At 35.6% G+C, this 72,089-nt stretch overlaps 1 protein-coding gene across 2 annotated transcripts; it reads right to left on the bottom strand.

Moving 5' to 3' along the window:
* Positions 1-42,153: 42,153 nt before the first annotated feature.
* LOC309834000 (bisphosphoglycerate mutase-like) lies at positions 42,154-42,933 on the bottom strand (the record flags this gene model as incomplete). 2 transcript variants are annotated; one of them, XM_082672596.1, is made up of 2 exons in its annotated part: positions 42,189-42,332; positions 42,601-42,933. In XM_082672596.1, the coding sequence occupies 2 exons, from the start codon at positions 42,931-42,933 to the stop codon at positions 42,189-42,191; spliced, it is 477 nt and encodes a 158-aa protein (XP_082528722.1). The 2 variants fall into 2 exon arrangements, with proteins under 2 accessions (XP_082528721.1, XP_082528722.1); XM_082672595.1 differs by having other exon boundaries at positions 42,154-42,933.
* Positions 42,934-72,089: the final 29,156 nt, after the last annotated feature.

Genomic DNA, 72,089 nt, shown 5'->3' with positions numbered 1-72,089 from the left:
GCTCACCCATGTAAGATAATTCTATCATTTCTCCTTTCTCCCAAACAAAAGGTATTATAATTCTGATGGAACAGTCTAGGCTGCTGATTGATCCCTCTTCACAAATGGGCACAATCCCTGTGCATGATCAGGAATGATGCCCTCTGGTTCCTCTTTTTTGTGTTAACATATTATTCCCTGCTTTGGGTTCCTTTACCGTACAGGCAGCTAGAAGGTAGCACTATAAGACAGTTGGGTTTGGACTTAAGGGAATTTAGGACACATGTAAATTAAAACTGAACTCTCAATTTTCTTCCATTATTCTGTGCATCTCTCTCTTTTTTCCCCTTAGGAAAGAGCACCATAAATAACCCAGTTGCTTATAAGAACTTGGCAATAATCCTTTTGATTTCCTGATCCCTTCTTTTGTCTCCATATTTAATTAACCTACAGGTCTTACACTATAGAATATACCTCCTTAGTATATATCAAATCAGTCAATTTCTTCCCTCCTCTGTAGCCACTTATTCTAAGTGATCAGCTTCTCTAATCTTTTGAAATCCTCTTCAATTTGTCTCTCTACTTCCATGCCAGCCCCCACTCTGATCCATTCTCTATGTAGCAGAAAGAATGAGATTCATTAACACATGAAATAACAACATACTACTAGTAAAAGTGAAAGAAAAGAAGTAAGGGAGATAAGGAGAATAGAGAAAAATCAGTACTGCCTATATATCCCCTTTCACTTCTCCTTGTAAACTGGCCAATATTCTTTTCTGCTAAATGATTACATGTTTTTCCAAAAATCTTGCTATACACAGCAAATAACAATCATTATGTACTAACATTTTGAGTTTTTCTGAATCTGTGAGGCATTTTCTTGGACTTTGAAATGATTCCAAGCTATAGTCTTACTTAATGTCTTGCTAGAAAATCACAGATAACCAGTTTTCCAGTCTGTTGTATTTTTTTTTTCCGATTTTGAGGATTTTTCCACCCTTTGAGAACTTATCATCTGCATCTAGATAGCACAGGGAGAAAGACACATTGTATCACACTTCTCCTTAATAGCCTTGACCTAGAGAAGATACATAAAATTTCCAATCTCATACCATTGGAGGAAACTCAGCCCCATGATGCCACCTACTGCAAGAGTGTCTGGGAATTGTACTATTGCTCTGTGTTCAGGAAAAAATAAGTAAAAAAATAATATTTTTGCTTGAAAAAGTGAGCAGTCACTAGATCAAGAAAGAATACTGTAACTTTTAGAGTAATCTCTAAAAGCTAAAAACAGTTTTGTAGTTTACAATCTAACATAGGGGGAAAACATCCACCTAGGATAATAAATTTAACAAAAACAATAAAAAAAGTCAAGAAAGGAGAGAAAATGAAACATAAAAAGATGGGATGAATATAAAGCACAAAATAAGGCAGATTAAATCTAAGTATATCAGTACTTGCATTAAATATAAATGTATGAAATTTTCCAATTAAATGACAGTTTATGAGATTGAATTTAAACACACACACACACAGACACACATCAATCAGACTATGAGCAGTTTATAACAGTCACTAAAACAAAAGGATGTAGAAAGGTTGAAACCAAAAACAGTATAAAAAGTGTATAATATGGAAATAATGAAAGAGATCTGTCAATGCTATTGCAATATTAAAGAAAAAAGTATAATACAAAAAGCATAATTAGCGATAAGGAGATTTTATGAGCTAAAATGCACAATTATTTATTTATTAAATTTATAATCAGGCAAAATATCAGAAAATGTAAATATATAATGTTTGAATACTACTATAAACAAGCTTGAACTTACAGGATATATAGGAAATAATGTACACAACAATGGAAAAATACACATTTTAAAGGCCATATAGATCATAAAAAAATATACTGAAACAAACAGAATCTCAAAAAATTTCAAAGGATTTAAATCATATATAAAGTATTCTTTGACATTATTACTGTTTTTACATATTAAAAGAAAAAGTATAACTAGAAAATTCCCATATGTTTGGTAAGTTTTATTTTAATGATATTCTAACTATCCTTGGGGCAATGGAATAATCATAATGGGAATTAGAAAATATTTTTAACTCAATTATAATAAAGAATTGCTGGAACTGTTTTAATTGTATTTAATACAGTTTTCAACCTTGAATGCATTTATTAGAAAATAAGTCTGAAAACATAGTGAACTAAGTTTTTGTTTAGAGAAATAATAATAATAAAACCCTAGCAACATGAACTCCAAAAACAATGGGAGTAATATAATACTAATATGAGGAACAAAATTAATAAAATAGAATAAATGCAGTAAAGAGACTCAACAAGCCAATTTGGAAAGGTAATGAGTTGGTAAACTTGTGGCAAGACCAATGATAAAAAGGGAAAAAATAGTATTTGAAATTACAAAAAGAAATAGCTCCACAGGTACTACAAAATTAAAAAAAATAAAAATAAATAAGGGAATATTATGTATAACTTTATACCAATAAAGTAGAAACTGCCTTCTCAGGTTTTATTGGATTCAATCTCCCAAAACTGACAAAAGGAGAAATGGAAAACAAATAATTCAATTGCTATTAAAGAAATCAAATCAATAATTTGAAATATTTTTAAAAGAAAACTCAAGGCCTACATGGCTTCACTGAGGACATCTCAACTAAACAATTAATTAAGAATTAACTCTTATCTTACACAAATTACTCTAGGACTATTTACTAATTACTCTTCAGGATAGCATAACCTTAATACCAAAACCCCCAGATGGCAGCAAAATATTAACAAAAGGAAAATTATAGGCTAAACTTTTGTGTTAACATTGATGCAAAAATCTTAGCAAATGATCTCATTAAACCTAAGAGCTTATTCGATTCAGTGTCATAAAAAGAATTATCAAGAACAAGTTGCTTTTATAAAAGAAATAAAATGGTAGTTTAACTTAGAAAAGCAATCAATGAAATTTTCCATTCCATATTTAAGGAGAAAAATCACATGATCTTCTCTAATAAAAATATACTTGATAAAATTCAAAATCCATTTATGATTTAAAAACCTCCTCTTAACTAACTAGGAATAAAGAATAGAATAGATAATAGAAATAGAAGGAAGACTTTTTAGTCTTATAAAAGGCGACTAATGAAAATCTACCACCAATACCAAACTGAGTGTGGAAATATAGAATACATACAGATACAAATGCCTTCTATTACCTATCCCATAAAATAAGGGAAGCGAATGTTATTAGGATTAGAAAGGAAGAAACATAACCATCATATGTGCAGATATTATGGTTCTGAACATAGAAATTCTAATTAATGTACAAACTATTACAATTAGTAAGTTAGCTTAACAAAATGCTGGAAACAAATTAGTTGCATTTATTTACAGAACTAACAATCAAAATTAATACTTTAAAAAAGTAATCCACAATAGTTATAAAATGTTAGGTACTTGGAACTAAATGTAATTAATCTGTGCAAGACCTCTCTGTGAAGAGAAAAAAGAAAATAAAAACAAAACTATGCATCATATTATGTCACATACCTGCTTAAAATTCTTCTGTGCAACTTCTTTAGAAATACAGGATTTGATAATTCCTGAGTGCTTTGTATAATACCATGAAATTCCTAGAAAATCCCATCTAAACATTAATTCTAACCAGATATTTACTCTTACATTTGTTTACTTTTTCAGAGTATTCCAAATCATCAAATTTGTCTCCATGCCAATGGTGTTTGCCTCTATCCACTTTCTAAAACTGCAAACAGTTAATTTTTTTTTTTTTTTTTTTTTTTTTTTTTCGGTACGTGGGCCTCTCACTGTTGTGGCCTCTTCCGTTGCAGAGCACAGGCTCCAGATGGGCAGGCTCAGTGGCCATGGCTCACGGGCCTAGCCACTCCGCGGCATGTGGGATCTTCACGGACCGGGGCACGAACCCATGTCCCCTGCATTGGCAGGCAGACTCCCAACCACTGCACCACCAGGGAAGCCCAACAGTTAATATTTTTAATGACTAATTTGGTTATCTTACTTTGGTGCAAAAAAACCTCCTCTGTGTGTACCCACACTACTTTTGGTATAATAAATTCAGTTTTCTGGACCACGGCTTATAAGGCTGTGCATAGACTGGTCCCTGCTCAGCTTTCTAACTGCATTTCTCTGCCTTCTTCTGCATAATGCTCCCAACACTGAACTACTGAAGTTCTGGAAAGAAGTGTTCTCAGTGATCATGCTTTTTTTTTTTTTTTTTTGCGTTATGCGGGCCTCTCACTGTTGTGGCCTCTCCCGTTGCAGAGCACAGGCTCCAGACGCGCTGGCTCAGCGGCCATGGCTCACGGGCCTAGCAGCTCCGCGGCATGTGGGATCTTCCCGGACCGGGGCACGAGCCCATGTCCCCTGCATCAGCAGGCGGACTCTCAACCACTGCGCCACCAAGGAAGCCCAGTGATCATGCTTTTGCAATTATTATCCCTATTTCTGGAACATTCTTCTCCTCCTTCCCTCCTTGCTTATTAAGGTCCACTCATTTTCCAGATTTCACCTCCAGGTCTTTTCCTCCCAGAAAGCCTTCCCTGAATTCCTGAGCCCTGGTTAGGAGACCTATCTATATGCAATTATTTCATCATAATATTTACTGTATTGTAATTGTTTTTTATTTGTTATCCACAACTACATTGTAGAAATTGGGTCTTACTAATGTATTCAGGGTTTAGCTTAGAGCTTGTCTCACATAGTGGGTAATACATTTTTTCCAGGAAGAGAGAGAGAGGGAAGGAAGGAAGGAAGGAAGGAAGGAAAGGAGAGAGGAAGAAAAAAACACATTAGGCAATGCATTAGAGCAGTGGTTGACGAACTTTTCCTCTAAAGGGTCAGATGGTAAGTATTTTAGACTTTGTGGACCATATGGGCTCTGCCCTATACTCAACTCTGCCCTTGTAACATAGAAATATGCTATGTTCCAATAAAACTTCATTTATAAAAAATAAGTAGCAAGATAGATTTGGCCTGAGGGCTATAGTTTTCTGGCCACTGCATTAGAGACTTTATTTACATTATTCAGTTAATTCTAACAACTTTTCATGGACAATGAGTCAAAATAGATTATGTAATTTGTCCAAATCCACAGCATTAATAGTACTGAAGACCTAGGTCTGCTTAACTCCACAGAGAAAAAAGAAGAGAAAGTGAGAGCCAGAATACTATGGACTATTCACTTTGTATTCCTTTTTTATAAATTAGAAATCTTCAGCTTAATAAAATTTACTCAAGTTCCTACAGGTAGTATTTAAATTTATCTCTTATTAATGAAATACCTCAAACTCTTAACCATTAGTGCATGCCAATTTTATTGAATTAAAATCTCTCTCATTTCTGAATTTTCTGCTATTTTAGAAAACTGTTGATCTGAAAAAGCTATTGTAACAATTTGAAAATTTAATTTATCTCCTGTTCTTCCTTTTGGTCCTCTTAATACAAAATACTACCTAAATTAATGATTTAACTATTGCAGGAAAGTAAGTAGCCAGTAAATATTGCTTAACTTCTACATTTAAACAAAATAGAACCATATTATCTAGCATCCAGGAGGTTGGATAAGCATGAAGAAAGAGTACATTTTATATAGGTTCAGAGATCATTATTCGTGAGATAAGAATTTTAGACAAAGGGTTTTTAAATGGATTTATGTATCTATGCCAATGAATGAAAGGAATAAGAGAATGAATATTGAATAAAGCTGAAAAGTATCAAAATAAAATAGGTGCTGAACATATCATTGTAAGTTGTACTCCATGTCGCTTGGATTCTATTGACATGGCATTCCTCAGTTTGTGAAAGTGAAGGATGATGTACTAGAATAAATAGCTCAATAACCCAATGTAGAGAAGAGGCAATCCAGGAACTTGTGCGAGCCAGAAGTGCTGAATTTGAGTCCCCAAACTTTTAAAACTTATGGACCTTAATATTTGCCCTATTACTATGTATGGGGCCTTGGACAATTAATTTAACTACTTTAAATCTTGAGTTCCTAATCTGTGAAACAGGGATGCCTACAAGTTGTAAAGTTCAAATGCTATTATAATAGCAATGTCAGCTGAATCCACTAATTCCATCATTTTCTAGCTGTATTAAAGAACCTAAATTATTTTTGGTTTCTTTGAGTTTGATTTTGGCTAAAGGAATGGTTCATTCATCACTAGTAACTTAAGCTGAATGACAGGTATGATAATAAAAATTCACATCCTTTGCTACAGTCTTTGGAACAAAGCTTCATAAACAGAATTAATAGTTTCATTAGTAAAAAATGAGATGTTCACATATCAACAAAACACTCCTACCTAGTGGGGGCTGGCAGTGGAAAGGATGAGTGTTCCCAGGAGTGGGGATAGAGTTAGGGATAAGATACTGTATATCCTTTTGCAACCAATGAAAGGCTGAGTTAAGAGTAGAGCCTTTGGCCAGGAGAAAGAGCAATGTTAATGAGAACCTGTACCAAGACAACAGAAGAAATAATGGTTTAGATTAGCCTAACCAGTCACAGATAATTAAAAAATTATATATATATATATGTATATGTATATCCTAATAATTAAATATTTTGGTGTAAAAATATTCTACAGTGTACTCACATCAGTGAGAAGTACTTGATCTCGCATTTCTTGGGTAGAACAGTGTAAAATGAAACTTAGTTCTAAGAGGCTTGTTTGTAGTTCTGATACAGCTATTAATCATTTTTATTTATATGGTTAATTATGATTAAATACAAGTACTTTGTCCAGTTCTACTGTTAACTCAAGAAAGTTGGACTAGGTAATACTAATATAATTATGTGTTCAATCCATGCTAAATGCCTCATTAAGCACTTCACATTCAGTATCTCCTTTAATTCTTAAAACAATTTATATGACATAGGTATTTTATTGTTGAACAAACTGGGGGTGGGGCGGGGTATCGTGGAGCTGAATTACCTTGCCTAAGGCCACATGGCTGGTGTTTGATCCAGGCATTTCCAGCTGCCAAGCCCACCCAAACTCTTAATCAACATACTGTATTACTTTAAGTGGCTCATTATTTCGGACATGCTGGCACTTTAACAGTTTACATATTCCATAAGAATTTTTGTGACTGCTATTATAGTTATGTGGATGAAGGAAAAAAGTTTCTGATCAAAACAATCGAGAAACCAGCTTAGCTGGAATTAGTTAGTAATGCCAGGTGAGACTTTGTTCACCCAGCTGTCATAAGTGGCTAAAACTAAAATGTGATCCTCTATCTGGTGAAATATTACATAATTTAAATATGTCTGGAGAAAACCTATTAAAAGGTGAATTATTCACCAAGAGAACAGAAATTCTTTTTCTTCTTACTATTCCTCTTTTAACAAACTGTCACACTAAACTTAACCATTCCTCCAAAACATGAAACCAAGCCTTTTTGAGCAATTTCAAACTTTTCCACAAATGAATAGACATAGCAATGCATCATGAAATCTTGCTAATTTGCAATGCCTACGTTACTTCACAATAATATATTTCTTTATTTAAAAGCTATTTTCTTGCCTCTTTACAGTTTTCAACGTGCATTTCTCTTCCCATTATAAAAAGCAGTAATATGAGGAGAAAGGTGTCAGCTGAAGCACAGGTTGTATGGGTTCCAATTTCCAGTGAACATAACAAATCACACTGATCACAACTCTGGGGAAAATCCTCTGTAAAATTACTTTTTGCATATTTTTAAATATTATTCACAATGGAAAATCTTTTCTATAGAAATGCTTTAAAATAATATGGCTGACTGCTACCATGTGAATGCTTTTTTTCAAACATAGCCTTTTATAATCACATATACTCTTTATCATTTTCCATTTTATTTCTCTCTTGGTAAAAATGAACAAAATACAAAATTCAGGATAATTTTATCATTCACATTAGCAAGAGAACAATGGGAAGTGGCTTTGAACTACTCTTCCATCTGGCACTTCAGTTACTGTTTAGATTAATAGGTACAATAGGAGTTGAAATTTTCTGGGCCAGAGTTTGATGGTGCTCAGCACTGCTCCTTTCTGAAAAGACCCATCCACCTGTGGACAAAGCCTTCTGCCTGTTAACCATGGCCCTGAATAAAGTGACTGATGAGCATGTGAGTCTGTTTCAAGTTGCAAAAACAAAGAACTTAAATTCCAGTTAACTACACTGTCTCTTCCTGATACGAATTATGCCAGCTGAGGTAATCAATAACTTATCAGGCTGCTGAGAGCCCATTAGCATGTGATTAACATGCTAGTGTTCACGGCAATATTCTTCAATGTGGGAAGTGGCCCTTTGGTATAACACACTTCAATAGTTTAAGCTCAATAATAATAACTCTTGTTTAACAAGATATTAGATTGACTCTTATAAATTAGAAGATTGTTTTCACGATCTATGTAATCTACTCTATCAATAAAATAGAACTGAAGGCTCTTGGCACATTTCATTTCTCACTTCCACTTACAAGTGGCCTCTAAATATAAGGAATCAGGCTTGCCCAATTAGTCACAGCCCTGAACAAGGTGCCTACCTGAAAAGAATGTAAAACCACTACTAGTAGAAAGTTTAATTTAAGCCTAGCGCTAAATTAAAGAGCTTTTCAAATACAGAGATTATTGTCTGGTAATAGCAAAACACATTTACCTTTTTTTTTTTAACTCCATTTTAGGAAATTATTTTCAGAAATAAAGAAATATAGCAATTTGCTAAATCATTTGAAAGGGGTTGACTCTTACTGCTGTCACATTTTAGCATGAAAAAGAAAATGGCAAGAAGAAATAAAAACAGTGCTGTAAGAAGTGGTTAAGATCCAAAGGTTTTCATTTACATCCTCCGAGTGACAAAGACAAGGATTTGCATCTGGTATCTGTGTACTAACTGAATTTTCCTCTGTCTACTCCTTAAATGCAATTCTGATTGTGCAGCCTTAAGAAAGAACAGCTAAGTGAATGAGCAGGATGCGGTATTTCATGTACTGTTCCCACTTTGGGATTGTCATATTGCATCTGTGGGATTGAATCTATTAAGGAGTTGTCAAATTTAATTGGCGAATTTGCACAGTTCTGATTTACTGGATATATCACACCACCAAGATCTTTTTCTTTTATCACCTTATGTTAACTCCATGATTTAAATATTGCCATCTGTGAACAAAGCCTACAGAATTAAGAAAACAGCTTTAGTAAATTAAAATCTTAACTGATGCACAGTTTGAAGATTTTAACATTGTTTATTTAATATTTGGTGTATTTATCTTTCTCTTCTCGTGGCAGGTATTGTATTTTGTACATGTTCAGTATAGTAGAATGCCCTATAAACACTTCAATAGGCTTAAAGACTATAAAAAAAGAAGAGCAGAATCTGTAACATCAACAACAGACACCCAGTCCTTTCAAGAATAAGGACAAATGCTTCAAATAAATATTCTAAATGAAATCCAACATTTTTCTCTACCTATGAATCCTGCATTGTCTGAGACCTAACACTCTGTCTCTCATTTCATCTACTAAATTTGCTTTCCCTGCCTTACACATCCAAGCTCTTCAGTTTTTTTATATTTGTGGCTTCTCTTCAGGTCTTGGCTAGAAAGCAACTTCCACAGAAATACAGAGAGCCTTGCCAAACATCCTAAGTTGACCTCCTCTAGTTATTCCCAAAAGTGTTTTTCCTTCAAACAATTATCAAAAATTATAATTTTCTATTTACAATTTGGTTTCTCCGTATTTTATATGTTTACTCACAGAATGTGAATTCCATAAGGACAGGGACAATTATTTTGTTTTGTTTGCCTTTTGTTTGTTTGTTTCTGTCAGTGCAGACCCAGCATCTAGTGGATTGCTAGCAAGTAGTGGCGGTGGTAGTGAAAGGAGGAGAAGTAGGAATAATAAAATTATTTAATAGTGAAACTAATACATATAATACCTAAGATTTCCTGAGCTTTTATACCAAGCACTGTGCAAGGGGATTTTCACTATTTCATTTAATTGTTAAAACAATCCTTGGCAGTAGATGCTTGTGTTATATAATTTTGACAGAGGGAGATTTGAGGCTTAGAGAGGTTACATAAGTTATTCAGGTCACCAAATTAATTAAGTTGGTGCCAGGATTCATACCCTGGACATCCCACTCCAGAGCTCACATGAAAGACTTTATTAAATAAGTGAGTGGATGCGTGAATAAAAGAGGAAAGCAGGAAAGAAGGAAGGGAGGAAGGAAGGAAAGAAGGGGGAAAGGAAGGAAGAAAGAGAGGAAGAAAGAAAGAAGGAAAGAGAGGCATGCTACCTACTGTAATGAATGACATGCTGGAAAATTTTATTTTCATGAATTCAGACCAGTCAAATATCTAGCAACTTTAATAACCTACCATTTTAAACTACAGGTTCTGAGGATGAGACGTTGTAAGACTTGCCAAATAACGGTCTCAGGTAAAATAATACTCAACAGGTTTAGCTATCTTTGTTAACAATGACCATCATAGATCACTTTTGAGAATCAACATTGTGAATTATGTACCTAACAATAAAGCAACTATAGTTATTTCACTAAGCCACATGACAGGCAGAACATTTCAGCCCAGACATGAAGAATGCAGCGATAACAATCCCAATATTGAATTAGTGTTTGTATGTGTCAATTTTGCACTAAGCCCTTTACTTCTGCATGTTCTCCTTTAATTCTCATACAGTCCTAGGAGGTGAGCACAGAATCAAAAGGCCAGCAAGACTTGAACCCTGGATTCAGATGCAGACATTCTGATTCCAGAGCTATACACCTTAAGAAGTCACTCTCTAGTGGTCTTGGACCATTTCTATGTAAAATTCAAAGCCATGGAAATAGAGTGGATTGTAAGAAATTGTGAAGTTTATAGGTAGGCATTATATGTTCATTGCTTCAACAAATCCTCTCAACACTTGCAACATTTTTTATTTGACAAGTGGGAAAATGAAACTCATAGAAGCTGAGTAATTTGCTGAAGTTTCCCTAGCCAGTAAATGGATGAACTAGGATTTGATCCCAGGCCTGTGTTTACAAAACTCATGCTCATTTTTAAAAAGCCACACTATTTCCTGGAGCTTATTATCTACTGTAGTCATTAACAGAAAGGAGAAGCAGCCATTGCTTACTATAGTATTCCTAGTCTCCAGCTGAATCATTTGAATGCTATTTCTGGCATAACTCTGAATAGCTGAAACGCCTGAACTTGCTCCTTTTGAGAATGGTTATTTTCTTTAGATATATGATATATGTAACTGCAGGAACTGTTATGAAATGATGGTGATGCTATGCTAGCATCATCCTCAAGAATGAGCTCTTTTCCAGTGTTGGAAAATTGCATCTTAAAGTTAAAAAAAAGTTAACTTTGAATATGCCCATTCCAAAAATATATATAAACATAGTCATTATTATTATCATTCTTTTTTTTTCGGTACGCGGACCTCTCACTGCTGTGGCCTCTCCCGTTGCGGAGCACAGGCTCCGGACGCGCAGGCTCAGCGGCCATGGCTCACAGGCCCAGCCACTCTGCAGCACATGGGACCTTCCCGGACTGGGGCACGAACCCATGTCCCCTGCATTGGCAGGCGGACTCTAAACCACTGCGCCACCAGGGAAGCCCCACAGTCATTATTTTAACAACTAAATATTCATACATTGATAATAAATGAAGTATTATCTGAAACATGACTTTTGAAAGATCGGAGTATACAAGCACTGATATATAAACATGGAAATGTGACCAAAATCTTTTTTATAACTAAAGTCCTATAATATTATGAAATGGATATACTGTGTATAAACTAAATTATGAATAGTTTATTGAGCAGCTCATATGATATTCACCATGAGGTGATTAAATACTTAGATCTTGAGCTATTATTGTTTGAAGATATATAATGATATAAAAAAAGAAGGTGTCATGTGCTGGATGTATGCAGATTTCTGTCTAGTATTGTTTTAAAGGCTTTTGCCATCATCTTGGATGTCACAATAACACCAGTTTCACAGTCTAATGGAGGAAGCACTAAAGTAGAAGGCCTCTGAACTTCAGCAGCCATCATGATTTTAGCAGCTGGCTCAGCTCAGTGGCATAGAAAGAAGATGCACAATCCTGAGTTCTCTCCTTCAAGTAGGAGAGAGAAAAGTAGAATTTACACCCAACATTCCAGTGCACTGCCCAAGGGAAAAGGGGCAGGTGGCTCTTAGCACAAAGCATGGCTCTGTGGGATTTGGAGAAGGTGAATAATTCTGAGGATTCTCCCCCAGAAGGGAGGGAGAGTAGTGGAACATACACAGCCATTAAAAAAAAAGGGGATTTGGAAACTCCCACAATCTCTAGCCAGCTGAATTGGTAAAGGTCTTTCCCTGCAAAGCCAATTCATGAAAACTGGAACAGGTGGCTGCTTCTTCTTCACATGCACAGATACCAATACAAATCCACAAGAAACATAAAGAATCAGGAAAAATTAATCAATAGCAACCTACCTTAAAGAAATGGAGATCTGTGAATTGCCTGACAAGAATTCAAAATAATTGTCTTCAGGAAGCTCAGTAAGCTACAAGAGAGCACAGATAGACAACCAAACAAAATCAAGAAGATGATACATGAACAAAATGAGAATATCAACAAAGAGAAACTATAAAAATGAACCAACCAGAATTCTGGAGCTAAAGAATACAATAACTGAACTGAAAAATCCAATAGAGAGCTTCACTATCAGACTTGATCAAGCAGAAGAAAGAATCAGTGAACTTAAAAACAGGTCATTTGAAATTATCCAGTCAGAGGAACAAAAAGAAAAAAGAGCAAAGAGAATGCCTAAGTTAGAGAAATAGAGGGCAGCAATGTTACACAATCATAACTCGCATATTGAAGAGTATATTTCTGAAGAACCAATCTCTACATAAAACTTTAGTGAGTAAAGACATTACCATAAGGTAGTAGGAAATAGGAACCATAGGTCAGAAGAACATATTCCAGGGAAATCAGACTCACCAAAATGACCCAGATTCAGAACTGTTTCTTAAGCCATAATAAATCTCAGTTATTATGAGTTTCCTGGATAGGAAGTGGATAAACCTTTATAATTCATTTTATATAACTATCTGTAGAAATATATGTAGTATTCATAATATTTTATATATCCATTTGTGATAAATTTTTATTTGAATATGACAAATTCCAAATTAAAGAAATAGCTTAAATTTTGTTTTAATTAGATTCTGATAGTGTTAGAGTGCATCTAAATATTATAGCCTACAATTAATATAACTAAGAATATTTCTGCTTTCAGGTATGCAAGGAAAATTCTCAAATGATAGACATATCATTTAAAATATCAACTAACAGATATGTTGTTACAAATGGTGTACAATTGGATTTACATTGTGGAATAGTGTAAATAAAATCTAGTATTACATTTTAAATAATGAATGCATCCTTTAAAAAGTCATAGATTTTTAAAATGGCATTTTAGAATCAGTAATAACTTAAAAATCACTCACAACCTGATTCATAATATTAAGTTTTCACTTTATTTGACCTTGAAGCTACTTAATTATTCAGGCTTTCATTTTTTTTTAAGAACATGGCTTTCTTTTGTGTGGATGAAATAATGTGAAAATTAGGAAAGAATGCTTATCTGAAGTTTGAAAGATCTTACCTAGAAAAAAACCCCATTTTCAAACACTAGATTTTTCATGAAGCTTTTTCAAAATTTTTTGAACCAAAGGCAGTATAATTTGATTTTAATCCTTAGCTTTGAAGTCAAACATTGCTTCAGATTAGCACAAAATAAAGTGGATGGGGTGAAGAAGAAAAAACCCATTATAATATATGACATCATCATTTTTGCATAACCTGAAACTATCACATACAGTGAAAATGTTTAAGTTGTGCCCTGATCTGATGGTAGATCTACCTACGCCCATTTCAATATGAAACAAAGAATAAGGATTCTGATTCCTATCACTTACCAGTTACGTAAAGTTAGACAACTTATATTTTGTCACTGCACTTCAGTTTCCTGATCTATCAAATGAGATTATAATATTACTTCCCAAACACAACTGGCACATAGTAAATGCTCAATTAATGGAAGTGATTTGTAAAGTATTATTTTATATTTTCTTCCTTTGAACCCCCATAACACTTTCTGGCATCAGGGCAGATCTCCTGTTTTATTTGTCTCTGTATCCTAAGAACCTCCAGGCTTTCAATGAGTATTTGATGCAGCTTGGTACAGTGCAGTGGCTTTCAGACATCAGCATGAATCAGAATCATAAGGAGAGCTTGTTAAAAAACAGATTCCTGGACTGCACCCCTATGTTTTCTGATTAGTAGGTTTGTGGTGAAGGTCTGATAATTTGTATTTCTTACAATTTCCTAAGTGATGTTGATGCTTCTGGTCTGGGACTGAAGTTTGAGGACATTTATATACAGTAAGAAATTAAATTGATGTTGGACTCAAATATACTAGTATTACAATCCTTTGCCAGTTACTTCAATTCCTTTAGAGTGCCACTCCTTTCCTGCAGGTAAATAAAGTGACCATTCAGTATGAAATTCATCTTTCTCAGAATCCAATGAATTAGCTGTTCCTTCCCTAGTCCTAAGATTGGATGGTGTGTGACACCCTCACACCCCTCTCAATAGCAGTACCTTTCCAAGGCCCAATTGTTCCTCTGTACTCCTCCTGACTTTTGATAGCTAAGTAGAAGCTCTGTTTATAATCCCCAATCAGCCCAAATCCCTGCTCTGCTCTACTATCCTCCAGTCCCAGGATGAGACTTTATCTTATTCATTCTTCTCTTTTCAACTTAGATTTAACTCTTAACATGATACTGGCTCAGAATCTACTCCCCAGTCAGAGGATATATTGTCCCTGGAACTGTGCCAGGTACTGTGCTTTGGTGAATAAGATACATTTTTGAAAAGTATACAGTCTGGTGAATTTAAGAGAGGTTGAAACTTATGTAAATAAATTGAGTATTATCTGCACAATGATAGTTGACATAAGGAGAAATCCCAGAAAGAGAGTAAAGAGAAATAGCACAATGCAGTTAAGGACAGACACTTAGAAGAAAACCAAATTTTTCTAGAAGGAAGAAAGTTGTATACCTAACTACACTACACTGCTAACTGCTATACTTTTTAGTCACTCAGATTTAAAATCACTTGTAAAGATTTGGAAAAATTAACCTTCATCTCTGGCTAAGATCACATCTAACTATTTGGAGAAAATCTAAGATTCACTTAAGACTGTCTGGAACATAGACATGACAATCCTGTTTTTCTCCCATCACGTGAGAATGAGCTCAGCTCTATCAGAGACCCCATAGTTTTAACTTCACCATTTCACTATATACTTATGACTGTACATAAAAATGTGTTCTCATATTGTAGGTATTTTCACTTTTTTGTTTTGCAAAAATTCTTAACCAAGATATGAAAAGATGAAAGGCTGACTTATTTTGGTTTGTATTTTGAAGACTTCTACATTAGAGCACATTTACATATGAACAGTAATAAAATGAATTTCACTGTTTTCTGGTTTTCCTTACTGCCATTTTCTTATAAAAGGAGACCAACATAATTGTAGCTGTTCACTCAAAAAAGTTCGGGGATGGTAATATGCAGTGAAGTGAGGCAAACATATCAACAAAGGGAAAGAACCACATCTTCAAAGAATTGGCAGGAAACATATTAATGAATTATTTGTTTCTAAGGTCCCAGTGCCTTAAGGCATGTTCAGGATCCAGACCTAAAAGCAATGTGCTTTTGAAAAACTAAAAGTGACAGGACAAAATCTGGATGGCTTATCACTGCTGAAAACAGGTGCCTGCAACCTCTTTCATTACACTGACACATGTTCTGCACTATTCATCAACCTTATTCTTTTCTTCTCTAGTCTAACCTTTTGGTGACAGTAAACATGACTTGACAGAGGGTCCAACACAGAAATTACACAGTCTTTAACCTTTTTCTGATTTGTGACAGTTTGGGGACACATCCGAACTAATCCATCAGGGAGGAAAAATATCTTTGGAATTATAATCTGACAGTGATCTTCAGGAGCAAACGGTTATGTGTGTGTCAAGTCTTTTCCAGTTTAAGTCCCCATGAACATAAAAATAATAGTTTTCTACCTAAAGAGGATCATTTACTTAGAGTAAAGGGAAACTTTGCCATCAAATGAAAGACAATAATAGTTCAACATGCATTTTTAAAATGCTTATGTAGCAAAAACATATTCTGGAAAATAGATTATAAATTAATTCTTATGCCTTTAATATTAAATAGAGATATGTTTGTAACCAAGAAAATAAAGATACTGTAGACATCTGTGGAATTTAGGCATTTGCAAAGTTGAGTCTGTTGGTATAAATATATGTTCGTATAAATATATCTGTAACTGAAAATGTCCTTATAAATGAAGAGCATTTTAACTATTTATTTCTGCAGAAAATTTTGTCTGATAAAATATGCAACTAAATACTGATGGAGCTACTACCTAGTTGTGAATGAAAGGGAAGAAATATATTCAGTGGGAAACATTTAAAATTCCCCTGTGCTTTGGGGCAAAAACAGGTGTTTTCTAATCTCTTTTTTTTTTTTTTTTTCTTTTTAACCAGGCAAATTTGTATCAGAATAATCGTATGCTGAACTACCAGAAAATCATGGAAATCTAACCCATTAATCTCTCAGCAAAAGTAGGGAAAATGAGACGTTTTACCTCTATTAAACACTACTATTTTCAATGCTTTTACTCATGTTGCATATAACTTTGCACATTGAACTACCAAACCACAATTTCCCACACAGTTAAGCAAAATGTTTCTACCCCTCACACTTCTCTCCATTTTGTCTGGCTTTCCCAGATGACAAAAGAAAAAGCAGGGTCTCTACTGTCTTACATCCCAGTAAAATTGAAATCCTTCCATTTACTTTATTAGGGTAAAGTCCTTACATATATGATTACAATAAAATTTTAATAACAATTTGGAGAGTGAATGCAGAGCATACTCAGGCAACTTAGCAATTTGTCACCTAGTGCATGCCATGATAGTATATTCCTAATGTGTAGAATGGAGATGCTCTGCCCAGCCTAAAGTAAATTTTAGTTATAATCATTTCGTATAGCCAAAATGTATAAATGTTCTTATTATTAGTTATAGAAGAATTAATAGGGATCCATTTTAACAATACTGATTAAATTGCTAAGTTATTTTTCTAAAAATAGAAATAAAGATGAGAATTATGATCATGGGATACCATCCATAGTTCACTATGTTCCTCAGCTCGTTTTTTTAGATGATTCTAAAGATGCATTTTATAAATACGTATTTTGGATTTCAGGTTATACTTCTCAGTTTCAAATGAAGGCTTTGTTTTGATTCTGGCATTCACTTAATATTAGACACTTGTAAAATAATATTTAAGTACATATGGATATTTCTAAATTAAATTGGGTTCAAAAAGTCTCTTTTATTCCATTTTCATTCAGAATTAATTTAATATGCATTTGTGAAATAATGTACTTACTACACTTAAAAAATCAAAATGACTTCCTAATTAGTTACTGTCCTCTATTTGTTGACCTCTAGGATACAGTGAGGAATATTGCTATTTAGCTAAAACTTCAGTTTAAAAATCAGTATCAAGTTCATACAGTAGTGAAAGATTTTCATTTGTAAAAACTGCCTCATAAAATATTCTTAAAGATGTGTAGGTTCTGTGCTTATGAAAGGAAGTGGAAAGCAAATGGGGAGGCCTTGGGGGAAAATTTCCAGGAATAATGGCAAGAGATAGACAGATGTTGGCATTTTGCCTAGAATTTATCCTGAGCTCTTTACAGAAAATGTAACTGACTCTCATGATTGGTCACAGAGTATGGAGTAAGGCCAAGAGGTTGGATGGGGATTGTGTACTGACCAGCAATTTGCTGACAATATGAGCTTCAGATTGGGGGAAATTCTGAGTTTCCAAATGAGTCAACCCGTGTGGAGACTTGAAAACAGTTCAGCAAATTCCACATGGTCCTGGGCCATCTCTTGTTGGGTTCACTTTTCTAAACCTAGTTTGGAACTGCACATAGTGTTGGCACAGCCGAGTGCAATGTAGATAAGATTTAGTAATCCTATATAATATCCTCCATGATTGCCATTTGGCACTTTGAGCCATCCCAATAAACATACCTCCTAAGAAAAACTAGTATCTTTGCTAAACAAACATATCTTCAAGATAGTCCTTTAAACCTGTTTCCACAACAATTTCATTTCTGGGTATATATCTAAAGGGAACAAAATCACTGTCATGAAGAGATATCTGCACCCCGTTCATAGCAGAATTCTTTATAAAAGCCAGGGCATGGAAACAACCTAAGTGTCCATTAACAAGTGACTGGATAAAGAAAATGTGCTGTATATATAGATATGCAATGGAATACTATTCAGTCATTAAAATGAAAGAAGGAAATCCTGCCATTTTCAACAACATGGATGGACCTTGAGGACATTATGCTAAGTGAGATAAGTCAGACAGAGAAAGACAAATACTGTATGATCTCACTTATGTGTGGAATCTGCAAAAAATAAACTCATGGAAACAGAAGCCATATTAGTATTTGCCAGAGGCAGGGGTGAGCAGTGGGGAAATTGGATGAAAACAGTCTAAAGGTAAAATCTTCCAGTTGTAAGGTATATAAAATCTGGAGATGTAATGTACAGCATAATGACTATAGTTAACAATACTGGATTGTATATTTGAAAGTTGCTAAGAGAGTAGATCTTAAACGTTTTCATCATAAGGAAAAAAATTGTAATTACATGAAATAATAAATGTTAATTAAATTGATTGTAGTGATCACAATATATATTTGGATATATAAATCATTATGGTGTATACCTTAAATGTATACAGTGTTATATGTCAATTATATCTCAATAACTCTGGGAGAAAAAAAATAAACTTATGTACAGAAGCTTTCAACAACGGTATAAAGTAGATGCTCAAGAAATACTGTTGACTGAACAAAAGTGTTAATGAACGGGTGAGATGAGTGTGGAGACACTGGGCCAGACTCCAGGTTCCTAGTTTAAAATGATCCACCTTTAAGTCTTAGGATTTTTTCTGGTGTTAGTGTGAAGATAGGGCAGTAGTGTGTTTTATAAATGTTTTAACAAATGGCTGGCAAACCTACGTTAGAGTAATCAACGCAGCCATTTGAGCTGAATTAAGTTACGTGAGAACATTTTTGTATAATGTTAAGTTGATTTAGTCAACATAGCATGCTTGACAATATTCAGAATTTGTTTTCAAGTATGTAGTATCAACAAATAAAATTAAATCAGGGTTTTCTGAAAGAATTTTCAAAAGCTTTGAAAAAGACTTAGATTGTTACCTAACAATACATAACAATGAGATTCTCCTTTCTCAGGTAGGGGAAGGAGAATTGCTGGGTTTAGGATTATAATAAGGGATAGTGATATATAAAAATGGAAGGCAACCGTATTTCATAGGAGGTAAGCCGACTAACTGCAAAATCCTTAGCATTTTCTGTTAATGGTAGACTGTACAGCAAGAAGAAACAACAAAGAGGCATCCTAGAACTAAGTCTGCCACAGATTCCACAAGCTTTGTAGCTGCTACTATATCTCTTAAAAAAGGGGAATGTGCTTCAGTTGTTATACCATCAAAGTACATCTAGTGTCTGACTAGAATATAAATGATCAAAAGGATATGTGGTAATTAGGCAACCCTAAAGTTGTGGGTTGTTGACCATTGAACTAGTTTGAATTGCCCTTACCAAATGCTTTTTCATGTTTAATTTCCCCTAAATAAAATTCAAGACTTAGAGATCAATTACCTAAATGAGATGAAGTCTTAGAAAAACTTGACACAAAATACCCTCAATACCCTGCTAGCTAGTGATAAAAATTCCCAGAGTTGATTTTGGAGTTGATCTAGAAAAATTCTAGATATGTACAATCTCTTAGAGGTTAGGGATTTACCTCTTGGGATATATTATGTTCTCAATAATGAACTTTTGTTGGTAGAATTGCAATTTCTTTGTAGGCTTTATATCTCTCCTGAATTAATGATTTTAATAAATGAATGGAAGCTATTTTAATTTTATCTTCTGGGCTTTACAAAAGACCATCTATATATTATGAAAGACAGAAGTCACAAGGAAATTTTATAACCTTTCGGTCTTGACTGAGAGAAGTAGAAGAGGGCTTCTGTAAATCATTGCTGTATAATAGACCTGGCATGTTGTTGATTTTCTCATGATAAGGCAAATAAATATTGACTGTTGAGATTTAGAAGGATAGTAGAAGGAAATAGCACAAGTACATAATACTAAAGTAGATGGGTTTAGGTAGTACTGAGAATAAAAGGATATTTGGGTTTGGGACCAGTGAGAAATAGTAGATCACATGTTATTTATAACACTAACATCTTGCACAAATCTATATCTATACATTTTAGGTGTTTTTTTTTTTTTCCTACAAGCAACATAGGAATATTACAGGTGCTGATATAAAGAATAAAAGGATCCCTTTTTGACATATATTCCATAATAGAATCAGTTCTTCCCTTGCTTTGGGCTTCAAAGGATATTGGGCAAGATTGGGTAAAGGCTTGGATAAGTTATTTATTATTTAAATGGGATCAGCCCCTAATATTTTCAAGATATCAGAGATTCTTGGCCCAAGGGTATCTGGGACCTCAAGTAATTCCTCAAGTTGGGATTGGATTAAGTACACAGGATTGAAAACCAAACATCCACTTGAAATATTAGGAGCCCAATTTTTCATTAACGTAAGCCTTTTATGTAGTATCTGGTAGGAGTTCATGTAACACCAAATTTCTTATTACTTTTTAACTCCTTTATTTATTTTTACCATGTGCCAAGCACTGTTCTGACCTTTAGACATATGATAGTGTTGAAAACAAACAAACAAAAAGAAAATTCTTGCTGTCCTACTGGAGTTTTTATTCTAGTGTTCTAGTGGAAGAGACAGAATACAAGCAATAAATAACTAAATATATTTTGGGCAATAACTAATGCTATGAGACAAATAAAGAAGGATAAGGTGACAAAGGGCTACAGAGGGGGATTTGGTAGAGGTACTATTTTAAAGAATCAACAGGATGGCTTCTCTGAAGTGGCAATGTTGAGCAAAGATCTGAGTGAAGGAAAGGAGTGAACATTTTGAAGATCTAAGGGAATAAATTGTGTTGCAAGCAGAGAGAACAGGATAGAGTCCAGAGTGGCTAGAGAAGAATAAGATGGAGAGTGTAATGAGATGAGGTCAGGGAGATAAGCAGTAACTAGATCATATGGAGTCTTGTAGAGTGTGATAAAGGGTTTGGATTTCCTCCTCAGTTGTGAGAGATTATGAAAGGTCATGGGAGTTTTTGAGCACGAGATTGATACAATCTGATTTTTCTTTTTTATAGATTATTCTGGTTGCTGTGTATAAAACTGGCAATAGGAGGTGTGAGTGAAAGAGATAGAAGTCTGCTGTGATGATCAACATGAGAGATGACAGTGAATTGACCAGAATGATGATAGAGTTATCAGATGTGCTTGTTGACAGTGTCTGCATTGAAACTAGAGTCAAAAGGACTTGCCGATGGATAAAATATAGTGATTATAGAGAAGAATAAAGACTGATGCCTTAGTTGGGCCAAATAAACTAAATGAATAGTGGAGCTATTTCAGAATGGGGGAACTGGGAGGGAATGAAGGGTTGGGAGAAAACTCAAGAGTTCTGTTTTGGAAGTGCTATGCTTGACATGATTCTTGGACATCTATATGTCACTGTCAGATAGGCTCAAGGGAGTGGGAGGAACTGGGGATATGCCAGGAGCCATCAGTGTATAGATAGGAATTAAAGCTGCAAACAGAGGCGTTCACTTGGGGATAAGTGTATAAACAGATATAAAAAGGGGGCTGAGTTCTGGGACACTCCAAAATATAGAATTCAGGGAGAGGAAAACATTCCAGCAAAAGACACAAAATGGAGCAGATAGTGAGGTAGAAGATAATCCAGAGTGCATGATTTACTGAGAGCAAACTGAAGACAGTGATTCTCACCAAGAGAATGATCAAATGAGACTCCAGTGTACTTCTCCGACCTGTTGTAGGGCACCTTTTAGAAGCTTTCAAAATATGTCTCTTGGAGCAAGCAAAATAATTCAGATTATATTACTGATTGACTAGATATATATCATAAATACTATACTTTCTAATAAATTCTATTTTAATTTGATGACACAAAAATTAAAATATTTTGTACTTTTACAGTATTAGAGATGTGGATCGGTAAGTAAGATTGGTCAGTTAAATTAGGGAAGGGGGCTTCAACATTAGGGAGAGAACATAAAGTTCTGCTTGAATCTCTTCCATGTCATTTTCCTTAATCCCCTAAACACTATCTCTAGCATGCCAGGTGAATCAATTTAAATAACTGGAATCAAAGTATACACAGTACTAGCAAGTTTTAAAATTATTATTTATAATTTTCTGAAACCCTTTGTTAAAAGAACATTCTTATTTAGGTTAATTCCAATACTTTGTTTCCTTAGCCTTTACCTAATAGTCCTAAATTTCCCCACGAGGTAAAACAAAATAGGCTTAAGTCTTGTTCATTATATCAAAAATTATGCTCAAATTAAACCTACTACAAGCAATATGTGACATGCTTTTAACTATTATGGCAATCAAATTTTGATCATCATCCATTTTGTGAATTTTTTCTTTTAAACATCACTACCAAAATGGACAATGGAGGGAATTAGGACTAACATCCCCTCTCCATTTTGTGGGAAATATACTTCTATTAATGCTACTAGTCACATTATTATTATTATTGTTAGCAATAACAACAGCTGCTGCAGATATAGTAATACTAGTAGAGGTAATATTGTTATTATTTTCTGGTTTAATATATGTCACTATTTGTATCCTTCTGAGCTTCCAGATGTAAAACTCTTAAGTGTATGTTCCACTCCAAGCAGGGATTACTGGATAGCCACATTTGTTCCCATGCTAGACTTGTGCTATTAGCTTTGTATGTGTTATCCTTGCAATTTCCAAAACCGGAATCTCTTAATTTCACCTTTACATACGAGGGGCACTATAGCATGGTAGTTAGAAATATGTGCTTTCTACTGGCTTCAAATCCTAGACTCAGTATTTACTGTATAACTTTGGACAAGTCAATTACATTTCCATACAACATTATTTCATTTTTTTTTAACTAAAGAATTGTTGCTTTACACTGCTTTGTCAGTTTCTGCTGTACAACAAAGTGAATCAGCCATACGTATACATATATCCCCTCTTTTTTGGATTTCCTTTACATTTAGGTCACCACAGAGCACCAAGTAGAGTTGCCTTTGCTATGCAGTAGGTTCTCATTAGTTATCTATTTTATACATCATGGTGTATATATGTCAATCCCAATCTCCCAATTCATCCCTCCCCACCACTTTCCCCCTTGGTACCATATGGTTGTTCGCTACATCTGTGTCTCTATTTCTGCTTTGCAAATAAGATCATCTATACCATTTTTCTAGATTCCACATATATGCGCTGATATACAATATTTGTTTTTCTCTTTCTGACTTACTTCACTCTGTATGACAGTCTCTAGGTCCATCCACATCTCTACAAATGACCCAGTTTCATTCCTTTGTATGGCTGAGTAATATTCCATTGTATATATGTACCACATCTTCTTTATCCATTCCTCTGTCAAGGGACATTTAGGTTGCTTCCATGTCCTGGCTATTGGAAATAGTTCTGCAATGAACATTGGGGTGCATGTATCTTTCTGAATTATGGTTTTCTCTGGGTATATGCCCAGTAGTGGGATTGCTGTATCATATGGTAGTTCTATTTTTAGTCTTTTAAGGAAGCTCCATACTGTGCTCCATAGTGGCTGTATCAATTTACATTCTACCAACAGTGCAGGAGGGTTCCCTTTTCTCCACACCCTCTTCGGGATTTATTGTTTGTAGATTTTTTGATGATGGCCATTCTGACTGGTGTGAAGTGATACCTCATTGTAGTTTTGATTTGAATTTAACTAATAATTTGTTATGTTGAGCATCTTTTCATGTGTTTGTTGGCTATCTGTATGCCTTCTTTGGAGAAATGTCTATTTAGGTCTTCCACCCATTTTTTGATTGGGTTGTTTGTTTTTTTGGTATTGAGCTGCATGAGCTGTTTGTATATTTTGGAGATTAATCCTTTGCAGGTTATTCGTTTGCAAATAATTTCTCCCATTCTGAGGGTTGTGACTTTGTCTAGTTTATGGTTTCCTTTGCTGTACAAAAGCTTTTAAGTTTCATTAGGTCCCATTTGTTTATTTATGTTTTTATTTTCATTACTCTAGGAGATGGGTCAAAAAAATCTTGTTGCTATTTATGTCAAAGAGTGTTCTGCCTATGTTTTCCTCTAAGAGTTTTATAGTGTCTGGCCTTACATTTAGGTCTCTAATCCATTTTGAGTTTATTTTTGTGTATGGTGTTAGGGAGTGTTCTAATTTCATTCTTTTGCATGTAGCTGTCCAGTTTTTCCACTTATTGAAGAGACTGTCTTTTCTCCATTGTATATACTAGCCTCATTTGTCATAGGTTAGGCGACCATATGTGCATGGGTTTATATCTGGACTTTCTATCCTGTTCCATTGATCTATATTTCTGTTTTTGTGCCAGTACCATACTGTCTTGATTACTGTAGCTTTGTAGTATAGTTTGAAGTCAGGGAGCCTGATTCCTCCAGCTCCATTTTTCTTTCTCAAGATTGCTTTGGCTATTTGGGGTCTTTTGGGTTTCCATACAAATTGTGCAATTTTTTGATCTAGTTCTGTAAAAAATGCCATTGGTAGTTTGATAGGGATTGCACTGAATCTGTAGATTGCTTTGGGTAGTAAACTCATTTTCACAATATTGATTCTTCCAGTCTAAGAACATGGTATATCTCTCTATCTGTTTGTGTCATCTTTGATTTCTTTCTTTTGCCTCCTTATGTAGTTTTATTCCTAGGTAGTTTTTCTTTTTGTTGCAATGGTAAATGGTATTGTTTCCTTAATTTCTCTTTCTGATCTTTTGTTGTTAGTGTATAGGAATACAAGAGACTTCTGTGTATTAATTTTGTATCCTGCACCTTTACTAAATTCATTGACTAGCTCTAGAAGTTTTCTAATGGCATCTTTAGGCTTTTCTTTTTATACTATCATGTCATCTGCAAACAGTGACAGTTTTACTTCTTCTTTCTAATTTGGATCCTTTTTATTTCTTTTTCTTCTCTGATAGCTGTGGCTGGGACTTCCAAAACTATGTTGAATAATAGTGGTGAGAGTGGACATCCTTGTCTTGTTCATGATCTTAGAGGGAATGCTTTCAGTTTTTCACCATTGAGAATGATGTTTGCTGTGGGTTTGTCATATATGACCTTTATTATGTTGAGGTAGGTTCCCTCTGTGTCTGGAGAGTTTTTATCATAAATGTGTGTTGAATTTTGTCAAAAGCTTTTTCTGCATCTATTGAGATGATCACATGGTTTTTATCCTTCAATGTGTTAATATGGTGTATCACATTGATTAATTTGGTATATTGAAGAATCCTTACATCCCTGGGATAAATCCCACTTGATCATGGTGTATGATCCTTTTAATGTATGTTGGATTCTGCTTGCTAGTATTTTATTGAGGTGATTTGTATCCATGTTCCTCAGGAATATTGGTCTGTAATTTTCTTCTTTTTTCATATCTTTGTCTGGTTTTGGTATCAGGGTGATGGTGGCCTCATAGAATGAGTTTGGGAGTGTTCCCCCCTCTGCAATTTTTTGGAAGAGTTTGGGAAGGATAGGTGTTACCTATTCTCTAAATGTTTGATAGAATTCACTTGTGAAGCCATCTGCTCCTGAACTTTTGTTTGTTGGAAGATTTTTAATCACAGTTTCAATTTCATTACTTGTGTTTGGTCTGTTCATATTTTCTATTTCTTCCTGGTTCAGTCTTGGAAGGTTGTACTTTTCTAAGAATTTGTCCACTTCTTCCAGGTTTTCCATTTTATTGGCATATAGTTGCTTTTAGTATTCTCTTATGATCCTCAGTATTTCTGCGGTGTCAGTTGTAGCTTCTCCATTTTCATTTCTAATTTTATTGATTTGAGTCCTCTCCCTTTTTTTCTGGATGAGTCTGGCTAAAGGTTTATGAAGTTTATCTCCTCCAAGAACCAGCTTTTAATTTCATTGATCTTTGCTTCGTTTCTATTTCATTTATTTCTGCTCTGATGTTTACGATTTCTTTCCTTCTACTAACTTTGGGGTTTTTTTGTTCTTCTTTCTCTAGTTGCTTTAGGTGTAAGTTTATGTTGTTGTTGTTTTTTTTTCATTTTTTTAGTGAAGTATAGTTGATTTACAATGTTGTGTTAATTTCTACTGTACAGCAAAGTGATTCAGTCTTACGTATATATACACTTTTTTATATTCCTTTCCATTATGTTTTATCACAGAATATTGAATATGGTTCCCTGTGCTATGCAGTCAGGTTGTTTATTTGAGGTTTTTCTTGTTTCTTGAGGTAGGATTGTATTGCTATAAACTTCCCTCTTAAAATTGCATTTGCTGCATCCCATAGGTTTTGGGTCATCGTGTTTTCATTGTCATTTTTTTCTGGGTATTTTTTAAATTTTCTTTTTGATTTCTTCAGTGATCTCTTGGTTACTTAGTAGCATATTGTTTTGTCTCCATGTGTTTGTATTTTTTACAGTTTTTCTCCTGTAATTGACTTCTAATCTTATAGCATTGTGGTTAGAAAAGATGCTTAATATGATTTCAATTTTCTTAAATTTACTAAGGCTTGATTTGTGACCCAAGTTGTGATCTACCCTGGAGAATGTTCCATGTGCACTTGAGAAGAAAGTGTATTGTGCTGTTACAACATTATTTCTTTATCCATAAAATGAAGATAAGGAAATAAATATTTATCACCCCTTATATCACTGGAAATCTATGTTTGCAAATCGGTTTTTTACTTGTTTGTCCTGTAAACATGACTGCAATAACTGGTCTGCTGCTGCATTCCCTTGCACTCAAGTCCCTGCTTTGATAAGGCAAATGCTTTTCTTTTCTACTTGCCAGTCCTGAAAGCACTATTACTGAATCCCTTTGATGTCCCATTTAAACTATATCATAACTTACCCACGTGGACAACTACTTGGCTGTGCCTTGCACCTATCTGCCCTAACACTAACAATTATATCAATAAAAATGATGTATTGTGAATTGATATATACCAACCTCTTGAGACAATTTTATCATCTTATCATTTAATTTTCATAAGTCAAGAATTAGGACTGTTATTATTTTCTCTTTATCCATAAAGAAAATGAGACTTGAGGAGGCTAATTCAACTGCCCCAAGTCATTATTAGCAAGTGATAAAACAGTATTTAAACCAAAGGCTGTGTGACCCCCAAATCTAAAGTAGTTTATACTGCCTTCATAAAGGGGTATTGAACTTAGGCTTGAACTGTAAACTTCAATAAATGTGTCAGCATGAGATTCCTGCTAAACAGGAACCTATAGGAATCTCATGTTGACACATTTATTGTTTTTGCTGCTTTGAGAATCGTCACCGCGTTCTTCAGATAACTCACAGTGAAAATGCAACACTCTAGACGTTGGGATTTTTCCAGGTCCTGATCCTTCCATGTCTCAACTGCTTCTCCCTTTTATAAGGTACCATTCTCTTGCCCTATTTGAGTAGGTATGAGTAGCTAGGTAACTGGTTATATGATCATGCAGGAGAGATCCACTCATTTGATGTCAGAAAGTATTGTAACATTGTGTACCACACTCACTTATAGCCCATTAATAGAGCCAGGAACTTTAAACCTAAGAATATTTTGTGGCAAGTAGTTTGTCACTGTTGAATGTAGGCTTACTTCCACTGTTCATATTTTTCTTTTGTGTCTATGTTATACATAACATGAGGGATGCTTTTTCTAACAAAAAATGTTTCATGTCAAATTTTCCCAGCACCATTTGGGAAAGTCATTGAATAAACTAATAGTAGGCTTCCACGCCAAGAGTAATTATGTTACATTGCTCTTTTTCTGGCAGAGAGCTATTTTTGCCTGTAAATGAAGTACTTTAACATAAGCACACTTTTATACTACAAAGTGGAGGAAGATTTGATGCAGATATCTTTCAGGTTTGATACAAGATCATATTTTTCCCACTTCTAGATTAATGTAATGTAGTGATCAATCAATTACTCAATCAACTTAGTTTTCCTGGTAATCACTATAGCAGATAGTGATTAGAAATGGAAACATATACTTGTAAAAGTTAATTTTTTTATTTTTTATTGAAATATATTTGACATACAATATTATACTAGTTTCAGGTGTACTATGTAGTGATTTGGCATTTATATACAATATGAAATGATCACCAAGATAAGTCTAGCAACCATCTGTCTGCATACAAAGTTTTTACAATAGATAGCTGAACATTATGTGACATTTTATATTCAGAAAACACTTTAAAATCATTCATATTAGTTTTTCCTGTAAGCTGAATTTTGAGAAGAGTTATTTCTCTGATTGCCATTTTTAAAGGAGCAAACTGGTTCAGGAGTGTTAAAATAACTTGCCCAAATATGGTTAGTAACTTGATGGCAAAAGTGGAGCTAGCAATCAAGTTTGTAGCCCATCTATTTTAGCATAGGTCACTATAACAGATGTGTTATCTTCATTTCTCATTTTCTCCAGAAGAGAAACTTGAAGACATCATGAAAGTCTATGAAATGGAGTTTACACATTGTGAGGGTCAAGAAAAGCCCATTTTATAAATTTATATCATTTTCATATTAATATATACAGTTAACATTTATAGGGGAAAGGACTAAGGGTTTAAATACATATTTCAAATACAGAAATATTTTGAACAAATGTTTACTTGGGAGTCCATAAATTATCTTCGGGAAATAATTATAGCTAACATGTATTGATAGTTTATAAGGTAGCATTCAGTATGCCAAGCACTTAAATGATCTTATTTGAATCTCATTAAACACTATGGGCAAGTACTGTTATTCATATTTTAAAGTGAAGAAATTGAGGATGACATACGCAATTTCCTCAAGGTCACAGATAAAAAGGGTTAGAGACAGGGCAGAGAAAAATGTCTGTCTATTGTTCTGAAGACCAAATGCTTAAGCCCTAAATGATATTGCTTCCTACTGCAGTCTCCTCCTTTAGGTAAATTACACCCTCTGTCTATTAACTTCCAATTTATATTATGGGAGTGTATTTACCTTTACAATATTGGAACAGATGATCCCACTGTCTTGTTAATCAATGAACAACTATTTCAGAACGCACTACCTTCTAGAAAATCTGCTATCTGCTGATTCTAAAATTGTTTTGTACACAGAAAATGCACTTGTGTGTATATGTAATAGTATTATAGTGGATATCATACAGTACATCACACAGTACATCAGAACTAAGGCCAAACTTAGACGAATGACTAGCCAGGCCAAAAATTTAGCACACCTTTAGAATATGATAGTAAAAGTTAATACAATATATAATCTGCATTGAGACTGAGTACTACAAAGAATCAGTTTGGGAAGGATTGCTTGGGGCAATATTTGTTCTTTGTATTGCCTTGAGCTACTTGGTTCTGACCAAAAATTTGCATTCTCCCACAAAACAGAAAAACATGCAATTAATCAGACCCACCATTCTTATAAGGCCATTTTAAGAACTTTCACTATTTGTGCATACGGTCCATAGCCTCTTGCCCATCACTCTCCTCCCCCAAGCAGCTAAAAAAAAAATTTCCTTCCACTCATATAAGTACTATTCCTAAGAGGAGGCTTCCTTCCAAGTGATAAAATTCCAGTGATTCATAGTATCTTTGTAGAGTAACACTCATGTCAGGGGTCTCCTTGATTTACATAGTTAAATTTCCTTTGATACAAGAGACTTAGAAGACTTCCCTAAGATGGCACATGTATCAGTTAAGTTGGCACTAGCTGCTGTAACAACAACAAAAACAAAATTCGTAATGACTTTATACAGCAAACACCTATTTCTTGAGCACATAAAGTCTAAATGGTATTTTCTGATTGGTGGGTGGTTCACATCCAAATGAGTACCTTTTCTTCTTGTGTCCCAGCAATTTCCTAAGAGCTCAGATACTCTGAATTTAGCCTACAGATAGGGAAGAAAGATTGGGGGTGGGAGGCACATCCACTTTTAACCACTTTTTCTAAGAAATGGCATATCATTCTGCTCCTATTCTATTGTTGTGAATGTGTTACATTGCCTCACACAGATCCAAATGGGCCTGGGGACTGTAGAAGCTGAGTGGGCATCCTCTTCCTGGCAACAAGTCTACACCTATGAAAGAACAGCATTTAAATATTTTCTCTGCCAAAGGATGCAGAGGTGGCATGGAGTGATTAGACATTAACCAAGTGAAGAGCAGAGGGCGGGCATTAAACGGAAAGGAGGCAGTATGCTCAAAGATTGTGAAAGCATAATTACAAAATATTGTTATAAAAATGGGAGCTCAGAAGGGGCAGTTACTAATGCCCACTCTGATTCAATCAGGAAATATTGAGCACTATACTTGTGTTCACCATTTTGTACTAGAAGAGGAGAATATGGAGTTTAACAAAATGCAGCCACTGCCATAAAGACACTTCTGAGTCTTGTGTGAGAGACAGAATCTCTCACACAACCTTTTCCCAAGTCACAGTCAACCAACTATTTTTCCCAAGGTTTCTTCTACTTTTGATTTCTAATATATCTTGAGTTACTAGAATCAATGTTTACTTCAACATTTTGATTTCTTGGAAAATTATGTGCTAGCTATTACTTAATTGATTAATTTATCCAAAACTCAGTTTTATGGAATGTTTACAAAATGCTGAATTATCTAGGTGCAAGAGATAAGGTGGTAAACAAGACAGACAGTATCCCAGCTCACATAGAAGTCCCATACTTGTGGAAGTTATATGAACTGGGAATAATTTCTAAATCGACTGACAGCTGGTTTGAGTTTGAAGTAGGTATATTATTAGTATAAACAGAAATGGCATCTTATTATATGAGGCCCTTCATGTGTAGCTTTCCATTATTATTTTACAGGTTTCCAGAAGATGATTTCTCAGTGAACAGCATTACTAAAATAATATACAAAATCAAGACTCACAAATAGAGCTGTTTTAATGATACATTGTTTTTCTTTGTACCCTGGAATCTAAAATAAATGTTAAACAATGAGATTAGAATGAACTACTAGATGAATATTTTAAACTACTTTATTCTTAGGAGCAGGTATTTGATGATTAAATTAGAGATGGGCTAGATATTTCATTGAGAGAATTAACCTGATGCATTTGATTAGATCTAAATCTTCACATATGTATAATTCAATATAACTTTAAAGGCAACTGATTTCTATTTGTTGATTCCAGTTGCTGAAATATGAATTAGAAGTCTTTCCATTTAAATGCAGATTCACACTTTCCACCTGAGGGGCAAAATCAGTCATTTCTTTTGACTGAAATATATATAGGAAATATATGTATAGGGAAGTTTCATTTACATGAATATCCCTTCCCAACACAGGAGATCTTTTTCTTGTGATATCTAGAATATTTATTGCAATAATTTTATAACCTCCTTGTATTTACTTCATTGTTTTGTGATACAATTTCATGTGCTGAATAATGAACATAAATAAACGTTAAACTTTCAGTGGGCATTGGAAAGGTGTGTGGAATTTTAAAATAGAAGTGACGAATTAAACAGCACCGAGTGACCAAATCAAAATTGAAATAGAGGATGCTGAAAAGCTAAGCACATTAATATACTGACAGAGATATAATATGTAGAGCCATTTTATGCCTTTTTCTTTTTTTTATTCTTCAAAAAATGAATCCTGGTAAGATGTTTTAAAATATAAAGCCCTGGGTTATGTATGTCAACTCATCTAATGTATACCTGAAAAGCTGCTACACTCATTTCCAATGTGGAGATTTATAACAGAGAAAATCAGAGTGGAGATAAATCATTGTAAAAGAGTCATATTAGCATCTTATTAAATGATTTCTTATACTGAATAATAGTTAAAGAGATAGTTCCATTTTAATAAGAAAGCATGACAATTTTTGCCAGTTCAAATGTTATGAGAATCTAAGTCCAAATATATATATATAAAATAACCATTTTTATAAGAAAATATTTACATGTGAACAAAATTTAAAGTTAACAAACAATATTTACCTCACATATTTAGTAGAAAATTCTACAAAATTATATTTTTATAATGTATCTCCTCCCTCAGAACAGATTCCATCTGGAAGAATATTATTTATGGCAAATAGTACAATTTGTCATTACTATGGCTTGAATACTTTCATGCATTCATTAAACAAAAAAATTTGAATACATCTTATGTGCTAGGTACTGGAGATTTAGAATTTAAACAGCCAATCTCTGAAGCACGTAGCATACAACCTAAGTAAAAAGCAAACTTTCAGTACTGTGTATTTTAAAAGATTTCATTTGGAACATCTAAATCTGAAACACTATAACCTTGGTTTCCCTGACACCATCCTCATCTGGTTTTATGATTATTCCGGTAGTTCCTTCAAGTTTCTCCAGGGACTCCATTTCCTTTGGTAATATTCTCTATTATTCTGAACTATGTGCTGTTGTTACACTGTACTGTCCTTGGGTGATACTATCCAGGTACACCCCTTCATCCATCATCTCTATCAGGGATTTTCAAACTTCACTGTATAAGAATCATCTGGATGCTTGTGATAAATTTAGATTTGGCAGGTCTGGTTGGGGCTCAAGAATTGTAACATGAATCCATGGTGATTTTGATGCAGTTCATCTGAAACCACACTTTGAGTAACATTTATCTACGACCTAGCAGTACCCAATCTATTGCTGAAGCCCAGATCTCTCATCTGGGCTTCACTGACATATAAACAATTACTACTAGAAATCTCCTCTTGGGTGTTGCAAATGCCCGTCATACCTTACAAACCTCCCCACATCACAATGCCATGGCTCCCCAGCATATTTTTCATACTACATTCCCTGACTTAGAGAATTCAACCTTAATACTCCTATATGATAAATTAGAAAGGTATTCTCCCTAACTCTTCCCGTTACTTTATTTCCCTCATATGATCAATTACAAGATCCTATTGATAGCTCTTAAATAAATCCTGAATTTGCTCCATTCTCTCCTTACTGATTCCTCTGCTCTTACATTGCTGCCATCTCTCCTGTTTACACAATCATCATTTCTCAGTATATTGTATATGTTGACTCCAAAATGTTCTCTGACCCTCCAAAATTAAACTTACACTACACACTATAAGCCAGATGATATTTCAAGAAAACAAATCAGAAAAAAAGTTAAATATAGATAAATTTAAAAGTCCTTACCATAGTTATTCATCCATGCATGATAGGGCCCCAGCTTAACTCTCTAATCTCCTGTCTTGCCATTCTCCTTGCTACCTCACTGAACTTACTATACTCCTCCAAATGCACTCTACTCTTCTTTACCTTCTGGTCTTTGCATATGCTGTTCTTTCTACCTACAATTCTCATCATCACTTGTCTAACTCCTTCCCTACTTGGATGGCATATCTTTGGTGAAGGCTTCCTTCTATAGGAAATTTAGCTTGGATCCATTTTCCACAGATTGCCTGTTAAGTTTATCTCCCATGCAATATTTGGGACATCTTTATACTACAAAATTGTTCATTACTTATCTGAAATTAAAATTTAACTGGGAAGCTTATATCCAGTCTGGCAACCCTAACATGTCCCATATAATTTACTATATCACAATTGCTCTTTGCCACTTGTATCTTTTAAGAAACTGTAAATTCCTCATGGCAGAAACTATGTCTCCATTTTTCTACATTGTGACACTACCCTTTTTGGGTAGTGCCCGGCAGTTAAAAATACTTGATAAAAGAATGAAATAATGTACTCAGTATTCAAACCTTATTACTTCTATTTTTCACTATACCATGTTGCTTCTAAATCATAACAGAAATTTTGCATTTAGTAAATATTAATACTCTAAATATAAAAAATACTACTTAATTCTTAACAGAGACTAGGATTTCATATGGTAACATGACATATGAATGATTATACTTTGGGTGTAATTTACCCCTGTGCAACAAATATAATTCAAGGAATCATTTTTTTTTTTTTTTTTTTTTTTTTTTTTTTTTTTTTGCAGTACGCGGGCCTCTCACTGTTGTGGCCTCTCGCGTTGCGGAGCACAGGCTCCGGACGCGCAGGCCCAGCGGCCATGGCTCACGGGCCCAGCCGCTCCACGGCATGTGGGATCTTCCCGGACCGGGGCACGAACCCGTGTCCCCTGCATCAGCAGGCGGACTCTCAACCACTGCGCCACCAGGGAAGCCCCTCAAGGAATCATTTTATGAACCCAAAGCTCTACGAGGTCAGTTGTCTCAAAGACTCACAAAAACATGTTAAATAATGATGTGGACTGTCATTGTTAAAGCTTATTTCAATGAGAAGTAAGACTTTTAAGAGAAAGCATTAGAAAGAAATTGAGTTGAATTTTTCCCATTTGTACTCAACGGAAGTCCATTGTTCTCAATTTTCAGATTTTCAAAACTTTAAAGAAAATGTTCTTTGAAAAGAGAGTCATTTAAACAGTTTTCTGAGACTAAATTTAGAGTTTTCTATGTACTGTGACTGAAAGCAATGATCTGGATATTCCGAGTAAATTCTAAAATTAGAAAATACCAATATCAATTATAGGTCCATTAAAACAAAGCTTTTTGTAATTGACTCTAGTAGCAATTGATCTCCAAATGTCACAAGATGCCATGAGGCTTTTAGAATTGATGATGGATAGCAATTTTAGCAAAATTAGGCATAGCTATCACAAAGCAGAAATAACATCTGTTACATGATAAGGAGTTATTGGCATATGAAAAGACCTGAAAAACAATATTTTGGAACTAGTTGGGAAAATGTGCATTTTTCCCCTCCAGTGGTATTTGAAAGTAAAGGAATAAGTAATCAAGAAATAGCAGATAATGGTAAATGGTATTTATTCATTGAACAAATGCTTATTGAGGCCCGGCTGTGTGCCTGACAGTATTCTTTGCTTTGAGTGGGATATAGATAGGTAGCCAACAAAGAACAGAGCAACTAACTTTTGATTCAGCGATGCCAATTATTCCTCAGCTGATAACTTGTAATTCCTAGATTTGAGGGCACTAAGAATACTGATGGCCACTGAGTTTCTATTTTGTGTTTAATGCTTTTGTAAATAAAGCAAATTGGTTTATCTCCACCCAAGAATGTGTGGTAACACAATCCTCAAGCTGTTAGATACCACAGCAACCTTACCTCCACCATCTCCTCTCAGATATTCTCTTCATCTGGCTCCATTTCTGCTGCTGTCCTTTCTGTAGAGGCTGTCTTGTTTTATTTTTTGTTCTAATTTTCTAGCTCTTATATTTCAAGTCAGTGTGACAAGTAATTTGTCATCCTTGCTCCCAGTTGCAACTTCCAAAATATTTCACCCCCTTTAAGAAGTATACAGACAGGAAAATCAAAATAATAATGGCAGCAAATTCCTTATCCTTTTGAAGCTCATGCCATGCACCTCAGTTGCTCACTACCCTTCCTCTTTGCCCTTTTATTCTGACCTCTTATCCATTCCTCTCATTAACTGAAGAATTTAATTTTTAAATTATAGTCTTTTTCTGCATCCTTACTCTTATCTCCATTCTAATGACTTCAATATTTAGTAAGTGAAACATCCAAGTTCTTATACTATTGATTCCTTTACTTCTTTACCTCCAGTGCACATTTCTTCCACTTCATTCAGTCTTTCACTTCCTATGAGGCAGGCTATGTTCAGACCTTATCATTAGCTGAAATTGTATCACTTCTGAGTTCTCTATTTCAAATATTTCCCTCTCCAACCACATTTTTCTATTCTTTTAGCTCACTGGTTTAATTACCTTTAACAACACGATTCTTTGGTTACATTGACCTTGCCAGTACATTAATCATATTTATCTCTCACTTTCTACCACAGCCCCTTCTCTCTTGACCTCCCAAATTCAGGTAATTATAATCAGTCCAGTGCAAATACCATGAGCCCACTTGCTTCCCTCTCTTTGTCTTACTCACTTGGTAATTTCCCAGCCCTGAATGATCCATGCAGCTGAAAAATTACATCGTCTTTGAGAAAATCACATGATTATTTTAAGCTGGCTGGTATCATTTTAAAATTAGCAAAGTCATTGTGAAATGGACTAGCATTCTTACATATTTAGTTTATGTATTCATCAGATATGTTTTGGTAATGTTCTATGGACCAGGAGCTATTCTAGGTGTTAGAGTTATGAGTGAAAATTTTGAAGCAGATCTTGTTTTTTTTGTTTTTTTGGTTTTTTTTTGCGGTACGCGGGCCTGTCACTGTTGTGGTCTCTCTCGTTGCGGAGCACAGGCTCCGGACGCGCAGGCTCAGAGGCCATGGCTCACGGGCCCAGCCGCTCCACGGCATGTGGGACCTTCCCAGACCGGGGCACGAACCCGTGTCCCCTGCATCGGCAGGCGGACTCTCAACCACTGCGCCACCAGGGAGGCCCAGATCTTGGTTTTTATGTGGTTTATATTCCATTGGGTCTAGAAAGAAAGGCAGACAAAACCTGAGTAATTAAATAAGGATTCAGAGAACAGAAGATAGTACTAAAGGATATTTATTCGCTGAAAAAAAAAATGTATTGAGCACCTGCTATCTGTCAGGCATGCCATTATATTAAAAAAAAAAAAAAAAAAAAAAAAAAACCTTAAAATAGGGTAATGATATAGAAAGGCCTGGAGTGGAGGGGAGACTTTATAAACTCTATAATGCCCCCCTTATGGGGAGATATTTTTGCTGACACCTGAATTGTAGAGGCTGGTAGAAGAGTTTTTCATGATGGAAAGTTTAGTCTTCCAAACCCCTGAACTGGGGAAAAAACATGTCCTGTCCAAAAACAGAAAGAAAACACAGAAGGAAAATCTGGCTGCTCTTTGTGGCCCTGGGAAAGAGTGATGTAAGCTGAGGTTGGAGAGATAGGAAGGGATGATGGTGTGATATTTTTCAGTTTCCCCTTTGGTAGAGAGCTATGAAGGCAGAAAAGAAGCACTGACTCTCCTTCCTCAAACACCTTCAACCTTCCCATTTCATTCTAAGCAAATGCTCTATCTCTCTGTAATAACCAAGAACTCTGAGACTTTCTTTCTAGCATTAGTTGCCTGGTTGGTCAAGTAAGGCCCTGTGTTGAAAAGTAAAATATCCTAATTATAATATAGAATAAATCTATATTTTAATCAAGAACATCATTGGAATCCCACTTTCAACATGTGTATGTGTTGTGTGTATGCATTAGTCTTCAAGATAATTTAAGAAAAAATGTATATACTCATATACATAAGACAATATAAAGGCTGTGCTCTGCATAAGTGACTGATATAATTTGTATGTATGTGGTCTAATGATCTTAATCTCTCAGTGTTACATACAGAAATGTCTCTTCCATAATTTTCTGACTTAAATCTTTCCCCCACTTCACCTTCTGTTTGTTGATCAGAAGGGGTCTTCTTCTGCAGAATTCAAAGTAGAACTGGGTTTTACAAAGCAATGCAACTCTGGAAGCCAAAAAAAGAAACAAAGTGGAAAATAATTGACAGATATTTTAAAGCAAGAATTTCTTATGCTCATGACATTTTAAATGACTGAATTTTTCCAGAGTATCTGAAATTCAAAGTAGATAATTTCTTTCAACATTTTGTTTTAGATTAAATAAATTTTTAAAGTAATCTCAGTATGTTTGGTTTTTAATGCCTCTTTCTCTGTCAACTATTTTTTTAATTTTTTTTTAATTTATTTATTTTTTTAGTAGCCCAAAGCAGGCTTTTAAAAAGTGTAGTGTTGTAATTGCTTTATTCTGACAGGAACTTCCATACGCTGAAGATGTGAACATAATTCCTTGGTCTATTCAGAAGTAAACATGCCCAGTGGTTAAATGAGTTCAGATTATTAATCATTTTCTGAATAGTTATATTTTTGTGAAATTGGCAATGAGATTTTACATTTTTTCTCCTTCTACCTGTCAGAGATAACTGGTCAACATGAGGACATGTTTGAGAGGTTTGGTAGTGTTGTAAGATAAGGTGGTTTCCCATTTTCTCCACTGACAGCTATGGGCAGCAGGGTTCTTTGTCAAGTTTCTGTACTATTTTAGTTCCTCCAGACCACTGACAACCACGTAGTTTTCAGAGTTTTCTTGGCTTTGCATTATAGACTGCTCAGATCCCCAGACGTCAGTATCAAGCTAGTGTTTACATCTAAATGGCTTCCTTCATTAAACTCCAGCTTTGATTTTCAATCTATTAAATTTGTGTGCTGTTCAAAGGAATAAAATGATCTCAAGCATTTATTTAATAGGCTTTGTTTGTACAATTATTAAATTAAGATCATCACTGAGTATTACTTCATCTGGAATGATAATTTCAAAGCTGTCATTTTACAAGCAGTGTCAAGAGAATAACAGAATTTTGAAATCAATTTTAGTGAATAAAAGTTTTTTTCTTACTGTAGGATACAGTAAAACTGAACCAAATAATTTAATTTGGAAGTAAAGCCAAAGTGAATTCACAAAATGTGTAAACTCTAGAGCATTGTTAAGAGATTAGTGTTGCTAATTTAAGGTACTTCAGACTTACTTCACTGCATGTATACAGATCATTTGAATTAAGCACTTTTTCTGTTTATAAGTAAATGATCATGATCATTCTAAGCTGCTAGAAGGAAGTTTCTTCTGTTAAGTAGGTTTTACATTCCAAATAGTTTTACATATTTTAATTTACTAAGTAAATATTTTATGCAAAAACAATGCAAAGATAAATTTGATCATGGATTCTACATTTCAAAAAAGTTAATGTCCTATGCTTTAGTGTATATTGGGATATCTTTATAAATAACACATTGATCATAAAAAGGAAATGGATTTCTTTTTAATAATATTACAGCATGGTCATGTTTAAATGCCTATTTAAAGAGAACCTATTCCAGATGAAAGGGAATGGAATGTAGATAGATTCACCTTCCATTATCATATGATAAGAGCCGAGGAATGACCTTCAATGTCTTCCTTAACCTGAGATAAAATGGCTTTCTCTGGATACATAGAAAAAAACAAAACAAAATGAGACAAAGCCATGGCTTCCATTTACTCTGCCAATTCATCTCCTGTAACCTATCAGAAATGGTCAAATTGGGATTATCAAGGACTCATTTTAATCTTGGTTTCAATTTCTTTTTCCAGAAGCATTTTGCCAGAGAAAACAAAAGTAGCAGTTTCCTGCTCTCACTTGCAACTTACATCTTTTTCTCTCTCCTTACATCCAGATTAAGGACAAAATCTGAAAGACTTTGGAATTATTTTTAGCCTCTTCACCATTTCATATTGAAACTGTGCAGGACCCTGTGGGTCCCTCTTGGGTACAAAAGCCTCTCCATGTCCCTGGTTTCTTGTTTGTAGCAAAAAATAAAAAGAGAGTGCTTTAGTTTCCCAGGCTTTCCCAGAGTTCCAAAGAGCAGATTCAAATAGTTAATGATTAGGACAATAGAGTCACAGGACTCCTAGTTCCTCCTGAAGGGATGCAGATAACAATCTGATGCATATCTTTGAGTTGTTCTATAGAAACTAAGATCCCCACTCAGGTGGAGGATGGTGAGTACATGCTGACCACAAGCACTAGACCCTGGACTGGTTGGAACCAGAATGTTGAGTTTCTGGAAACGTGATCCCTGAACCTCACCACCAACCAATCAGAAGGTCCAGGACCTCATCATGTATCCTAAGATCCTCTCCCCTAACTCTGTCTTTAAAAACCCTTGTCTGAAAGTCACTGGGAGTCCTGGTCTTTTGAGTGTGAGCCACCCATTCTCCTTGCTTGGCCCTTGCAATAAACTTTTCTCTGCCCCGAACTCTGGCCTCACTGTGCACTGTGCACAGGAACTTGGATTCAACAAATTTTTGTTCTTTTTTTTTTCATAAATATCTCTTCATTTATTTCAGCCAAGATCTCAAAAACAATAAAACCAAATTTTACCAGAAAGTGTCAGCAAAAATTCTCTCTCTCTTAGGAAGTCTGTAATATTCCAAAGTGACTGGGTGTGAGCACAACTTTGTGTGCAGGAGCACATTGTGCTGCCAGGTGTCCTCTGGAGGAGGATATCTAGATGTGGGACAAGGGAAGAATCCAACTCTAGAATCTTGAGCCATGTTAAGACATGGTCACCTCTTGGGCTGGAAAATTCAGATACCAATACCAGAAATACCAATACCAATACCAATACCAATACCAATACCAGATACCATATCATGTCCAAAAATGATCTGAGTTGAAGCTTAGCAATAAGTTTGGAATTCTAGGAAGATCTGGTAGTTTTATTCTTGGCCCTGATCTCTGAATTATAAAGAGTGTTATTTGGTTAGGCAATAGGACTGTGAAAAGAAGGACTACCACAGAGAAGCCAGTAGTTGGTCAGGAAAGTCAAGCATCCACATTCCACGTCCTTATGCATCACAGATGCGACCAGCTGTGAGCAAACCAGGTTCATTTCTTCTTTTCAGCCATCTTCATCAGCTGATGCTCTAAGTCTTGATTTAAGGATCAATGGAGACCAAGCAATAGCAAGAGTTTTAGAATTAGTTTCCTTCTAATGACAGTTTTACTATAAAATGGATACAAATAAACCAACCCACCAATGGAAAACTGTGAAAAACTGGTGATATCTGTAACAGCTATGATAGTTGTAAATTGTTTACATGATTTTATCATTGAAATGTATGTCACTTGCTTTGAAATAAGGCAGTAGCTTAAAGAAATGATGACTTACCTATCTCTAGCATCTAAAAGCATCCTATATCAAGACTGATAAGCAGTCAATTCTGTCTGTGACCTACCCTGAATACTATAGACTACGTACCATAATGTTTTGCCCTCAACAGGTAAAGAACAAATGTATGTGACAAATGTGAATATACCATTTCCCCTGTTCAAGTGAATAAAATTACACCCACTATATTCTACCTTCCTGCTGACCTGACCTTCAATTTTTAGAGAATTAGGCATGTCTACATGTTGAAATGAGTACAACTCTTTGTGTTATAGGAAGATAAGATCAGAGACTAATTCAGAAGCCTATACTTAATATTTATGAATCATATGGAAATACTTGGAATGGGTACCATTTCCAGTCACAGAACTTATTTTTAAATTAATTTTAAAGACCCCAAGATTAAAGTTTAAAAAACAAAAACAAAACAAAAAGAGAACATGAACAGATATAGCTGTCCATATGCTACTAATTCTAGCAGCCAGAGAGGAATTCCACCAAATGTCATGAGGCAAAGGGCCTTGGTATTTGTTGTTGGCTGTCTTGGAGGAATCCATCAGTCACTCTCCCATTTAATGGGTCTCTGATCTTAACCTATCAAAGCATCTCTTTCCCTAGAGGAAAAGACTAGTAATAAATACTTAAGTATAGTGTGTTATCTAACGTCCTTTATTATCATCCTAGAAAGTCTCAGTAAATATAAACATGAACTACTTATTGGAGTAAGTAGTGCCTGTCAGTGATCACTCTATACTGATTTATTGAATGAGGAATACCTTGAACTTGAACTTCACTTGTTGCTCTCCCATCTTGGAAACGAAACTTAAGACATTGATTAAGCCCCACTGGTAACTAACTTAGTGACTAATTCAAACGGGCCCTGGCAGGGGCTAAAGCATAAGGCTTATGACATTAGTACTCAAGGCATCCTAAAGCCTTTATCTGAGCCAACATAACTTACCTAGTTACTTATGCAAACTCCACCCCACAGCCTAGATCTGGAAAAATCAGCAGGGGGTGGGGGGAGGGAGATCAGCACCCATAACATACTGCATGTCACTCCTTCTGCAGCTATTCCTAGCCAGCACGTGGGAAAGATTTTATTTGTCATTGCATTTCACTTTTCCTTGATCCTCTACTTTCTTAATGGCTGCTTGGATAGCCTCTTGGTTGCCCAGGAACTGGTGAGGTCCAACAGCATGCAGGTTCTCATCCAGTTCCAGGAGAATGGGGACTCCAGTAGGACAAGTAATGTTGATAATGTCTTCATCTGAGATAACTTCCAGATGTTTCAGGAGTGCCTGGCTGCTATTTCCATGAGCAGACATCAGAATGGTTTTACTACTTAATACTTCAGGAGCAATCCTTTTGTTCCAATAAGGAAGGAGTCTCTCCAGAACATCCTTTAAGCTCTCGGATCGTGGCAGCTGATCCAAAGGAATGGCACACACTTTGTACCTCCAGTCGTTGTAGATTTCATGGTAGTAAGGATGGGACTCCTTTATGGGTGGTGGGGTCACATTGTAGCTCTTTCTCCACAGCCTCACTTGTTCCTTGCCATGATTCAAAACAATTTGCTCCCTGTTGAGACCGATCAAGGCTCCATAGTGACACTCACTGAGATGCCAGGAGCTTTCCACAGAAACCTGCTCCTGCCCCAGCTCTTCTAGGATCAGCCAGGCTGTGAGGATGGACCGGTTCAGGATGGATGTGAACACAGGACCAAACTCAAAGTTTAGTGCTTTGAGTTGCTGCCCACAGTTCTGAGCTTCTTCCATTCTTTCACTGTTAAGTTTTTGATCCACCCAGCTACAAAAACAGTTCTCTTTATCCCAAGCACCCTCTCCATGTCTTAACATAATCAGTTTGTACTTGGACATACTGATGGCTGAGCTTCTCTAGTGCTTTCCAATGGGCCAGTGTTCAGTGACAGCAATACGTCTGCAAAAAGGCCACCAGCGGCAGGCACTCCTTGGAAGCACTGAGCAGCCAGTGCCTCCCAGGACTCCTCACTGCGGCCGGCGTCAACTCTCTTTTCTAGCCCAGGAGCCAGAAGGGGCAGGTCCTAACAAAAATATTTTCAATATCTTCTAGATGTGAAAAGGAGAAATAGAATCACTGATCCAGGACTTTTAGAATATCCATGGTTAAATTTACTTTGAAGACATCAGTTTTCTATTTCAAAAGCAGCCCCTCATTCTGTGATTTGTAACAAAAATTATTAAAACTAGAAGATGCCTCATATATATGATTTTACATTAAAGATCAAATTTCAGATTTTTGCTTCATAAATTACACAACATGTCATATGGAAAAGGCCAATATTTTGGTTCACTTGTCAATGCTCTCAGTGTTTAATGAAGCAAAGTGTAGCTGTGTTGATATTTTTATTGTGGCACTTGATCATATTTTCATTGGCAGACCCACAGATGGCCATTTTTAATCCAGAAAATATCTGGCTAGATACATTTTAGTTTTGATCTACTTGTTGTTCACATATGTTTGGAAATCTCTGCTGCCTTTGCTTTCTACAATGGAAGCTTTTTTTAAAATTAATTAATTTATTTATTTATTTTTATTTTCCGGTACGCGGGCCTCTCACCGTTGTGGCCTCTTCCATTGTGGAGCACAGGCTCCCGACGCGCAGGCCCAGCAGCCATGGCCCACGGGCCCAACCGCTCCGCGGCACGTGGGATCCTCCCGGACAGGGGCACAAACCTGTGTCCCCTGCATTGGCAGGTGGACTGTCAACCACTGCGCCACCAGGGAAGCCCCAATGGGAGCTTTTATAATGAAATATTTACATTGACTTCCTAGCTTTTTTGAAAGTCCTCCCCAATCTGAGTCTCAACCTACATTTCCAAACTTTATTTTACTGCTCCCTTCGTATGTCCTCTGCTTTAGCTAAATTGAACTGATCATCATTCTATATGAAAATATGTCTTTGTTCCTTCATTCCTGGGCCTCCCTTCACTGGAATTTTCCTGACCTCCAACAACTCACCCTAACCCTTATCTCAAGCATTATTGCCACCTATTAAAGTACCATTTGTCCAAAAGGACTAATCTCCAAAATATATAAACAGCTCATGCAGCTCAGTATTAAAAAAACACAAACAATCCAATCAGAAAATGGGCAGAAGACCTAAATAGACATTTCTGCAAAGAAGACAGCATATGAAAAGCTGCTCAACATCACTAATTATTAGAGAAATGCAAATCAAAACTACAATGAGGTATCACCTCACACCAGTTAGAATGGGCATCATCAGAAAATCTACAAACAACAAATGTTGGAGAGGGTGTGGAGAAAAGGGAACCCTCTTTCACTGTTGGTGGGAATGTAAACTGAGACAGCCACTATGCAGAGCAGTATGGAGGTTCCTTAAAAAACTAAAAATAGAATTACCATATGACCCAGCGATCCCACTCCTGGGCATATACCCAGAGAAAACCATAATTCAAAAAGACACATACACCCCAATATTCATTGTAGCACTATTTACAATAGCCAGGTCATGGAAGCAACCTAAATGCCCACTGACAGACAAATGGATAAAGAAGATGTGGTACATATATACAATGGAATATTACCCAGCCATAAAAAGGAATGAAATTGGGTCATTTGTAGAGATGTGGATGGACCTAGAGACCGTCATACAGAATGAAGTAAGTCAGAAAGAGAAAAACTAATATCATATATTAACACATATATGTGGAATCTAGAAAAATGGTACAGATGAACCAGTTTGCAAGGCAGAAATAGAGACACAGATGTAGAGAACAAACATATGGACACCAAGGGGAGAAATCGGGGCTGGGAGTGGTGGTGGGATGAATTAGGATATTGGGATTGATATATATACACTAATAGTATAAAATAGATAACTAATAAGAACGTGCTGTATAAAAAATAAATTAAAATTTAAAAAATAAAATAAAATAAAGTACCATATGTCTAATCTTTCAACTCCATAAGTGCTGCACTAACTTTTGCAGATTTTTTTCCTTCCTTGAACTCTGGAAGTATTGCCTTATTTCTTAGGACAAATTTCTGTTTACAAACTGTAAGCTTCTTGTTATCTTTCTCCTTTCAGAGTACTTATTCACATACTCTCACTACAACTGTTCAGCAGTATAGTCACCTCCTTTCTTCCTTTTCCTGACCCCTCTACTTTGCATCAATCTTTACAACTCTCCTTTCTCTCTTTTAACTTGAACTTCTTGGCACTCTTAATATTATTCATACCCCCTAGAGCTTATTTCTTTATTTTAAGCCCAAATTTGAATGAATCAATTCATGTTCCCTGTGACTTATTCTGCTCTGTGGAAAAAAAAAAGTAGAAGCCACCGGACGGTCTCCCTGATCCACCTACATGCATCCCATTTTACTAGTAAAGAATTGTTCATGTGCCAGTCTGAAGAAAATCTCCCCACCTGGCTGTAGATCCCATCTACTCCTATAGTCACAAGTACTTTATCCTTCTCTGATAATTCTATCCTTTCTCTCATACATTCAACTTCTTGTCATTGCCCCAGAGATCTTAAACATAGTCACATTTATTTAATTAGTTAAACAAACAAAGAAAAACCCAAATCCAAGCTTTATTCTCCCTTTCCTTCCTCTCCAGTTACAGGCTTATCTCTCTTCTTTCCTTTATAGCTAGAAGGTCAGATAGTGAACTATACCCAAGGTCGCGATTTCTTTTGTTCCAACTCACTGCCCTACTCATGCTAACATTCCTTCAATCATCATGATTCCATGAAGTAATTTTCATGAGTGTGACTAATAATTTCATGTTGATAAAGATAATGGATATGTTTAAAGTACTTATTTCATATCTTTGTAGTATTTGAGCCAATTAACCACTGTCTTAAAACACTTTCCTTCCCTTCATTTCCATGACATGATTTCTCCTAGTTTTCTCGTAACCCTCTGGCTGCTCCTTCCCTGTCTCGTTGGTCGTCTCACCCTCCTTTACCTAGCCATTAGATTTAGAGTTCCTCAAGGTTCAATCCAAAACCTTCTCCTCTCTCATTTAATATTCTCTTCACAGGTAACCTCAACCACACTCAGAGGGGTAATCACCATCAATGCTCATCTCAGCCTCAGATTTCTCACCTGGGCTAGATCTACTACTCTGAGTCTTAGCCAGTCTATTTTCCACACCGTAGCTAGAGAGAGATTTAAAAAATCAGAATCTGAAATTGTCTTTCCAGACCCTCTCCTCCAAATTTTCCACTCCTGATTAAAATTCTTCAATCCTTTCCCTTTGTGATCTTCCCACGCTAGGCTTTCTTCAATCACTCAGGCCTCATTTTGGTTCATAGTGATCACCATGATTTCTCCAATTACTAGTAATTTACACATGCTATTTCTTTTTTCCTAGATGCTCTCCTCTTCTCCCTTTAACTTAAGTACAACTCATCCTTCAAATTTCAACTAAAATAGAACTTTGTCAAGGAAGATTGTCCTGACCTTTCTGACTAGAAGACCCCCTCACTTACATACGGCATATCTCTCCTTCACACCACTTAGAAGAATTGTCAATTTTTCTCTGATAGTGAGATTATTAGATTAATATCTCTCTTCCTTCCCAAGGGCAGTTACATGGTCGTTTTCTCCTTGAAAATAAATCCCCACTATCTAGAACAGAACCTAATAGAAAATAGTAGTTCAATAAATATTCGGTCTGGGCTTCCCTGGTGGCGCAGTGGTTGAGAGTCCGCCTGCCGATGCATGGGACACAGGTTCGTGCCCCAGTCCGGGAAGATCCCACATGTCATGGAGCAGCTGGGCCCGTGAGCCATGGCCGCTGAGCCTGCGTGTCCAGAGCCTGTGCTCCACAACTGGAGAGGCCACAACAGTGAGAGGGCCGTGTACCATAAATAAATAAATAAATAAATAAATAAATAAATAAATAAATAAATATTTGGTCAATGAATAAATGAATACATGATGAATTCCTCTTTCAGTATACGTCACTCATCAAAATATACTATACACCTTGCCCTTAGTAAGGGTTCTACAAGTAGTTACTGTATTGTATTAAGTGATATATATATATCATATATTAAGTGATATATATCATATATATTCAAATATATTTATATATGATATATATATATAATATGTATTTATATACATTTGAATGATTGAATGCTATTTGAAAGAAAACAAAAATAGAGTAGAATCTGTAACTCAGAGCAACACATTGATATTCAATTCAACTCTGTTCATGATTATTTCCATACTGTTTTGTGTGGTATTTGAACAAGAGCCATGGCAATTGGTTTTCTTTTGGATTAAGAAGTTTGCAACAATGTCCTTCAGCTCATTTATTAGAACATCTGATTAAGGTTGGCTGCAGCCGTTTCTGTTTAAATTGAAATGTCACTTTGTTGTCCCTTTTAGACTGACAGGAATTGACTAATCATTTACATTTTACATTATGTTAAACTCCAAGTTCTTTGAATGAAATAGCTAGTACTGTCACACTTTTGGAGTGTGGTTTTGATGAATATATTTGTCCTACTCCCTAGGAAGAAAATGGTTATAAAAGCTCAATATAACATTATTCATTTTCCTGGCTTACCCCACATCTTGTTTTTGAGAGCAGTATGCATAAAAGAGTAACAAAAAAGTTATTTTTTAAGGATGATTCATTTTAGCACATTTTGAAGTAATCATTAGTTTGTGATCTCCTATTAATAGAGGAGATGCAAAAACCACAAGCAATAACCACTAATTACTAATTAAAGTCACTGATGAGAGAAATTTGAAAGAAACACTTTACATTTGCTCTGGAAGAAAATTCAGAAGTATGGCAGGGCTCTGGTTAAGTTTACAAATTTTACCTAGTCCAGGATATCTAATATCCAAATTGTACATTCTATATTAATCACTATTTCTAATTAAAGTTTGAAAATATAATATTGCCTTTTTATTAAACAAAAATGAATGTTGATTTCCACTAATTAAAAAGGAACTTATTATCACAGGATGGGGTTCCAGGAAATTCTAAAATATTTGCCAGGTTGATTCTGTAATAAATATTTTAATACAAACATCAATGAAATTATATTAAACAATTAAAATGAATGATGGCCTAAAAGCACTTTACTTCTTATCTAATTATAAAGTAACAATCTCCTGACTGGTCTTTCTGCCTGCAGTCTGGCTATATCTAAGCTCTACTCCTCCTTGCAAGCAGAATGGTCTTTCTACATGCTAAGCAGATTGTGTCTTTTTCCTTGTTCAAGTTCTTTGATTTCTCCCCTAGCATTCAAAAGTAAGTCCAATGTCTTCAATTAAAAACCCTGGACCTTCATGATCCAGATAGAACCTGTCTCTCATTCCAGCTTTAGTTAAAGCCATTTATAGAAACACACACACACACACACACACACACACACACACACACACAACCTCTCCCTCCAGGCAATGGAACTGCCTATATTTCCCAAATGCTTTATATTGTTCCTTTCTCTGGTCATTCATAGGGTGTTTGTACTACAGGAGAAAGCCTCTCCCTTTCTTCACCTAATTCCTGCTTATTTTTCAAAGCATTTTCCAAATTAAACTGAATATAATACAGTTAAAATATCACCTCCTGCAGGATGCCAACTCCTGATGCTCCAGTTTCTTTTAGGACCCCAGAACACTTTGCAGTAAACCTCAGTCATAAGACTTTCTAACTATTAAGCATCAATTTGCTTGTCTGACTTGTGGCAAAAATATATATATTTTGAGGACTAAATTTTCTTTAATTTAGTATCTACTGGCCCTTGGCATACCAAATTCACTTGCCAAATACTTACCTATCTGGTGTGATGTGCCAGTCCCTTAGGTTGGAGCTACAGACACAGAGATTAAAGACACATGGGCCCCATCCCTGAGGAGTGGATCATGCATAGATAAACAGTAGAGACTCAATATTTAGTTGCTAATTGAATTAATAAACAAAGAAATCTCAATTCTGAAAACTGTCTAAAGAGAAAGCTAAAAACTTTAATTACAAAATGGTGAGAATGACAAATTATTACAATTTATTACAATATATGATTAAATGCATGCACTCTAAATCACTGACTATATTACACAAATTTAAGTTAACTGCATGAACCAAAATTGAAACTCAGCTCCTCTCCTTCTTTGTCTTTTACTCATTCCTATGATAAATGGCATATGGAGTATTTTGTTTATTGGAATCTTTGGTTTCAAGAATCACGCCCACCCAGCCACCTTGTTGATATCTCCTTTCTAATCTGGCAGTGTAAATGTCAAAGACTAAGACGAAAGCATTAGTCTGATTTCTAAGTTGGAAGCTTCATAGAGAATTTTAGCACTGGTGGTAGAAACAGAGATTGGTGTTGGGTGGGGACAGAAATAACTTGATGCTGCCCCGGCTAATTACTGACTCCATAGGCAAATGAAACACTTGTTACTGGCAACTTTCCAAGCCTACCCATAGTAGATATTTGTGACATTTATTAATATGTCCAAAACTATTAATGTTGCATGTCAACACCACTTTTGCCTACTTCAGTACCAACTACCATCTGCTTTGCCCATTTGTCAAGAACAAAGCTTTTGTCCCAGTGTGTGCTGGCAGCTGCTCTGTCAATGGAAGGATTACCACTCAAATACCAGCTTTCTATCAGGATACCCCTAGGTTGAGGATTTGTCTCCAGAACAAAAGGATTGCTACTTCCAGAGTACATCCAAAACAATGTACAACATGCAGTATCAGGGAGAGACAATCTTGTTACTTAAGGTAAACTTGATGGGGAAATTACTGTGGGCATCACCTGACGGTCCACTATGGTCGATTTTTCCATCAGTGACTGGAGAAGGATACATTTGATTCATTTCAGCCCAAAAGCATTCTCTAAAGTGTTATAGATGTGTTTAACATCACTCCTAAGAGAAGGGAGACAGGCAATTTGCTTTATCTGTTTCAAAATAGTATTATTCTTACTGTGCAACTCAGGTAGCTCTACCATTAGGTGGTACATAGATATTTGAATAGGTTTCCTGATATAATTTGAGAGAGATTTTGATGAAACTGGTCAGCAATAACCTCTTTGGTTGGTTAATTTTACAAAAAATGCCTGTGAACATTTGCTTAAAAATGAAATTGTAATAGAAAAAAGACGAATTCACATAAAGTACCTTGTAAAATGTGTTTAACTGGATCTTCGGGGATTCTTTTTCTCTTTGTACATTTTTGGATGACTGGGACAGGATACAGAATATTTTTCTGAGTTATTTTATCCTTTCAGAGCAGAGATACAAAAAATCCTAATCAAAGTTCCTGTATATTGTGTGGCAAGGTGCCCTATGAGGATACAGAAGCAAGTAACTCCACATATTGCATAGATCTTGAAATGAGGGGAACTCTATGCTACCGAAAACTTATTTAAAAAAAAAAATCTGGCATTGTTCCTAGAGCTTATGGCTTTGTGCCACTTAATGAAACACTCATGATAGATGAGCACTCTCCCTGTCATGTCTATAAAGGAATGCTTGATGATTTTATTAACACAGGCAGTGTTGAAACCTCTCTTTGATGAACATTCTAATAAGGATGCCCTCTATGCTAGCAAAAGTTCAGGGAAATAACAAGGAAGAACAAACAGATGAAAGGAAACATCACAACATTGAAACACATGACAGGTATCTGACTTCAGTAATCATGTGCTCTGAAACAGTATGCAATATATAGAATTATGTATAGCAATATATTATATATATAGGTCCAAAGAAAGAGAAATTCTGATTTTCAACTTGCAACTGGCAATGGTACCAAAATGTAGTCCCCCTTAGAAAGCAATATCTTGATTTTGAGAATTTGTGTTATTTAAATCACAATCTGAATTTTTTAAAATTTTAGTATCTTATTGTAGTTGAAAATTTCTTCACTGGAATTAGCAAGTAAAACACAAAATGAGCTAAGAAAAGTTTCACTTGTTCAAAGAGAAACCAATAAGCCAATTCAGGAGTCTGCAGAAATCATGGCGGTCTAGACATGGAAATTTTTGCCTAAAGTCTATTGCTATTTAGATGAAAACTTTAGACTTGGTGGTTAGCTGTTAATAAGGAATATTCTGGAAATGAGGAATTGCAAATGTGCAAATGCCATACCTGTTTGTGTTTGACCTGTCTTTTCATTGCAAAACTATTAATGTTGCATGTCAACACCACTTTTGCCTACTTCAATACCAACTACCATCTGCTTTGCCCATTCCTGCCAATCCCTTACTATCTAGTTTAGAAGTCATACATTCTTCTTTTTTTAACATCTTTATTAGAGTATAATTGCTTTACAATGGTGTGTTAGTTTCGGCTTTATAACAAAGTGAATCAGCTATACATATACATATATCCCCATATCTCCTCCCTCTTGCATCTCCCTCCCACCCTCCCTATCCCACCCCTGTAGGTGGTCACAAAGCACCGAGCTGATCTCCCTGTGCTATGTGGCTGCTTCCCACTAGCTATCTATTTTACATTTGGTAGTGTATATATGTCCATGCCACTCTCTCACTTTGTCCCAGCTTACCCTTCCCCCTCCCTGTGTCCTTAAGTCCATTCTCTATGTCTGCATCTTTATTCCTATCCTGCCCCTTGGTTCTTCAGAATCATTTTTTTTTTTAGATTCCATATATATGTGTTAGCATATGGTATTTGTTTTTCTCTTTCTGACTTACATCATACATTCTTGGAAGCTTCCTTTAAACCCCACAGCTGCCTCTCTGATATACTCCTCTAACTTTATCTTCTTTATATCACCTCTTATACTGTATCTAAATTGCCTGTTTACTTGCTTGCCACAATGAGATTATGACCTCCTAGAGGACAGAACAGTTGTCCTATTTGAAATTATAACCCAGAGTTTAAAACCTAACATAATATTTTTGAATGAATACATTAATGAAGATATAAATGAATATCTGCATTCATTATATAAGCCAATAGTGACTTATAAAATCATATTTAAAATACGTTCTGAAGTAACACATGTATTTCAGGAACTATCATAGAGTTGAAGTGAAACATTTATTTGACTATAAAATACCTGATCATAATGCATTCAGTCTCTCTGGAATACACAAATACACATGTTTGTATGGGTTATATATATATACCTTTTTCTATATCTCCCATATATCCTAACAGGTATTAATATAGATAGATAGATATAGATGATATAGATATATCTTCATCAAAATCTCTGCAATATTAGCATTTATTATACCACAAAACTTATGATATATTTACTCTCTTGGACATGGACATCCAGAAAAATCTTATTTATCTCAGCTCTATAAAAATGAAATATATTGAATAATATTTTATTTTATCCCAAAACAAAACATAAAATTCTTGAAAGATACACATTTTAAGACATAAATTCTTATTTGGTTAAATCCAAATAACTCTTTAAATTCAGCTTTAGCCATAATTAGAAGAATTTAATTGTTGTTTCTTTTCTTTGGAGAGGATTGTTTTGTCAATATAAAAATATTTATATATTATTCATTTCAGACCTTACACTGAATTTCACTGAGAAAGGAAATTCTTTTTTAGCAAAAGTTATGAGCTTAATTATAAAATGTATAATATTTTGAAGACATTACACTGGAGGTACAAGTTTATGATACAATAAAAATTTGATGAATGTATATGATACTAAATGCATTAATTAGATTTGTGTGTTATACCATACATTTGTAAATATATAATTTACAATGTTGCCAATTACATTAGTAAAACCATTCATCTTTGACAAACAATTTGTGTACATTAGCTTCTTTTTTCTTTGTAACTATTACTTTGAAGTACTCTTGGAAAATATTTACTTTACTTTTGGAGACTTGATATAGTATATGTACTAAAATATTTTCAGGGCTTCCCTGGTGGTGCAGCGGTTGAGAGTCCGCCTGCCGATGCAGGGGACACGGGTTCGTGCCCTGGTCCGGGAAGATCCCACATGCCGCGGAGCGGCTGGGCCCGTGAGCCATGGCCTCTGAGCCTGAGCATCCAGAGCCTGTGCTCCCCAACGGGAGAGGCCACAACAGTGAGAGCCCCGCGTACCAAAAAAAAAAAAAAAAAAAATTCCAAATAAATACAGAAGCACAAAACAATAATTTATATGTTCAGTCTTGTTCTGTCATTAAAAATAATATCAATTTCACTATTAATTCAAATTATATATGTAAACAATCATACTATTTCAATTCATGATTTCAATGATTCATCTTATGAAGAAAGTATATTTCCCTCAAGATAATAGGATAAGCCTATAATACCGAGGTTTTCAAAATATTTGAAATCTGATTCAACATTTTGTGAACTTAGAAATACTCTACTATTAGGTTTGTAGCAGAATTTTTCTTTTTGTTGATTATCAAAGATGATATCTTTGTTAGTTATATTACTCTGCATTTATACAAAGGCTGTTTAAAATTTAAGGTAGAGGTAGTAGATACAAAAGTATTTAACAAGGTCGTTTTTCAAATTTGAAGAGTTCCAGCACTTTGCAATGCATCAAAAAGCAATTTGTAATTGACAGTTTTCTTACCTAGAGTGTTTCTCAGTCAAGAGATTGTTCTCCAAAGACAGTCAGCTGGGTAAATGTCAGAAGCTCAAAAAGTAAATTATAGTACAAATAGTGTTGATATTTCTATGAAATGGAAGAAAAGCATATTTATTTTTAAAATATAGAATTTTATTTAAAACAAGTGAAAACCTCCTATTGTGACCTTTACAAGATGCCAAACAGTGACGAATTTGGTCATTACAAATAACCTTTTCCAGAAAGAGCTTTACCATTTGGGACTTTCATTTGGTAATATATGTGAATTAATTTCCTTCCTACAAAATAACTCATGATATTAAACTTTTTATGAGATATATTATCCCTAAGATCACAGTTTTAAACAAATTTTAGAAGGGAAAAAAAGTAAGGGAGCAGCTATACGATAGCCTATCATTTTAACTTGTATGGGGGGAATTATTAAGTCATTTTCTCATTTCTTCCTTCTGTACAGAATGATATTGTACTTTTGTGAGTTTTGTGGGTAATTAAGTCTCACAACATTCTTAAAGAGCTTAGTAGAATTCTATTCAGAAGATTCACTCTAAAGCAGTTTCCAACTTAATAGGTGGGTTTCTCTGCATCGTTAAGTCATTTGTTTGGAATTTGGTATTCCTTTTCACCATATAAAGAATATGATGTATGGTGGTTTAAAGTAGTTTTCCAAGTTAGTCTTCACTATTTTTTTTTTAAACTCTTGGGTACCCAAAGAGAATGTGTGTGTGTGTGTGTGTGTGTGTGTGTGTGTGTGTATTCTAGAATACATAAAATTATATAAAATTATGAAGATAAATTTAAAAGTGGGCAAATATTATTACCCACTCTCAGTAGCTTGCATAATAACATCTCTATTAGAATATGAGTTCCAGTCCCAATCTGGAATTATAAGACCACAAACTGGGCTTCCCTGGTGGCACAGTGGTTGAGAGTCTGCCTGCCGATGCAGGGAACACGGGTTCGTGCCCCGGTCCGGGAATATCCCACATGCCGCGGAGCGGCTGGGCCCGTGAGCCATGGCCACTGAGCCTGCGCATCCAGAGCCTGTGCTCCTCAACAGGAGAGGCCACAACAGTGAGAGGCCCACGTGCAAAAAAAAAAAAAAAAAAAAAAGACTACAAACAGACCCAATGCACCTGATAAAAATGCTCTTTTTCTTCAGTCCCACATCTCTAAGACACTGAAAACCAAGAAGACCATAGGTCTGTTTCAATGATTGGATTTTCTCATTTTACGACAGGATTTCTGAAAGGCAGAGGAAGGGAATGCATAGCAACATATAAGGGATTAAGGTGCACTAAAAGACCAGGTCTCATTCCTAGTTTAAAGTCCTTGTCAAATTAGTCCTGAGTTATTTTCACCTTTCCATCTCTTTCCTCCCAGGAACACTGTCCCTGCCATCTTCTCCACGGTTAGCCAGCCACTGAATTGCAAACTCTATGGACTACTGGGAAAATAGAATACTTTATACCAGGCTGTCTACAAAACCTGATAGGGAATGGTGAGTGTCCCCAGAAATCTAATACATAATAAGGGGAGTGACATTAGCACTTTTCAAAAACTCTTTAAGAATTATTAATAAAAATTATATCAGTATACATTGGAAAGTAGAAGACTAGATTTAGACCTTGCTTCCCAGTTATATATGAAAGGCAATGAACTTCTCTGACCACTGTATCTAAAATGGTAGCCACAGATTCCATCCTCTAATTCTGCTTTGTAACCTTTGTCATTACTGGTATATTTGTTTTCTGCCCCTTGCACTGGAGTAAAAGCTTCACTGATGCAGATATTTTTGTTTTGTGTAAGTTTGTGTGGTATTCCTAGGTGTTAGAACAGTGACTAGCATACAGTAGGTACTAGATATATATTTGTTGAGTGAATGAACAAATAAATGAATACTAATTCAAAGACTTAATTGCTTTGAAATGTGACTCCCTTGACAATACATGCTTATATACATTGCAAATAAGAACAAACTATCTCTTAATGGGAAGACAGTTTTAGACACCTGCTTAATGACTGCTTTGCACATACATTTCTTGTCTGAACTGGTTTCTCCTAATCCAAGTCTCCTTCCACAGCAGTTGTTAGGTTTCCCTCTTTCTCACCAGACCTGACTTCAAAGCCACAATTCAAATAGGCCACCTGTTTTCTCTGCTTCACAAATTAGATATTACATGGTTCGAAGCTGCAAAGGAGCATAACAAAGTGGATGAGAGACAAAAAGGATAAAAATCAGAGCTTGAAAACAGAAAATTAGAAAATGTCCATAATCTACATAAATTGCACTACACTGCAGAAAGTGATTATTTGCTCATGTAGTCTCTTCAGATCCTGAAATGCTGAGAGGATTCTACATACACTTTACCCATGAGTGTGTCCAAGAGGACTGTGAAAGTCACAGAGGTGACAATACAGCCTACTATGAGTGGTAGTGGCCAAGTCATTAAAACTTATTTCCTGGTTCCTTTGTATCAGAGACAAACAGGATACTCATGCCTACAGAAAATATGTCCCCTTATTAGAACACAAAAGATGCATGAAACCATAAAATATTATTAATTTTGCAATGCTATTATTTAACAGAGATGATATGGAAATTAAGCTTTACCTGAAAGAATACTACCTGAAAGTTAATTTGTTTGAGGGAATTAGTCTAATTCCACATAGGGTTTCAGGTGTACTAATGAAACACATATACTAGAAATCAAAGGTAAAAGGGTAATAATGAATCAGAATCAGGAAACTGTGAAAGGAGTTTAAAGGCCAGAAGTTAAACATAACTATCAAATTTGATTCAGTTTAGTTACAATTTCCACAAATGTTAGTTAGGCACCAATTAATACCAATGCAAAAATAAGATGAGGTAATGAACGTGATGAAAACACTAACTTCAATTCCATAAACTTAGTTTTAAGCACCTGAGATATTCCAGGCTCTATTAAGAAGCATTGAGGATCCAAAGACAACTACCCTACTGAAACTTGGCACCTGGCCATCATGCCACTTCTAGCTCTATTAGAATTTATTTTCACTTTCTCTTCATTTATTTTATTTTTACATTTTAAAATTATTTCATAGACATGTAATCAACTACTATGTTTGATATTATTGTACTGGTTAAATATGTCAAAGTCTCATGTACTCTAATGGTTTTGCTTTAACTATGAATACTTACTTCTTGAGTACAAGAATACAATCTAACCTTAAATCAATATACTTCTCAAAAGAATCAGGTGCTTTGTGAGATTTTATATCTAGAACCATACTCTGATTTGAAAACACGTTTCCAGTGAAATGATGGACATATGTAATCTAAAAAATAAAAATTCATAGAGAAGGTAATAAGTGCCTGTGAAAGGCATACACAGGTGTATGCCAAGGTGTTGGACTAAAAATCCAGTACAGTGGGGTTTAGATTGCAGCTTAAAATAATAGTTACTACTCAGTGGGAATCTATTTTATAGCAAGAGGTATTCTAGATGCTTTAGACACTCTGTCTCTAATCTAATCTCGAAAAAAATCCTGGGGATTACATATCATTTTTCTGATTTTATATAAGGTGAATTTAGGCTTGGGGAAAGGGGTTAAGACTTGCTAGAGATCAGGTAAAACTAGAACAGCTGGGGTTTCAATTCTCAAGGGTTTCTCAACACGTCAAAGTCTCTGCTCTTTCCACTAAAGTAGGCTGACTCTCAATCCTTAATTGACTGAACTAATCAAAAATGACACAAAATTACTTAGAACTACACCTTTAAAATGCTCCTTAATGATGCTGAGCCTACCAATCAAGTAGAATCTTACCGTTTAAATGCTCCAGAACACTTTAGTATTTTCGCATTTTTAGAAATAGCTTGTGTTGTAGCATTATTATTTACTTACCTGTTTTGGCTCTTTTACTAAATTGTATTATAGAATACTGACATCAAGTTTAATAATATATTAGGGTAAAAATATGGAAGTCTGTGTAAGTCTTTATACCTTGGCAAACTCAGCATATCAAAAGGATATTTACATACTAGCTTATCACAGCAAAACTCAATACTGATTATATAATCTTAAGAGCCTTCTTTTTTCTAAGCCTCCCTGGATCACAGAGGTGCTCTAGCTCACGCCTCTCCTAAGGACATTATATATATATCTCTTCAAACAGGAAGGGACATTTCTAGTTGGTTTTATCTGTAGACACACAAATCTCCCCCAATATGGACAGTCTTCCTGTGGTTGTGTTACAAGAGTCCCCCTACCCAGTGTCATTTGAGCCTGTAGAAGGAGACTGAGTTTGGTTCAGAAGCAAAGGAAGGCTTTATTCTTTGATCAAAGGATGGAGAGTTTTGGGCTAGTGCTCCAGAGTACAAGATCTCCCTGAAAGGCCCTCAGCTGGGCTGTTTTATAAGGATCTTGGCAGTGGGGAGGGGGGGCGGAGTTCTTGCGAGTCTGGCACAGCTGTGCTGCTGCTGCTTCTGCTCCCAGCACTTACTCCTGATTGCAGTGTCTGACGCAGCACCTCTGCACACGGCCCGCCACCGCCATCTTGAATCACAGTGTGTGCCCAGCACTTGGGAACAGGCCCCGTGGAGCTGAAGTATCCTGTGCAGCCACTTCGCACTGGGAACTCTGGTCTGAAGTGCCGGGTACAAGGCCTCCGCACTTGGCACCCTAAGAGCAAGTGAAACTAGATGAAGTGCAAAGGAAAAGGAAAAAAAAAAGGTTAGACTTTTTTATTTTATTAAAAAATATTTTATTACCCAGATTCTATATTTCCCAGAGCATAATTAATGGGCTTTGCCGGTGACAAAGCCTTCTGTTGTTTGTCCTGTTCCTCATTCTTGAGAGGCACTGAGGGATGCAGTTCTGCTGATTTGAGGCATCGTCATAACCCAGGTTGAGGAGCGGTACTTCCCAGCTGCCTGTAGATGTGTTCGATTGTCCCCAGACCTTAGCCCTGTTTGTCCTGAGCAACAACCATTTGTCTAACGTTTTGGAGACAAAGCGTACCAGACAATTTAAGATGAATGGTGCAAATATTAGAAGAGAATAATGGTCACATGTCAAATTTTTCCTGAAAATGAAGGTATCTAGGTTTTTTGTAGGCAAAAGTGTGCCCTGAAGTTGAGGCTCACTGCCGCGGCCTGAATCTCCTTGGTGATACTTTTGTTGTTTTCCAGAAGAGAAGCTTCAGGTCAGAGAGGGGTTCACAGGAGTAGTCAAGGGGGTCTGTTGCCCCAGGTTGTCTCTCTGGATGTTGCGGCTCAGGAGCCCTCTTCACTTGAGTGTGATGTGCCTACAGAGTGATCCCTGCAATTTCAGGGCACAATTAGGATTACCAAGTGGGGCCCATTCCACTTAGGAGTGAGCTGACCTTCTGGGCTTGCTGATTTTCCAGGTTTTTAGGTTCACCCAGTCTTCTGGCTGGAAGGTATGAAGGGCCAGGTTAGTGGATGCAGGCAGCACCTGGTTACCATATTCAGTGAGAGCTTTCAAGGTTTCTCCTATCTCGAGGGCATACTTGAGTTGTTCCATTTCAAGGGGGTTAAAGTGCCCCTTGTCTTGGGCATGGGGAGTGGATCTATCATACCTGTGTTCAAATGCACGTAACTTACCCCTTGGGGCTAAATTCATGTGGAGCAAGGCAATGGAAGCAACTTAATCCAATTTTCTTGAGTTTCCTGACGTAACTTGACTAAGGCCTATTTCAAGGCCTGATTGGATCTCTCTACTTTCCCTGACAATTGGGGTCTCCAGGCTGAGTGCAAGGTTCATTTCTTGTCCAGGGCACTCATCCCCTTCGTCACTTGAGACACAAATGCTGGATCATTATTACTTTGTAGGGATCCTGGGAGCCCAAACCTGCAGATTATTATCTTTAGTAAAACCTTAGCCACTTCAGCTGCTGTCTTAGTTCTAGCAGGGAATGCTTCTATCCACCTAGAAAACGTGTCTACTAGCACCAAGGGATACCTGAAATTGCCCAGTACTCTCGACAGGACAGGAAATTCAATCTGCCAGTCTTGGCCAGGATATGTCCCTCTGGTCAGAATGGGCCTTATCTAGTGACCTCTGAGGAGTCTGGTGTAGGGGTGGTTAAATCCGACTGATTATACTTTTTATGTCAGGAGTTACCATGACCTCAACTAACCAAGTACATAGGGCTTCCCTCCTGTAGTGAGTTCCTTGATGAGCCTCCCTGATGGCTTGACAAGCTGCAGTTTGGGGAAAGGAATATTGCCCATGTTCAGTAGCCACACATGGCCTCCTAGATCTCTATTGAAGCCCTATTTTCAGGCTTTGTCTAATGCTTCCTTTGTGTAGATTGGAGAAGACCCAAATAAGATTCCTATTTCAGGAAATTTGGAACTAGCACCAAACTCTTAATGGATTCCTCGAAAGACCAAAAGATATAACTGGGGGTCCCCCTTGAATTTGTAACAGCCCGTGCTTGAGACAGTCTCTCCTCAGTTAGAATATCCCACAGGAAGTTAGACGGGACGGCCTCCAGTCCAGAGCAGCTTGGCCACGTTAGTTCCTGATCAACTTGGTTCATTAGCGGGTGGCACAGCTGTCTATGAGGCCAGGGTGTTCTCTTTCCTCCTTCCAGCTGAAAGGGAAGAGTTTTCAGACTTCCTGCCGGGTGACAGCTAAATGCTCGAGGAATTCCTACAGGGTACTCCAAAGGCCGTGGGCAGGGCTGCTTTATTGAGTTCTTGTCAGCAGGGAGGCGGCAGAGTTCTCACAGGTCTGCGCAGTTGTGTTGCTCACAGCACTCCAGATCACAGTGGCAGCACAGTGTCTTTGCACACAGCCTGCAGAGCTAAGGTGTCAGGCACAATGGTTTTGCATTAGGAACTCTGGTCTGAAGTGCTGGGTGTAAGGCCTCTGTACCCTACAAGCAAGTAAAACTAGATGAAGCACAAAGGAAAAAAGAAGGTCAGGCTTTATTACCCAGATCCTATTTTTATTTCCTGGGAATTATTAATGGGCTTTGCTGGTGACTGTCAGCAGAATAAAGTGTCCTCTCCTCCCCCAAATTTGTCTACAGCCTAATAATCCCTGAAACCTATGATTATGTTATGTTACATGCCAAAGTGGAATTAAGATTGCAGGTGGAATTAAGATGCTAATCAACTGACTTTTGAGAGTTAATCCTATATTATCCAGGTGGGTCCAGTGTAATAAGAAGAGGTGTTCAGAGAGATATGTGACTATGGAGAATGTCAGAGTAAATGTGATAAAGGCAGGACCAGCCATTCTCGGCTTTGAAGATAGCAGAAGGGGGGCATGAAAAATGGAATGCAGTTAGACTCTAGAAGCTGGAAAGGCACAAAAATGGATTCTCCCCTAGCGCCTCCAAATAAGAATGTAGCCCTTCCAACACTTTGATTTTAGCATAGTGAGACTCATTGTGGACTTCTGAACTATTAAAAAGGAAGACAATAAAGCTGTGTTGTTTTAAGCCACTACGTTTGTGGTATTTTGTTACAGCAGCTATAGGAAACTAATACCTCTCCCTTGGCTGTTGTTCCTTCTAGGTCAACAGCAATTTTGGTAGATGTCAGAGTATATGGATGTGTCAAATTGAGACTTTCTTTATTCTATGTTTTGGCTAGCTCTTGTCCACTGATAATTCCTTCTTTGGAAGACTAGTGAAGAGACACTTTCCCATAGTGAAGTTCTGGCCTTGTCCTGTAGCCACAGTTCACATGTATGAATCTTGATTATATGCTTTAATAGCCTGTTTCATTCTTCTGTTACTTTTGAACATGCTTTCTTAAAAGAATGAATTACAGAATGAATAAGCATAAAAATAGGCTAAGGTTTATCCTGCTACTCGTACAAGTATGAATTTTTCTTCCCAGGACAAAAGGTTAAGCCTTGTTTTTTCCAATGAATGAAAGGAGTTTCCTGAGCAATTTCCAAATTTGAATTACTTCAATCCTAAATTACTCATGTTTCTAAATTTTAGAGGATGGGTATAAATAAGAACATCAGAGCAAGTTCTTCATCCAAACAACGTTTAGAAGACACAGTAAAAATTTCAATTTCTGCATCTATTATCCCAAATGCAATTGTATTCTCCAAACAAATTATATTTCTAATCTAGATCAGTATTGCTTTTATATTCCAGGAACAGATAGAGTTATATGGGAAGGAAAGGGGAAAATAATGCATAAAAAGGAAAGTTTTAGCCCTGCCAGTATGTTCTTCAGTTTGTGCAATGTCTAGATGAAGCACAAAGGAAAAAAAAAAACTCGTAACTTCTGCCCATCTGAGAAAAATCTACAATCAAGATTTTCTTTTTTCTTTTTCACAAAATGCTTTTATATTTGTAGGAAGCCATGGAATTTGAGACACTACGCTTTCTTGGAAATTCAGAGATGGGCCTCTTTTATCCCATTACCCATTGCCATTTCCATTCTCTTTTCAAGCCAACCTAGCTATGCTTTTATAATATTTTACTTGTTCTTTATGTTGGCTTCTTGCCTCTCCCACTAAGAAAACTATTTGTTTGATAAAGGTGCAACTCCTTCTTTTCTTCCATACTTTGCTTTTTGGAACAGATATATGTGCTTAACATCTTCCCTTGAATTATAAAGAGGAAGATAAGAGATGTGACATCTATGACATCTAAATACAAAAGTGCCTATTGTTTATGCTAATAATCTCAGTTTTACTCCCTCAGGTAGGGTAGTTTTTTACAGGAGGAATTTTTCCTTTAGGAAACCAACATTTAACCCAGGCCTGCAGTGTATTTCTTATTATCCTACCTGATGTATGGCTTATTTCCCCTTTATGACTTTTTAAATTTAGACTTCAAAAGTTTCCTAGGGGTTTATGAATAAAGCATGTAGATAAACCAGAGTGAAAACATGGACCAAACTATCTGCTTTATTAATAACTAGTCAACCTATTGCCCCTTTATGAACTCATAACATTCACTTTTCATTTAACAAACTATTCAATTGTGTAGTTATAACATTTTTTTTTAAATCAGGTATGACAAAATTTGTGAAAAAGTAATAAAGCAGTTTAAGGAGAACAGAGTGTGATGGGGCAGGAGGCAACTCTTGTAGAAAGCAGGCAGAGTAGGTCTCTTTGTTATCTCCTGAACAGAGAAGTAAAGTGTGAATACCTGGGTAATGACTATCCAGACAGAGGAAACATCTTTTGCAGGTTGGTGAGCTAGCAAGGAAAGAGAGAGGTGGGGATAGTGATAACAATGGCTTCAGAGAGAATGGAGGACCTAACTAGTAACACCAAAAAAAACAGAGCTCTTGGGTAATAGCTGGACTGGAGTCAGAACTTCTACTTCCCCAATTTAAACCTTGAGATCTGTACAATCATATGTTCCCTTAGAGCCTAAACAGCTTAAGAACAATTATTAGAAGCTCAGCTTATCTTAATGAGTCATGGGAAGACAGTGACAGAGGAGGTAGCAGTGACAACAGGGCACTAGAGAGCATTGGTCTGCTCATTAGAAATGTGGCCCAGTGGCTAGTAAGCTTGGATCAGCCATTCTTACTTTTGGGGAAGAGTAGTAACTGGAGAAAATAGATACATACACTCCAACCCTTAGTGATCCCATCAGGCAGAAAGCTGTGTGGACATCTCAATAAAAAGTGAGTTTAGGAAGAAAAAATATTTCTTGCTAACACTTATCATTAGCTAGTAGCAATGCAGCTCATTATTTTGAAAGTCATCTAATATATGGGAGATGCCTTGATATAAACCTTCTAAATAACACTTTTTAAACGATTTGCCCATGATACTTATTTTATTATGATGGCTTTGCTTTAGAACTGTCCATAACAAGACTGCTAAAAGGCCATTAATTTTGCAAAGCTAACATAACATTTTACATGATTTCAGACAAAAATATGACTGTTTATTGATTGTTACTGTAATAAGTATTTTTTAATTAATTTTTTATAAATCTTATGAAAATAATCTCAGGCAGATGTAAGATGATAAGCTTTAAAGGAAATCAATACTGGGTTAATTTTTTCTTACCTATTTTTAATTCTCTGTTGAAAATGATTAATTACAATAATATTAACCTCCATATTTCTAACAATAAGAACTCAAACCCATAGATTCCCTAGTCTTTTAACAAAGGTAAGAGATGACATGGTAATATGACCACTCCTCTTCACACAAACTCCAACTTGAATTTTTTTTTTTTTTTTTTTTTTTTTTTCCCGGTACGCGGGCCTCTCACTGCTGTGGCCTCTTCTGTTGCGGAGCACAGGCTCCGGACGCGCAGGCTCAGCGGCCATGGCTCACGGGCCCAGCCGCTCCGCGGCATGTGGGATCTTCGCGGACCGGGGCACGAACCCGTGTCCTCTGCATCGGCAGGCGGACTCTCAACCACTGCGCCACCAGGGAAGCCCTCCAACTTGAAATTTTAATGGATGTTGATTGTTCTGAATAAATTGTGGAGGTAATAGTATGTTTTTTGTTTTTTCTAAATTTGGTCATAGAGAAAAGAAAATACCAATGAATGTATCATAGAAATGACCGAGGAAGTTAATTCTTTTTTTCTCCCCAAATAGTAGTAGGTTTGCTTGCTTGTAGTTATTGAAAAACACTCTTGTTGATAAAACTTCATACCAAATAGATGAATATAGAAAAAATGCTTATAATAGTACCACACTTAAAAATAATCACTGTTAATGATTCTGTATATGTTTTTCCAAATGTATTTTCTGGCATATATGGCTTTTTAGAAAAAATGGAATAATAATGTAAACATTGCTTTGAATACCTTTTTTTCCCACAACACAAAATACTGTGGTCCTATTTCCATGTCAATAAATTTACATCTATGTCATCTTTATAAATTGCTTTATTCCTACAATGGATAGTCCAAATATAGGAACATATATGTCAGATATTGTGGATGTATTCCAAACTGTGAACATTTCATAGTTTACTTAACCATATTATTATAAATAAAATTGTGATGAACAACCGTTTATTTGAGGTCATGATGTGGGTGGAGAAAATTATTATAAGAAAAATTCACTCATAGTTTTTGGTACATATTAAATTTTCCTGCAGAAAATGTGAATTTTCCTTCCACTAAGTATATGACAGTGCTTATTACAAGATTGTTTGTGCTGGAAAATATTAATTTCTTCATCATAAAAGAAGGAATGGCAGCAATTTTTTTTTTACAAAATAATTGGAAATGAAACTAAATATTTCTTAAAAAGTAAATCATTAATTTTTTGATTAAAGAAATAAGATGATTTCTCATTTCATTTTATATATTTTTGGTTGTGAATGAAGCTATATAGCTTCACATTTTTTAACAAAATCTTTAAAAAATTATCTGCTTGTGTCCTATTCTTATTTTATTTATTTATTTAAAAAAATTTATGGGAATATAGTTGATTTACAATTTTGTGTTAGTTTCAGGTGTACAGCAAAGTGAATCAGTTATATGTATACATATAGCTACTCTTTTTTTTTTTAAGCTTCTTTTCCTATATAGGCCATTACAGAGTATTGAGTAGAGTTCCCTGTGCTATACAGCAGGCTCTTATTAGTTATCTATTTTATATATAGTAGTGTGTATATGTCAGTCCCAATCTCCTAATTAATTCCTCCCCACCCCCATTATCCCCTGGTAACCATAAGTGTTTTCTACATCCCCGACTCTACTTCTGTTTTATAAATGAGTTCATTTGTACCTTTTTTTCTTACATTCCACATATAAGTGATATATGATATTTGTCTTTCTGTGTCTGACTTACTTCACTCAGTATGACAATCTCTAGGTCCATCCATGTTGCTGCAAATGGCGTTATGTTGTTCTTTTTTATAGCTGAGTAATTTTCCATTGTATATATATACCACATCTTCTTTATCCATTCCTCTGTTGATAGACATTTAGGTTGATTCCATGTCCTGGCTATTGTAAATAGTGCTGCAATGAACATTGGAGTGCATGTGTCTTTTTGAATTATGGTTTTCTCTGGGTATATGCCTAGGAGTGGGATTGCTGGGTCATATGATAGTTCTATTTTTAGATTTTTAAGGAACCTCCATACTGTTCTCCATAGTGGCTGTATCAATTTACATTCCCACAAACAGTGTAGGAGGGTTCCCTTTTCTCCACATCCTCTCCAGCATTTATTGTTTGTAGATTTTTTTATGATGGCCATTATGACTGGTGTGAGATGATACCTCACTGTAGTTTTGATTTGCATTTCTCTAATAATTAGTGATATTGAACGTTTTCTCATGTGCTTTTTGGCCATCTCCCTTACCTATTTTTAAAAGGGTTTTTTACATTATTTATTTATTAGTACTCTTTATATGTTATTGATATCAGTCTATGTCCATAATATGTAATTTTATGGTTTCTTTTACATTTTTACCACTTAACTGTGTTGACTGTGATGTTTTTTGTGAAGCCATCATTCTGCATCTGAAAAACACAAATCTATAATATTCTCTTCATTATACCTGCTGCTGTTGAGATCATATATTGTTTGTTTGCCATATTTTACTAAGAATGAATCTCATCAAACAAGGATTTCAGTTGTCCTTATGAGCTATCAGATATTATGGAGGAATGATTCAGTCAAATGAGTACTGTAGGCAATCTGTATTTTCTTAGATTACAAATATGTACCCTCAAAAAAATAAAAAGAAACAAAAAAACTAACAGTTCCCAATTTTCTGACTTCTACTATCTGTTAAATTACTGATGTATTTTTTTTATCAGCTAATTAACAAATTTCTCTTATATGTAGTCTACATTCCCTGGAGTCCAGTGTCTGTTCCTATCACTGTCTACCAGTGATCTACTTGGTGAAAAGTTTCTGGGTTTTCTCTCTGTTTTTATCCCACTCAAGCAGACTGACATGTAAGACTGTATTTTATAGTTTTTATATTCTTTTGGTGATATCTCCACCTTTATGATTTGCTCTTGGTTTATATCCTATGCAGTATCCTTCAGTGACTGCCCTTTGTCTTCACTTGGTGAAATCATGCTTTTGTTCCTCTTCTCATCTCTTTTAACAGGATCATCTTAAATGATAGCATATGCTTATGTGGGTTCAACTTCCACCTCTGTGCAGTTGAATCTTGCATCTGTAACCTTGACTTATGTCTTGAGACCTCTTTGGAGGCCTATTTAATAAATGTTCAATAAAATTAATGAGTGAATAAATGAAAAAGGACACAAGTTAGAATTAGAAAACCTTTGATTTGAGGCACTGCTGTAGCATTATTAATTTAACAACTGCTACTTGAGCATTTACTATAAACCCCTAAGGTTTGGGGTTAAGGTGGTAAATTATTAGTACATGAGTTCTAGGAAAAATCACTTCACTGCTTAGTTTATTCAGTTGTAAAATGGGATTTATAATACTTTCTTACATTCATCGTTTTTTTGAACTTTAAAATATACAATGAGCATTAAATCAATTTGCCTAATTATATATAATGTTAAGAAAAACAAAAGGTGAAAAAATTTACAGCTTTTCCAAAATAATTTGAGAGAAAGAAATTTGGAATAAAATATTCAGAGCTGAAAGCTGTCAAGAAATCCATTTATTTAAATAGCCAGAGTGAAATGAAGACTCTATTATCTGTGCAACTACATTGCCTTAAGACAAAATATTGGAATGTCTGTGATATAAGGTGATCTGAATTCAGGACCAACTAAAATAGGATCCTAGTTTTTAGTTTGAGAATGCTCCTATATGAAAAGACACGTATTTCTTGGTAAAATCCCCATAAAAAAATGAACGTCACCAGGGAGTCCAAGAATGAAAGTGCCCTGATAGTTAAATTAGATTCCTGACTTTCAGTCAACCAATTAAGGACTTATCACTGTGCACAGACACCTACACATTTCCTCTGAGATGGAAGTAGAGAGTGGAGAAACTTCTGTACCACTAAGTACATTGTAGGGGTAACCGTAAGCCTCCCCCTGAGTTTCACATAGGTTAAAGATGAATCAGATGAGAAAACGTTGAGTCTCACACATGTGTTTTATACTCAGATAGACTAGAAAGTGACAAAAGAGTTGCCAGGGTCCTCAATCGCTTGCACAGTGCAACTGTAGACTTACATTATGACATTTGGAGAGACTTTTTTCCAAGTTTCTCCATACATTGAACTAAGAATGCTCATCTTTTGCAAACCTCTGTTCCTGGAATAAGGTAGAGAAGATCAGAGAACATCAGAGGCAGACAGCATGTGGTTACTCTCTTTTGTTGAATTTTGACTTTAAACCACTCCTATTGTCACTAAAAGTATTTAAAAATAAGCTGTTTTTCTGATTAAAAAAGGAATATGTATTGATAATAAAAAATATAGAAAGTTGCAGAAATTTTAAAGAAACAACCAAATGAATTCACCACTGACCCCACCACAGAGAGGTCTTTCTAAAAATTTGTGGGGTTTTTTTACATTTTTTCTGGTTTTATAGTGTGATATAAACATTTCATCATATTTTGTGAACATTTTTAAGGATTCTTAATGGTATATGATAGCCCATCCTTGAATGCATCTCAATTTTTAGATTGAACCATATGAAATTGCTGTTTGTATATCAAAATAGTTGAATATCAGCAATTTCATATCATTAAACCAAATATATAACCATTTTTAAAGACTGGTTACTGAAGTTTTTTCTAATGTTTTAATATTATACATTTTACTTTTTTACGTTATTGGGAAGCCAGTAACAGCCTAAATAACAATAAGAAGTAACTACACAAATGAATTTCACCCATAGGATGTTATTAAATATTTTTATTCTATCGGCATTTGTACTATTCCTGACATATTAGATTAAAAAATAGAATTTAATATGTATTTTTGGCATAATCAGATCAATAGTAATATATAGTCATAGAAAATAACTGAAACTGAAGTGTGTGGAATTTATCTTTCATCATTATGTGTGATTCATGTTTCTTCTGTATAATTTCTTGGGTTTTCAGATGTTCTACAGTGGAGAGAAATTTTGTTCATATTTGTACAAATTGCTGCAAAAACACATTTCTGCTTCAAAAGTATTCCTGTTTTCACAGAATTATATAATTTAATAAAATGTTTATTTTACACTTAGGTTTGGTTTTGCAGATGCTATAAGACACAGGTATACAGGAGAACTATATAGGAAAAGGAAAGACAATAGCCTTTGTTAATTCTTTCCTGTGTGCAGATGCTTTCTTTCTACTTGTTTATCAAATGACTTAATACTCTTTCATGATCACATGCTGATCAATAGGGAATAGGATTACTAAAGAAAAACAAAAACAAAATGGAATGTCAAATTTAAGTTTCAAATAGAAAATGAATACCTTTTTTTAGTATGAGCATGTCACATGCAATATTGGGCATATAATTATACTAAGAGTATTCTTTGTTTACTTGAAATTAAAATTTAACTGGATTTCTTGTACTTTATATAGCAATTTAAATAGGAGCAAGTTCAACCATTTAAACAGATTTTTTCCATGTGGCAATGTGAGCCTAGGTTAGTCAGATATTTTAATTTTTTAATAGAATTGGGGATGCATGTTCCATTATTTCTCCTAATTTTCATATGTTTCCAAATAATTAAAACACTTTAAAATACAGCTTAAAGTGAACAGCACATGCCTGTGTGCCACATGTGGCCTGTGGGGGACCTGTTGTGATGGCTGCCAATAGATAATATAATGGATTAATGCTTCTCACAGTTTAGTGCCTATAGGTGTTACCTGAGGATTTTGTTAAAATTCAGATTCTAATTGATTGTCTTTGAGGGGTTCTGAAATTTTGCATTCACAACAAACTTCCAAGTGAGGCCAGTAGTTGCCTTCTGCTGATCACACTTTTAGTGTTAAGGAATGCAGGAAGGAAGGGAAAGGAAGGAAAAAGGAAGTAGGAAAATAGAACAGATATCCAACCCAGTCAAAGGGGACGCTGAAAGAGAAGAGCTGAAGCAAAAGGTCTCCTCCATCTGTTATTCTTCAAATCAAGAATCAATCCTCTAGCATAAAGTCAGAACAAATGCAAATAAATCTGATATCAGATTCATTTATCATATAAAGTATCTTAATAAAATGATCTTAATTCTTTGAAAGAAACTAGGTATAAAGAAAAAATCAGCAATATTAACAATGCAGATAATGAGGTGTTAGTTACCTGCACACAGATGCATGAGCACACATGAAAACACACACAGTATGTTCTAAAAATATACATATATATACAGATATAGATATATTTTCACAGACTCCCACCACCTTGTAATTCAGTGGTCCCTTGGGAAATACATTAAAGTTGGATTTATAGGGATAAATATCAAGATAGAGTTTTAATTGCCTCCGTTGATTGCCTCAATCATGAAAGTAACCACAAACCACTACACCTGTCAGAGCCAGCTTTTGGTCACTGGGAAAGGCAAGGATGAGGACAGGATAATGAAAGAAAGCAGGGAAGAGGGAAAGGCAGAGAATTAAAGAAATGTCTAGTGCAGCTGTCTAGTGGAGGGTATTCATCTTTCTTTTTGAGAAAGGACAGGTAGGATATTAAGAGAGATAAGTAGAGAGGAAGAAAGATGAAAGAGGAAAGAAACTTAAAACACATTACGCAACACTGAGGGGATTGTATAATGCATGTTACTTCCTACGATGTAGTATGTGCTTTCCTCACGCAGGCCGGGACTCAGTAGCTTATTCTGAATGTTGAGAAGTCCACACGGGGACCAAGATACATAGCTGTGGGAACCTCTGTCAAATCAATGAAATAACTACAGTCACAAAGTTAAAAATCCTGCTGATTCCAAATAGATATTTTAAGAAGAATTAATCTATACTTAAAGCTACATAATTTTTTCTTGGCTTAAAATTATCTCACTTAAGAAAGTTATTTTTTTTCTATTAAAAAAAGTAATTTATGTACTGTAAACACTTTGGTAGAAATTTGCCTTTTGAAAATATCAGTCCAAAATAGGGATGCATTTTGTAAGGGCAATTCCTGCTGAATTTGTAGCAGTATATGTTAACACCCATCACCATTTGAAAATAAGCAGGTCATTCTGGATCAGAAAATCTCTGATATTAAAAAAAAAGTATTTAGGTCAGTATTACCCTTATCCAGGGTTGTCTAGCCCCCAAATTATCCCAAATATGGCTTTCATTTCTTTGTAGATTATAAATTATTGATTTCTTTAAATCTGACTTTAAAATTGTTCTTTTGTATTCTATGTTCTGGAATAGAATGAAGCTTAAGCCGTTGGTCTCGAAGTGTGGTCAGCTACAGCAGCATAATATTGCTTGGGAACTTATTAGAAATGCCAATTATTGGGCTCTATCTAAGACACACTGAGAAAGAAACTCTTGGAGGTGGGATCAAGAAATTTGTATTTAAAACCCTCCAGGGCATTTTCATGCTCACTAAAGTTTGAGGGCCACAGTCTCAAGCTATGATTGCCTCCATTTTTAAGATTCTCTTTCTCTCAGCATGTTTCTGAAAACTTCCAACCTTGAGAATTCCCTAGAGACAGAGTGACTGTTATCATTAAGGCGAGCCAGATGACTACCTCAGGCAACCTATTTATAACTGTGAAGTAATTTTGAATACTGCAAATTCTAGTAGCATTCCTAAATACTAAAGTCCCTCCTTCAGGCTCACAAATATGGCTGTGGAAACCAAAATGTATTATGTAACTTTGTAGCTTTCTAAAAGGGTAGAACTGGTTTAGGGTTTGTTTGCAGACTTTGACAAACAGCAGTTCAAAACTGTCTGTATGAATTATGTAAAATGTAAACCAGTTGCACTATTACTTTATTGAAACTATTGTTATTACAACCTGCACTATTGTAAATCTATATCCTTGAATTCACTCAGAACACTCAGACAATAATTGAATTCTGTCAGAATTTTGCAATGTCTTGAGCACCTATAGCTAAGGGATGGAGTAATTTATTTCCAATTGCTATCAGGAGAATTAACTCACAAAACTAGTGTTGTCAGTCGGCATGGCTCATAATAAGCAATTCATATCCATTGCAAAAGAAAATCACCCACAGTTGGTAACTAGAATGCAGTTGCTAAAGTATCTGTGGTCATGTCTGTAAGGCAAGAGAAGATTAGTTGAATAAGGTTATGCAAAAAGGCAAAAGTAAATGACTTCAAGAAAAATGCAACTGGATTTCTGTCAAGTCTTTTTTTTTTTTTTTTTTAAGAAGATGTTGGGGGTAGAAGATGTTGGGGGTAGGAATAAATAAATTTATTTATTTTTGCTGTGTTGGGTCTTCGTTTCTGTGCGAGGGCTTTCTCTAGTTGTGGCAAGCGGGGGCCACTCTTCATCGCGGTGCGCGGGCCCCTCACTATCGCGGCCTCTCTTGTTGCGGAGCACAGGCTCCAGACGTGCAGGCTCAGTAGGTATGACTCACGGGCCTAGTTGCTCCGTGGCATGTG

Source organism: Grampus griseus (assembly GCF_964374135.1).
Source record: "Grampus griseus genome assembly, chromosome: 1".
Classification (NCBI taxonomy): Eukaryota; Metazoa; Chordata; class Mammalia; order Artiodactyla; family Delphinidae; genus Grampus; species Grampus griseus.
The sequence above is the reverse complement of the archived record's forward strand: the minus strand, read 5'-3'. Positions and strand labels throughout refer to the sequence as shown.